Source organism: Astatotilapia calliptera, chromosome 7, assembly GCF_964374335.1.
Source record: "Astatotilapia calliptera chromosome 7, fAstCal68.1, whole genome shotgun sequence".
NCBI lineage: Eukaryota > Metazoa > Chordata > Actinopteri > Cichliformes > Cichlidae > Astatotilapia > Astatotilapia calliptera.
The window spans coordinates 55376010-55436957 of record NC_137428.1 but is presented as its reverse complement, the minus strand read 5'-3'; the positions used below and the strand labels follow the sequence as shown (position 1 = coordinate 55436957).

Sequence of the window (60948 nt, the reverse complement as noted above, 5' to 3'; positions counted from 1 at the left end):
TTAATTATCAAGAGACTACTGTTCACATAAGAGAGGTGAGTCATCAGGAGAACGAACTAGAATGAGCCATCTTATTCATGCTGCACTCTCTGACCCTTGTTGGCTTAAAGCATCTCAGTGCATCTTGAGTCAATTCCCCTCTGAGTGGTGAAGCAGAAACGGCACGAGCCACTAGTCATTGTTAATAAGAGTTTAGATTTTTGTTTAAACGTGATTTAAAAGAAAATTATATTCCCAACATAAGACAGGAGGGGACAGATAAACCGATGCTTTTTAAACTGGATCCAACATGAACTCTAATAGCCTCTGACACTCATTAAACAAAGGGGAGCTGGTCCTGGAGCTGTCAAGATGCAAGGACATCAAAGACATAGACAGGGCCTGTGCAGCATAAAAGTCAGATCTGTGGAAATTATATTATGAGGGAATTTGGATGTGCTCGGTGCTCTGTGTGCAACACCGTCTTACTTGATTCTTGAAAGGTACCGTTCGTTAGAGAGCCCTGAACGATACTGACACACTGTTCATTAGGCTGCTTTCCTCTCCTCGTGCTCAAGAGGCAAGACACAATACTTTGCAGAGGAAAAAAATGTTCCATCTATTAACATTTCTCTAGTGGCCACAATACCTGCCAGAGCACTCTTTATTGCTTTACACAGCAGCAGTCTTCTTAATAACCTTCAACATATTGTGGTGTAAATAAAGAGCCTCTGGATTACAAAGACTTTTATCAGAGGTCTAAATTGCATCATATGGAGATTGATTTATTCTTAAAAAATGATCTGCGCTGATTCCTTCATATTTTATGACATGTTGAATCAGTTTAGTTTTTTTCTAGCAGTGCACCAAAATGACAAACACAGACATATACAAATATATATAGTGTATTTTTTTAGGTTTTGTTTTTTCTTCCTATTGCTAATAAATACTATTATTATGTTCTTAAAATTAGGATTGAGGAAATTGGGAAATTTAACTTCTAACTTATTACAAATCCTTAGGTTTAAAAAGCTGGGTATCTGAACTTAAACGGTTAACTGACATTTTTATTTCATCTCCCTAAATAAACAACAGAGTTCCTGTTTCAGTGCTTCTTACCATAATGTAACTTAATAAAATTCTGATTTGTTTATGTTCAGCCTGTGTTTTGTTACCCAGGGTGTGCATATTGTGTTTGCACAGTGAAGCAGAAATGTTCACCTTCTACATGGAAGCAATAAGGAGCTTAAGCTAACAGTAAGGTAAACATGTTTACGCGTTCTTTGCTACAAACTTTATGGCCACATCACATCAGTGCGAGTCTTAAGAGGCTGTCAGGTGAACACTTCTAGCTCTATCTTACACAACATCTGAGGAGGAAGTTCCCTTCATTGCCCGCTTGGGTTGTGTAAAGCATCTGTCCGTGTCACGAGTGACACAGCCCAGGACCACCTGAGACAAACAGCATGTGCATTAGCCACATGTATCATCACATTAGATCAGCGAGCAGCTAAAAGAGCTTGCTAAGAGCCAGAGACATGTCACCCGTCCTATGTGTAAGGTGACTAAAGCTTAAGAGTAAACAGTGGTGTTATCTGTTTAAAGTAATGAGGTCTCTCACGTCCAGCGCCGCTTCACCTTGATTCTGTCTGTAGAGGCCTCTGAAGCTCTCTCTGCTTTCTGTCTTGATCTCATTTAAAAAGGTGCATTGTGTTAAAGAATGGAAAGCATGCAGATTATGGCTGTTATGTGCAAGAACTTAGAGGAGCTTATGGTGCGGGATTTCGAAGTGGGGGGGAGCATGTTTGGATCACTGGATGGAAGGCTGGTGGGCTACTTAAATCTTAAACCTCAATCTTTTCTTTGTCTCAGGGTGTCAGCAAGCAATAAGAATGACCTCTGTGTACCAATCTAACATGAGTTCACATTTAACATATTTAGTAATAGCTAAACAATTCAAACATTAAAAGAGAGAGAGAGAGAGCAAAGCTTCCTAATAGGCGTGAAACGTGATTGGTATTCTCCTGGTAAAATCTGATTTCGTGACTGATCGGGCCTTTAGGTGAATTAAAAAGACACCCCTTTCCCCCTAATGATGTGGGCGGTGCTGCTGCTCCTTTTCCATTTGCTGCTTTGGGTGAGCTTATTGCCCCCTCCCTATTTCTCAGTGCGGTTAAATAGCACGGCGCGCCACTCCACTGGGTAGACACCCCACTTTGCAAAGAGGAAAGCCAACTAAATAAAAAGGCCTGAAAGGGGAAAAACAAAAAACAAAAAAAACAAGAACAGCAGCACTTTAACATGTACTCAAACAAAATCGAAGGACCACGTAGAGGAAGATCTTTTGACTCTATGAACCTCGGCTTTGAAGAAAAACTGCTGAACAATGAGGTAAGAACTTCACAGAAAGAGAAGAAGGAGGAAGGTTTTATTATTCTATCTTAAAGAAACCCCTTTATCTTCGATCAAATCAATAGAAACAAACAAGATGAAGAACTTTTGCTTTGTTTTGTTTTTAAGTGACTTTTTTGGACAGTGGTGGGGAGATCTGTGCGGGTCATCTTATCGAATAAGCTTTCACTTTGTCGTCAGCGCAGATTAATTTAAGCCGTTTTGTTATACCGTAATTTACGTCAAAGAGTTAAGAGGGTTAAAGAAAGAGAGACATCTGAATTTGGTATGATAAAAGACACTTCAGCGCTCATGCTGAGCACCATTCGCAGACAGAGGAGATAAAAGATAAACCGATCAACCTGCAGTATGTGATGTCTCCAAGCACATGCAAGGGGAAAATAGAAAACGCTGACAGGTACTCCAGGACAATATCGCAGCTGCTTTAGACATGGAGATAAAACGAAAAACACACATGTTTAAACTGGAGTAAAAGAAATCAACGACGTTTAAGGCAGATTTTACAGCGGAACACGTTACTAAATCCTATTAAAGTAAAAGCTGGACAAATTATACCCCCATGCATGCAAATGTGATCACACCTGTTTTAAAAAAAATCTAACATTTTTTATGTTTCTCGTTTATACCCCTGGATTTAAAAAAAAAATCGTATTTATTTCACAACTATAAAAAGTAAAGTATTTGATGAGGGGAAGCGATGTTCTCCCACTTAACGGCCTAAAAAACGTGCGCGCTGTAGTGATTAAGCGCTTCCCTAACGTGTGGCGAGATTTCAGAGTGGAGGGGAGCTAATAATAGGCTTCCCCGCTCTCCAAATGAGATTGCTGTAAGGCGATTCTTTGAGACAGAGACAAGTTCATCTTCGTTAAACCGAGACGCAAAACGTTGACCTCGGGCAGCGTCCTGATCCAGACTCCATGCACTAATGCTTTCAGGGATACTACCGGCAAGGGCTCACCGAAAACTGGTGTGCCGCGCGGTCTACACCATGTACGAAGGGCGAAATGTGGTAGGAAATAATTTAACTGAATTTAATTGTCTCACGTGAGGGGCGTGATCCTTTTAATCCAGTCTAAACGTTGGACTTTGGCATTATGTACCTATTGTTTGATGACAAATTCGAAAGTTTTTGGGGGGGGAGCGCGGGTTAATTTTTTTAAAAATACCTTAATAAGCAGTATACAGGTAGAGTAAAGGAGAAGACTTTGGAGTCAATCAAAACAGATTAGTTATTCTGTGCTGTTGGCATCTTAACAGCCTCGCTGCTAAAATCTGAGGCAGGATTAAAATAATTTTCCCCTGGCGTGTGCAGCGCGCACAGGCACGCGTCAACGTGAGAGCGCTATCCGAGGTGCTGAACTGGACAAAGAAGTTGGTCAGCCTTAATCTGAGCCCTGCCTGTGCGCATGCACTGCACTTCCATTACTCATTTTTTACACCAGCGATGTCAAGAAAAAGCCAATGATTCCCTTTAGAGTAACAAATATACCTGCCAGTGTATGTTTTAAAGACTGACTGACTGTCTGCAACTCTTTATATTTATAGGATTATTATTGTTGTTATTTAGGATGGTTTTATAATCTTAAGTAATTAGAAGCTCTGCATCAAGTCTGTGGATAAGTGCAATATGTAGACTTAATTATTATTTTAAAGCCAGTTTAGATTGGCTAGCAAAAGTTCATTTGCTCCACTGTTTTTTTTTCTCCCTATTATACACAACTGAATCGCTCTGTCTTTGTTGATCATTTTCAGATAAACAAGTCAACCTTCACCAAAATTGAAGAAAACAACGAAAAGAAGAATTCATCAGAGAAAGGGAGAGCGACAATCATCTTTTCCTTGAAGAATGAAGTTGGGGGACTTGTAAAGGCACTCAAACTCTTCCAGGTACATCCCCCAAACCCTGCTCCTTTTTACAGAATGACTTGATTGCGACACATTGTTAGCTTTGAAATGAATAAAGAATTCTTTTGTTTTATTTTGCAGGAAAACCACGTGAACCTTGTACACATTGAGTCCAGGAAATCCAAAAGACGCAACTCTGAGTTTGAAATTTTTGTGGACTGTGACAGCAACCACGAGCAACTGAATGAAATCATCCAGCTGCTGCGGAAGCATGTGAATGTGGTGGATATGGAGCCTCCAGATAACTCCTGTCTACGCGAGGAAGGTGAGAAAGTAGTGAGTGAATACACTCCAGATGCTGAATTAAAGGTACAACATTAAATTTGAGCACCTTTTTTCTTCTGTTCTCAGATATGTATGAAGTACCCTGGTTCCCAAAGAAGATTTCAGACTTGGATAAGTGTGCTAACCGAGTCCTGATGTATGGATCTGAACTGGATGCTGACCATCCGGTACATTATCAACCCGCTGCCTCACTTCAGCAAACAAAACCAAACTCTCTTAAAATGAAGCATTCTTATATTTTTACATTTCTCTTTATCAGGGTTTCAAGGACAATGTCTATCGGAAAAGGCGAAAGTATTTTGCAGATCTTGCCATGGCCTACAAACAGTAAGTTTTGATCTATTTAAATGTCTATTGTATTTTTAAAAAAATCATGATTCTTATGGAGTTTTTTCTGTCTTTTTCCAGTGGAGATCCCATTCCTCGTATTGAGTTCACACAGGAGGAAGTGAAGACTTGGGGTGTTGTGTACAGGGAGCTCAACAAGCTGTACCCTACCCACGCCTGCCGGGAATACTTGAAGAACTTGCCACTGCTGTCCAAATATTGTGAATGTCGGGAGGACAACATCCCTCAGCTGGAAGATGTGTCACGCTTCCTCAGGGGTAAATTATCAATTTTGATTAAAATATTCCTTTGATTTAAATCATTTTGTTCACTTTTAGCGGTGCAATCACTCAATGCAATATATTTTCACTATCTTTCTAGAACGTACTGGATTTACCATCAGGCCTGTGGCAGGTTACCTGTCCCCCCGTGACTTTCTTGCTGGTTTGGCATTCCGCGTTTTCCACTGCACCCAGTATGTGCGGCACAGCTCCGACCCCTTGTACACCCCTGAACCGTGAGTACTAGCCAACACTATATCTAAATATGTAATCTAAATGTTAATTTTGGTTTTAATATTTGGTTTTCTTTTATTATTAAGGGACACATGCCATGAGCTGCTGGGCCACGTCCCGCTGCTGGCAGAGCCCAGCTTTGCTCAGTTTTCTCAGGAGATTGGTCTCGCTTCACTTGGAGCCTCCGATGATTCAGTTCAAAAACTGGCCACTGTAAGAGTCACTGCTGCAATCTTCTTTTCAAACAATATTTATGAAGATATTTCTTTTTTAAAATCCAACAAGGTCGTCCTAATTGCTTGTGTTCTTCTTCTGGGTTGCAGTGCTATTTCTTCACTGTGGAGTTTGGTCTATGCAAACAAGAGGGGCAGCTGCGAGCTTATGGAGCTGGACTTCTGTCATCTATCAGTGAGCTCAAGGTAAAGACATCCAAACAGGATGGTAGGATGGTACAGTGGGCACCTTTACCCAAAGAGCTTTAAAAACACAGACAGAATAGTCTTTTTACGTTACAAACTTGATCATATTCCACCTTAGGACACACAATAAATAATCTTTTTTTGTTGAGAAAATATAGATGCACATTTATTAAATGATCAACTTGTGTTTTCAACATCTCCACTGTGTCTCTCTCTGACAGCATGCGCTCTCTGGTAATGCAAGGATAATGCCTTTCGACCCCAAAATGACATCAAAGCAGGAATGCATCATCACAACGTTTCAGGATGTCTACTTTGTGTCAGACAGCTTTGAGGAGGCCAAAGTCAAAATGAGGTGAGCTTAATTGTAAAGACTGTGTTGTAAAGACTACAACACTCAGCATTTAACTTATACATTATAATATATAGGTAGACCCAGCAAGAATAGCTGTAAGCTTTTTAAGCTAAACTGCTGATAGCATATTATTTAATATTGTGTTTCAGGGAGTTTGCCAAGACCATCAAGCGTCCCTTCACGGTTCGATACAACCCCTACACCCAGAGTGTGGACGTGCTAAAAGACACTCCCAGCATCAACAGTGTGGTGGAGGAGCTGCGACACGAGCTTGACATCGTCGGTGACGCACTCAGCCGGCTGAACAAACACCTGGGTGTCTGACTGCGCACAGTTCACATGGAGTTACACTGACAGTCTGTCATCCCCGGCACTGCTGTAGAGACGTTGCTTGTGTGTTGTCCTTTGCCAGTAACATGAATGTGCGTCGTTTTTTTTTTTGCAAAAATGTTCTGTCGTCTCCACTGCATGGTTTATATAGCTTACACAATTTACAGGTGCACTAGGTATGTTTAGACGCTAACTTTAAGATATTTGACAAACCCAAAGAGCTGCTTAATCTGAGGTACTATTTGGCTTCTATATTCCAAACAGTTTATGTGCTTTGATGGTACTTCAGTTCACTTTTGAAACACTTCCAGCTGTTACAGACACCTCCAATTGTTATTTCTGCTTTTGTATATGATTGTGTGAGTTTTCTTTTCTTTTTTTTGTAAATCATTTCATTCTTCTTCTTCATGTTTAATACTCCTCTCTTCAGTGAAATGTTTAAAATGTACCTTCTTTGTATTTGTCTTTTGGTGTGTGTGTGTGTGTAATATTCCTTTTTTGTGTGCTGTTGAGGGAAATTATGAAAGTGACACCTTTAACTAGCTGTTCTTATAAGAATGCTCTTGTGATTGATTATGATCGATTTGACCCATGTCAGCGATTACTTTACAGTGATGATTTTTAATACTTCCTCTTGAATTGAATTCAGTTGTAGAACTCCAGAAATCAAGACATTATTTTTCTACTGTAAAGAAATATAGAAATTAGAACTAGGTTATGAATCAAACAAGAAAAAAAATGAAAAAAAAAGTCATTTGTGTGTTTATAGCATGCCAAAACAGTTGTTTAATTGTTGATTTATTACTTTTATTAGTTTTTGTGGATGTAACTTTGTTATTGAACCCTGAGGATGCTGCTGCTGTTGATGATAGACATGCAAGATGATGGCAGCGAAGACTCTGAAAGTGATTATAACAATTATTTTGAGGCTGGAGTTTGCAAAATCTCAATAAAGTGTTGCAGAAAAAAATATGCCTTTGATTTGAGAGCCAGGACGCTTATTACCTAATGAAAAAGTCCAACTGGGAACAGAACTTTCCAAGATAGGTAGCAGAAAAATCAATAATGACTCTTAAACGCATTTCGTGGACACGTAAATGGCGTCATACAATTTCATTTTTATTATGTTGTTATTATTATATTATATTTATATTATTTATTTATACTTTGAGGATCTGATGAATGAAGAAAATGAGAAAGAGAGTTAGTGAATCTGGAAGTACAAAGGATTATTAAGGAGAAAGAGGATGAAGACTGGAAAGGTGCTAGGTCCAGATGATAAACGTGGAGATAAAGCACATGCCAGGGTGCAAATAGTGGAACCGCACCAGAGAAATATGTGAGGGTGGCGCAGGACATCTATGAGGACAGCAAGACAGTGGTGGGGGTGGGATAACATCAGAGACTAGCCCTTGTTGTTTTCAGTGGTTGGTGGACAGACTGACAGAGGTCAGGCAGGAGTCTCTGTGGACAATGATGTTTGCAGACAGCAGTATGATTTGTAGTGAGAGTAGAGCAGGTGGAAGACAGCCTGGAGAGATAGAGGTATGCTCTGGGGAGAAGAGGAATTAAAGTCACTAGAAGGAAGACAGAATAAATATGTGTGAACAGTGAAGATGACAGGAGGAGAGGCAGCAAAGGACAGAGCAGACAGACAGAGCAGAAAACTTACTTTACTGCCCAGCTTAAGAAATTGGTCTGATTTAACACATCAAAACTATAGTTTCAAGAAATGACACACATAATGGTAGCTTATATTTAAAGGTGAATAAAATTAAAACTTAGGCAGCAGCATAATAGTGCTGCCCAGATTATTCTAAATTTGTCACCTGAAGAATTTGATCATTTAGCATTGAAGTTGTTTTTTTGTGAAGCTGTAGTCTCTTCTGCAGTGGCGTTACAATCGATACTGAAATATCGATTCCTCCGATACCAGACATTTATGATCTAGAATTGATTCTCATATTAAAATATCAACATTTTAGTGATTTGAGGTAAATTTGTAGTTTATGATTAACAAGAACACATTGGAGCGTAACTGTATTATTGACAAAACAAATTTCCCACGTGTGGGACTAATAAAGGTTATCTTATCTTATCTTATCTTATCTTATCTTATCTTATCTTATCTTATGTGTGTTTACTCTCTCAATCAGTGATAATGGGTGATAGTAAGGCAAGTCACGTGTGGAGCTATTTCAGCTCCACAAACAGCCGAAACGTGGTTTGGCAAAACCACAAACCTTGTCGAACACAAACAAGTTAATCATAACACAGAATATGATGATGAGTTTATGTTGAGGTGAATAAAAAAATCCACCCATTATTTTACCAGATATTATGTATCTGTATGTTAGATATTGTTAGATATTACATTTCTACAAAGTCATAACTTAGTTTGTAACTTTTGCCACTCATATATCCGTTTTAAGCGCCTTCGCGACAGTGTCGCAAAGCATACTTGAGTGTTTAGCCCAGATACTCCATGGAAACACACGCACGGTTGGAGTTTTGTTTACATTCTTGGGTAAGTTTGTTATATTGAACAGTACACTGTAAAAGTCGCGTATATCTGGTTGTGTAATTCCTTTATTTAAATGCAAGGAACAAAGTGACTCTTCAATTGGAAACGCAGAAGACGTAGCACTTTTGCTAACGTTAGCTTAACTAGCGTCCAAACTTACTGTCTTTACAGGTGAGGCGACAAAAAACAGATGTTAACATCTGGTTCACGGTCACCTGAGCACTGATAGTAGTTTTCGGTCTGTCATATACTTTTATTAAGCTGTGCTGTTATTGTCAGGGAGCCAACAGTTACGGGCAACTGAGCCAGGGACATGTAGAGGACCAGGCTTTGCCCCGGCTCTCTAACATTGCTGCCCTACAAAACAGGCCAGTCCGGGCTGTCAGCGGCGGTGGGGGACACTCCGTAGTTATTACCGGTACGTATCCTTTCGTCCTATATTAAACACAAACTTCAGCCCACCAGCGAATGATGTTTGTAGTCTGTTGTGGTATTGTGAGCAAGACCTTCATAAGTCATGTGGCGCCTCCTTCTGGCCAGTGAAATTAATTGTTTGTTTTTATGTTGCTAATCTGTTAATGCAAAAATTATGAATGATCTAACAGCAAACGGTAGAAGCAAACTTCCACTCAGTTCAGTCTCGTTTGTTTAAGTAAATGTCTAGAGTGAGTGTACAGGTGTAACTGTCCCAAAAATAACACATCTAAGTAAAATCTTTGATTGTTTCCATGCTGGACAGAGAGTGGCCAGGTGTTTGTGTGTGGACAGAATAACAGAGGCCAGCTGGGACTTGGCCACAGTGGAGACATCGCAACTCTTCAGCACTGCCCCATCCTGAATCAGAGAGTCACAGACATCGCCTGTGGTTGGGATTTTACCCTTCTTCTCACTGGTGAGCAGTCAGCACCGTTTCCTACCAGGAATTTATCCTCATTTCTAGTTGTACTTGGTTTAAGGGTGATATTGCTAGCCAAACCACAGGTGTTTCTTTGGGGCAGGGATAATAGATCTTTTATGGCAATGTTAGTTTTTATTCTAATATAACATTTTATTATATTTGAATAATACAATAGATGAATTGTATATAAAACAAAATAATATAGCTGTGTTATATTAGAAATTTCATTATATTAGATTAATTTTTCTGAAAGTGCAGATAGAGTGGCTTGCAAAAGTATTCGGCCCCCTTGAACTTCTCCACATATTGTCACATTACAGCCACAAACATGAATCAATTTTATTGGAATTCCACGTGAGACCAATACAAAGTGGTGTACACTTAAGTGGAACGAAAATCATACATGATTCCAAACATTTTTTACAAATAACTGAAAAGTGGGGTGTGCGTTATTATTCAGCCCCGTTTGGTCTGAGTGCTGTTAGTTGCCCATAGACATTGCCTGATGAGTGCTAATGACTAAATAGAGTGCACCTGTGTGTAATCTAATGTCAGTACAAATACAGCTGCTCTGTGACGGCCTCAGAGGTTGTCTAAGAGAATATTGGGAGCAACAACACCATGAAGTCCAAAGGACACACCCCACTTTGCAGTTTTTTTACAAATAAATAACTGCAAAGTGGGGTGTGTGTAATTATTCAGTCCATACTTTGTAGAACCACCTTTTGCTGCAATAACAGCTGCCAGTCTTTTAGGGTATGTCTCTACCAGCTTTGCACATCTACAGACTGAAATCTTTGCCCATTCTTCTTTGAAAAACAGCTCCAGCTCAGTCAGATTAGATGGACAGCAGTTTTCAGATCTTGCCACAGATTCTCGATTGGTTTTAGATCTGGACTTTGACTGGGCCATTCTAACACATGGATATGTTTTGTTTTAAACCATGCCATTGTTGCCCTGGCTTTGTTTAGGGTAGTTGTCCTGCTGGAAGGTGAACCTTCGCCTCAGTCTCAAGTCTTTTGCAGACTCCAAGAGGTTTTCTTCCAAGATTACCCTGTATTTGGCTTCATCCATCTTCCCATCAACTATGACCAGCTTCCCTGTCCCTGCTGAAGATAAGCACCCCCAGAGCATGATGCTGCCACCACCATATTTGACAGTGGGGATGGCGTTCAGAGTGATGTGCAGTGTTAGTTTTCCGCCACACATAGCGTTTTGCATTTTGGTCTCATCTGACCAGAGCACCTGTTCGCTGTGTCCCCCACATGGCTTGTGGCAAACTGCAAACGGGACTTCTTATGGTTTTCTGTTAACAATGGCTTTCTTCTTGCCACTCTTCCATAAAGGCCAACTTTGTGCAGTGCACGACTAATAGTTGTCCTATGGACAGATTCCCCCACCTGAGCTGTAGATCTCTGCAGCTCGTCCAGAGTCACCATGGGCCTCTTGGCTGCATTTCTGATCAGCGCTCTTCTTGTTCGGCCTGTGAGTTTAGGTGGACGACCTTGTCTTGGTAGGTTTACAGTTGTGCCATACTCCTTCCATTTCTGAATGATTGCTTGAACAGTGCTCCGTGGGATGTTCAAGGCTTGGGAAATCTTTTTGTAGCCTAAGCCTGCTTTAAATTTCTCAATAACTTTATCCCTGACCTGTCTGGTGTGTTCTTTGGACTTCATGGTGTTGTTGCTCCCAATATTCTCTTAAACAACCTCTGAGGCCGTCACAGACCAGCTGTATTTGTACTGACATTAGATTACACACAGGTGCACTCTGTTTAGTCATTAGCACGCATCAGGCAATGTCTATGGGTAACTGACTGCACTCAGACCAAAGGGGGCTGAATAATAACGCACACCCCACTTTTCAGTTATTTATTTGTAAAAAGAAATGTTTGGAATCATGTATGATTTCTGTTCCACTTCTCACGTGTACACCACTTTGTATTGGTCTTTCAGGTGGAATTCCAATAAAATTGATTCATGTTTGTGGCTGTAATGTGACAAAATGTGGGAAAGTTCAAGGGGGCCGAATACTTTTGCAAGCCACTGTATATTATCCTTAGACCATTATGATACATGTGTTTCTAGAAAAAGGGTGGAAAAAAAACTAACTCACATTCATTGCTATATTGTCAAAAAAAAAAACCCTACATATTTAACAGAATGGGAATAACGGAGGACACCTTAACTACTTTCCACTCATCCAAAAGCGTAATTTTTCAGTGTGTCTTAGTTAAAGGCATATTTCTTTTCTTGTTATGGCACACTCTCAGACGGTGGGCAACTATTAGCATGTGGTTCCAATGCATTTGGGCAACTGGGTGTTGGAGAGACTGTGACACACTCAGCAGTTCTACTGGTTGTTGAGGTGAGAACACGTTGGGGGTGCAGTTTTTATAAAGTAAAGTTTTTAATTTATTTTTTTAAAATATCCATTCAATACATCTTGAGTGATCTACATTAGTATAAATGATCTTTACTTACCTGTCATCTTAATCACTTTCATTAAGGCAGATGTCATTGTGCTGTTTGTTGACAGAATCTGAAGGAGCCACTAGTTAGTGTAGCAGCAGGACTCCGACACTCACTTGCTGTTACTGGTAAGGTAGCATTGTGAACGGCCCTCGTTTTTTTTTAACATCTGCCAAAGTGGTTACATGATTGGTTTTTTGCCTGTCTTTTTGTTTCTTTGTCTTTATGTTTCTTAGCTGTATTTATAATATATATATATATATATATATATATATATATACACACACAAACAGCCAAACCACGTTTCGGCTGTTTGTGGAGCTGAAATAGCCTTTTATCAAATTTAAACTTTGGCTTGATGTTCTCAAGAAAATACCATAAACCAGTCTGCAACCAGATATCTTTCATCTCATAGGACTTAGTGCATGCAGGGAATTTTCAGTCTTGGTGGAGGTATGCACTCTGACTGCTCCTGTTTTTCATGTGAAGCTATAAATCCTGTAATTCTGTTTGACTTTCAGGCTCAGGCTGTGTTTATCAGTGGGGAACTGGTCTTTTCAGTTATGCTAAGAGAGCATTCAGTCCACATGCTGTCCCATCTCACTTTAACTCTAAGGTGCCCTGTCTGGTACCAGGTAACGTAAGTTGTACTGAACATAAATAATTAATAATTTATTCTATTATTGGTGATTTGTAGATGTGACAGATATTTATGACCTTGTTGCAGGTCTGGATCAAAGAATATCACACCGGGTAACTGCAGGGTCAGCACACTGTGTGTGCCTTACAGGTAGGATGGTAGTGAGTTGCTTCAATATGTTCTGCAATAATAAGCTATGTATTTTGCACTGCTCATTCATAGGGACAATTTACACACATAAGCACACTTCTTTATCATACATCAAGTCTGCCCTCTCTGATGTCCTGTAATTAGTTCACCAGAGCATCTCAATTGCTGTTCTGCTTTTTTGCTGCTGCTTGTGCTGAATGAAGAGTAATGCTGTCGCTGTCATGTGTGCAGGAGATGGCGATTTGTTTCTGTGGGGAAGCAACAAGCATGGTCAGCTGACCACCACAGAGCCCTTCCTGTCTTCTCCCACTCTTCTGAAGCGATCTCTGCTGGATGGAGAAAAAGTGATAAATGTGTGGAGCGGCTGGACTCATAATGTTGCTCAGACAGGTACTCGGGTCTGTGATGTTCAGTAGTTTTTACAGGATTTAGAGGACAGTTGCCCAAACTGAAAAAGCAATCCCATTATCTGTTTCAGAGAGCGGGAGAGTGTTCACATGGGGAAGGGGAAATTATGGACAGCTGGGCCGTCAAATATCAGCCAGTGAGGACACAGAGCAGCAGCCAGCTGGCCGTGCGGCACAAGGTGGCACCCAGGAGGTTGGACTCCCTGCAGAGGTTGAAAACCTTTGTGGAGCAACACAGGTAGGAGTGTTTAGCACTTCGCCAGATGGCAGAACCTATAGCTGTGCTGCAATCAGTAACAATTAAATGTTTTCTTGACTTGTGTTTGGATTGCTGGTCTTGAGGATAGTGCTTTGTTGAAAATGCCAGTAGACGTCCAGCAGGAGGCAGCAGACAGTTACAGTTAAAGTAGCCGTTGATTGTTTAGTATAAGGCGAAGCATGTTTCCCCTGAACAGAAGGTTCTTAATGATTTGGATAATTATCTCTTATGTACAAAGCATACTCGCACTGTCATTATAGTTCAACAGGGGGAAAAAAACGACTTGTGTTTATCAGTGAAGGCAGTTTTCTCTACTCCCGTAAGGACAATTACATGTGAATGGGATTGTAGCAACTAACCTGTAGTCTAAATAGTGACAATATGGTCATTGCCAATGAAGCAAATGTCAGGGACAAACAAGGACAAGTGCTCCTTTCATCTTTCCACTGCGCACAGATCATTGCAACAACACACAAGGTGTCAAAGCTTTGTCACCTTGTGTGTTGAGCGTGAAGTAAGATGAATTGGCTGAGTGGGATATGAATCACTCAGGCCACACTACTTTGTTAAAGCACTGTACATATACACTGACTGGCCACTTTTTAGGTACATCTACCAACAGCCAATCACATGACACCAACTGATGTATGAAGACGTGGTCAGGACGATGTGCTAAGGTTCAAACTGAACATCTGAATGTGAAAGAAAGGTCATGTAAGTGACTTTGAATGTGACATGGCTGTTAGTGCCAGGAGGGAGCCATGTGAGCATTACTGATGGACAAATTTCAACCCGTCAGTGGTTCATGATCAGTGGGTCAGTTTCAGTTAATCACTTGTTTTCTTTGTCAAATAAAGTGCTACATGCAAGATTCTATATTTTGCTACAAAAATGGGAATTCTGTACACTTATTTATTGGTTAAAGTGCAAACATACATGTAAATACAGTGAATAAGGAAAAAACTGCGTTTGCACCTTTCTAACGAAGCTTAAAGTTGATATTTGTTATGGCTGCCTTTATTCTTTAACACTGCCTGAACTCTCTTAGGGAAGCTTTGTTGTAATTTCTGCAAGTAGTCTTCAGGAACAGTTCTCCAGGACCTTTGAAGGACCTTCAGACTAACTGTCATTCTGTTCTGTTCCCACACTGCTTCAATAATGTTGAGGTCTGGGCAGAGGGGAGGCCAATCCATGACCGATGGTGTCCCTGTACATGAGCTCAGTTAATCACATGCCCATCTCTTGCATGTTTTTCTATCCATCTATGCTTTTATTGTTTTCAGGATCGTTGTCATTGTGAAAACTAAAGCTGTTGCTAATTAGATGCGTTCCAGATAGTTCTGCATGACAAATCAAAATTTGACAGTACTTTCCATCAATTTTGACAAGAGCCACTGGCTAATGTGCACACCCAAGCCATGACACAACCTCCACTTTTCTTTTCTTTTTTTTACAGATGGCTGCAAACACTCACTGTTGTACCTCTATCCTGACCTCCTCCATGCAAATTGACAGTTATTTGAACTTTGAAAGACCTTCAAAAAACCTGGAGAACTATTGCTCAAGACTGCTTGCAAGACAGATTGCAAGAAAGTCTGGCTCTTTGGAAACAAAATATAAAGAAATGAGGGGTGGCTCAAGACAGTACTTTAATTGCATTTAACAGCCATGCAGTGGACTGTGTCTCATATGCAGGATTCAATTAGCATTTAAGCATGTCCACTCAATTCTTGTCATACTTGTGAAGGGGGAAGCAGGAGAAAAGGCCATTAAAATCTAAAAGGTTTCAGTCAGCAAAGGGCAAGACTGTATAAGCATCCTCAAATGGCTGCATTAACTCCTCCAGCAAGCCCAGCAGTGGCTTTTAAGAGTTATGAATCAGTTGGGTCTCTGCTATAGTTTCAATTTATATTATGCGCTAAAGGGAATCGTATGCTGGAGTACCAAACGTATGTAAAGATGTGAAAAAAAATCATTATTAAATTATCAAATTTTAAAATTAAATCTAAGTGGCTTTATCTTGTCATTTTATTTAATTTGTAAGGGAGAATGCGATTAATTCAATTGTCAGTATCATATGTCATTGAATATTAGAGTCTTAAAATTGCACATTTGCTTTTCAACATGTATTTAAAAGTTATTTTCTCCACAGATTTGCTGTGGATCAGAACATAACCTTGCTACTGTAGGTGAGTGTGTTCTCTCAAAAATGTCCTTGCAGTTTCTTCACTTTTCTCCTAACTTATTATTCACATAATGCACAAGTGCACTCAACATTTCCATAGGAAACAAAAGCCTTTTATGAAAAATTAAAAGCAAAGTTTGAACTTACTGGGTTCTTTAAATTCTCATGGCTGAAATGAGAGACATCCTCAATGGCCTGAGGTGACTCTGGCTGTGTTTGCGTGAAGTAATGTAGAAGACACATCGGTGAGGCTAAACTATTTCAAGCTGCCCTCACCCCTACTAAAAAGTTAGTAAGGGAGCTGTCTAATGCATTACAGTGTTAACAATTAATCCTTGTAAAGCTGCAGAGCATTTCTGAGGTCAGCTCATTGCTCAGTGGCTATTGCATGAGGATGTAATTACAGTGTGGATAGATGGATATCATTGACAGAAGCAATTACCCGAACAGGCCTGTAAAGGGGATGAATTAACCAGATGCCCATTTACAGGCAAGTTTTTCCAGTCATATGTTTGTAGAACGATCTCCCTTTGTCTGCTTAACCGCTGAACAGACTCCGCACACTCACATGCATCCCTCAAAGAGAACTGAACAAAGATAGACATGTCTGACTGCTTGTTTGCGATCGCTCATTAGATTAAATGTGCTTTTATTCTTGCCAGGCCTGCCAAAAGTCTCCTGCTTTTCTATAGTAACCAGCTAGGCATGTAAAAGGGTTTTTGGAAGTAAAATCTATCACATTAATTTTTGAACACTGACCCAGTTTTTTTTACATGAGCACGAATATAAATATCACAGATTATCACTGAAATACAGGCGCATGCTTCCATAAGAGAGGAAACTGTGAACATCGGTGGTGTTTCTGCAAGCATCCATGCCATTCATTGGTGTTAATCTCACTAATTGATAGCGATAATGAATGTGCGATTCTAATTTGAATATGTGGAAATTGTCCATCATCCATAGTTCGCAAGAAGCACTTTGAAAAAGTTGAGTTATGGGCCGTGAAGGCAGAACTAGCAAATAGAGGTCTCATCTGAACCTCCAGCATCTCAATCTTCTGCCACGCTCACCTCTCTTCCTCCTCCTGTCTGACGTGTGGTGGCAGGAGCAATGAAATAGCAAAACAGGATTGGAAGCGCAGACCTGAGTGCTGCTATTTCGGGTGCTGAAGTAGGTCAGGCGGAAAGGAACGGAGAGCATTGCATGCTGCTTATGATATCTGTTGCCTGCTCATCCTTTGCTCATTAGAACCTGAGCAAGTTCTCCTGGTGTGTGAAAATCATCAGCGGTGGTCAGAGGTAGGGAGATGGGTCAAAGACTCTGTGGCCACAGCTCATCCAATCTGAGGAAAGATTTTTGGTTCATGTGAACATTTTTCCACTTAATGGGATTGTAGAAGCACGAACACCTTAAATTAGAGCTGTATCTGTAGAATGATGCAAGTCACACTAAAAAAAAAGGCAACCTCCGCAGACTGTGTCACTGTGGCGTTGTTATTTGGGTGTGAAATTTTAAACTGACAAATTTCAAAAACAAATAACAGCATTTGTTTGCATGCACAAATGGCCTTTTGGTTTGAGATTCCTTATTTTTTTTTATTATCCTTTTGTCGTGCAGAATATTATGCAGACACTTTGTTGCCATGGAAACACTGATGTGCTATACTCCAGTCAGTGAGCCCATGAATTAAGCACAGCACCAAAATAAAGATTTTTTTCTTCCCAATGAACCAAATGTTTCAACACATTTAGTCCAATAATACTTTCTGAACACTAAATCAAAGAAAAGGTGTCAGTCCAGTCGTAAATACATGCACTGTCTTTAAGACGGGCACTACATGCATGTTTGTAACGCATAAGCGGTTTCTGGCAAACTGTCACATTGGCATGAGCTGCTTGGCATGGCATCGAGGTCTGTGAACTGGTGAAAACATATGCGTCTTTCTGGCAAGCGCTGCGGCTTTTCGGGGACGAGCTGAAAACGCAGACAAAGACAAAGACAACCTCGCGATGAAACAAATGAAAAGATGACACGAAAGGCACACGACTGCAGTACGGGGAGAGCTTGAAGATGTGTTACCCTTGAGAAAGCAAGCTCGCTTCTGTTGTCATGGCAATGGAGCCTGTTAGGTAACTGTGTTGCCATGGCACGTGTCTCCTCGGTGATGCAGACCTGACCACACCCACCGATAGGCTCTCCAGCTGTGAAGAGCAGCGAGGCTTTGTTATTGACCAAGTGTCAGGGTGGGGAACAGGAGCTGTGTGTGTTTTCTTTTGCACCCTGTTTTTTTGTAATCCAGGATGCTGATTTTAGCCTACATTGTACACACTGTACTACAGCTCCCTCATTCTTTCTCCTGTCAGTTACACTGACCCATGATCCTTCTCCCTTTCAGGGGGAAGTCTCTTCTCGTGGGGCTGGAATGAACATGGAATGTGCGGAGACGGCTCGCAGGCCAACGTCTTTCATCCACAGCTCGTTCCTGGTCTAAGACCTGTTCTCATTGGCTGCGGAGCCGGACACTCCATGGCAGTTTGCGCTGCAACGACCGGCACAGAAAAAAATTCTGCACCACTCGAGTAACGCTGGAGCAGGGACATTTATTCTGCATGACAATCAGAGGCTATAAAAAGCGAATGCTTTGGGGAGTTAACACATTTGTGTTTTAGTGGTTTATCGGTGCCCTGTGAAACCCACGTGCGATCATTTTAAGTGCCCTTGACTCAACACTAACTTTCACATGTTAAAAGGCTACCTGAGCTACTTGAAGCGGTCACACTTTAATCTGCAGTTTGTCATAAATATCCTTGCATGGTTCTGTGATTTATGTTTCATGTGGCCATAATTTGTCTATGATGGACACGATGGGGTCAATGGCTTTGCAGGGTATGGCCACGCCTGTAGCTGCAACTCCACCTGACGTGTTTGCCTTCCTCAATGAAGCTGTTACAGGTCATATGAGGGATGGGCTAGACTAGTGTTACAGCTCCATCTTCTCATGTCAGGGGTTTTATTGCTGTGATCTTGAATGTCAGGAGGCAGTCAATCTCAGCAATCCATGGTGAAAAATTCTCTGTCATGTGATGTACCACTCGCACATACACACAACAGCATTTTATTTTCCATTTTTCTACTGGTCTATCAATTATTTATGCCTTTGCCCATCTGTGTCATATTCTTTGATTTTCTGTTTGTCTGATTTGCACCACTTTCATACTTCATTAATCTTGGAAGAAACTCATCCACTGGACATGACCCAACCTACATATTTATAAGGAGTAGACCTCCGCAGTGCAGCACCTGGATACCAACTGCAGTTGTTAAGGCAGTGCCTTTGAGAAAGGCAGTGAAGGTACTCAGAAAAGCTGATGCCGACTTTTCCGTGACTTTCTTTTATATGAAAATTTTTACTTTAAATGTTCATATAAGTTAAATGTGGAAACATTAAAAAATGTTAAAGTGCTTTTACCAGGATTATGTTCGGGATGGGAAAATAAATGGACACTCGCTGAAAAGTGATAATTTCTGTGGTTCTTTTTTATTTATCACTATTGTACAAGTCTGAACTGTATTGGTCAAAAAAGACACAAAAATCCCTAAACAACAAACCAATCAGAACGACCACTGAACACCTTATTGAGATAACTAACCACAAAATGCACGGTGTTCAAAACACACACTCTGAAATCGCACCAAATGCCACAAATTAGTTGCCTCTAAGTTGTGTAATTGATTCTGTTTCATGATAATAGCTTTCTTTCTTGCTTTCTGTCTTACATGTATTATAACTTGACCAGCACACAGTCCCCCCAGCTCTATTGACATATTCAGATCTGCTGTACCAGACTGCACTCAGATCTCAGCAAGTGGTTGGCAGTGTGTTTGCAGTTGTTTGGTAAAAAGTTGGTCCCTTCTCACTAACTTTGTCTACACAAACAGTGGATCAGGACTCTGTATCTTTAACTAGGTTATGCTCGTTGCTTGCCTTTAGAAGCTGATCAGCACTGGGGTCGATGCTGCGTACACGTGCTTTCAAGTACTGAGCTGATGCTTGTTTTCAATGTGCTGGTGACTGATGGTTAATTTAAAAGAAAATGCATATTGTTTCATCGTCGTGTTGGTTAAGCTGTAATCCTGAATGGTAAGAAGAATTTACATAACAGAGGCACTTGTCCAGTATGATGAGGATAATGGTTTGGTATTAGTTAGTATTACATACCAATGTAGCAATTTGGATGTGTCCAAAAAAAATGATGAAGAGGTATAATCCAATTATACGTGATTGTCAATTAAACAATTATTTAAATGCCTGTGCTTTGATACGAGAATGCATGTTATATAGGAGCCGTCTTTGATAATCAAAGTACAACTGCATACCATCATTCAGTAAATAAAAATCTGTCATTTCGTTCCTACCTACCCTGCAAAACCAAGATTTGCATCACAAACTATTATTATTGTAACAGCACAACTTGCCATTTTAATGCCTCTTTAATACAAGGTAAGAGTGGTGTGTTTTTTAGTTTTTTTAAAGTTTTTTTTAAAGCATGACATTATTATTACTATATTGTTGTGGACATTATCTTTGATGCATGAAAACATATCGAAGGAATGTTAAAGGTTCACTGGTGCAAAACAGTGCAAAAGTCTACAAAGGTGTGACGATGACAGTGCAAAGTTAATGACTTGTTTTCAACGGTTTAGTCTGGCTGATGTGACGCGTGACAGGTTTTTGCTGAAGGGGGTTTGCGGTTTAAAATCGGAGCAACATTTCTTTTTGTTCACTTTTGGACAGAAGAAGCACACAAATATTTGATGATCACTCAAAAAACATTGGTACACACAACTTCAGCACACAAAAAGCATATTTACAGCACTGGCACACACCAAAAATAGGCACACAAATTACAGCACATTAACCAGTCACAGATACTGAGCTACATAAGGCTTGACAACAAAACGTCCTCTGTGCTACATCTATGCTGAGTTTTGTGATGTACAGGTTGTCACTGTCACACCCATTTAAAAATACTAATACACACAACAATGCTACAGCACTATCAGGTGGGTGATGGGCCGTTATGGGTCATACACATAGTGGTTGGTACACCATGGTTCATAACACAAACTGACTCTGTTGGTTGTCTGCTCCGGTGCTGTCGTTGGGTTTCTATAAACATATAAAAAAACAACAATAACAAAAATAAATTATTACACAAATTATGTATAATGGTGGAAATGATGGCGATGATGGCTACCTCTGCAGGTGCAGGGAGAGGTGAAATGACACTGGCTTGGAGAGTAAAGAAAATGTGCTCCGTTAGTTCTTCATGGTAAACATGGGTTTACCATGTTTTGGGTTTTTGTTCCCCATGCTTAGCGGAAGGCGTCAGACACCAATGTACTGTCTGTGTGCAGAGGTTAGACTCTGAGTCGGTTAATAAACATGCCCAATCATGCTGCGTTTGACAGGTTTATGTACAGTAGTTCAGTCATTGTCATGCGTTTTTTTATACTTTGCGTCATGCTCTCACAGTCACCTCTTTTTTTTCTTCTCTTTTTTTTTAAAGCTCTCTTTGACCTGGACAGGGTCAAACAGCAGTTGGTAACACTAGCCGGACGCTAGTAGGAAAGGAAAGATGTATGTAGATGCATGTGCTGTTGAATAAAAACGGAGTCTAAACACTCATTGTGTATAAAATTTATTTCATGCAAGGACTTATATTTACATATTTTTATTTGAATACTTTTCTTTTGCATAAATGTAAAATACATGCATTTACCTTTCCCCAAGTAAACCCACAGCCCATGCTATGTCTCACTGTACTTTTTTTTTCCTTCCCACCCCTCCACTTGAATTGCATGAGCATATAATTCACCTGCATCTCTTCACATCAAATCTTAACAAGTTGTTGTTGTTGTTTTTTTGTTTTTTAAATATATAACATCACTTAAATACCACAAGAGACATGACTCAAAAAATGTAAAACTCTGCTCATTCAGAATAAAAACAAAAACTAGTTGCTATAATTTGCCTATCTTCTTCTAGAAATGAACATTTCTGATTGGTCAACAAAACAAAAAATAAAGAGGAAAAGAAAAGAAGAAGAAATTTGTTAAAGTGCCCTGAAAAATTTGTGCATAATTATTGGGACAGTATCAATACATGTAACCGTAACAGTATTGATGTTTTAAATCAATAGACATACATACTGCACGAGTCATCGTGACATCTCCAACTGATCCTAACTCAATATATTTTTGCTCTGTGGAGTTGCCTTGTCCCCTTTACTTATATTTTGTGCTTTATTATACAAAAGACGTGGGGACTAATAAGTGATTTTTTAAGGTTTTCTTTTTTAGTGCTTCTTTTTTTTCTTTTTTTTTTGCTTGGTGCTATGTATCCCTACTAAAGGTTCAGTCCTAGTATGTGTTCAGTGGTGTAACAACAATATCCAAGAGGGCTATTTTTTTTAAAACTGTGATTAAGGGAACGAGGGTTTTGCAAAAGGTACAAGGTTCACCTACAAGGTTATAAATAAAGCTTTTGTTACACTGTTATGAGCATGGAATAAAGTGTAATGATGCTACACTGGGAGCACTTATGTTAATATCATGTCAATTTATTACTCGTTTTTACTTTGCCTCTCCAAGTATGAAGGCACCGTTGTTTCGTAATTCATGAGTCCTGCCTTAATTTAGCAGCACAGCGGTATAGACGTGGTGGCAGTCTACTGATACCCTTTAAAAACTTGTGACTACCAGTAAATATATTTGTATAAAAACTATTTATGCTCATAACAGCATTAGTTGGCTTTATGACAGATTGTTCAAGTTAAATCACGCTATTTTTTTTTTCTGTTGGAGGCCCCAGTCAAATAAATACAAGAAAATAAATATATGAATTTGGGGAAAGGCAAAGAATGGTGGCTACATAAAAACCTCTGCTATGACTGAGTCTCTTGTAAAGCTGTTTCAAAATGCATAAAAATGACAAAGCTTATGAAGCTTTTGAAAGAAAACCTTTTTTTTTTCTCCTTACAGGTAATTGCAATACAGTTAGCTTCTTGTTGAACATAATTTCTCATGCAGTTCATGCAAATGAACAGTTTTAGTTCTGTTGACATTAGATGTATTCATCACTGGCATCATAGGAATTGTCATCATCTCCATATTGCATCGGACATCATGAACTGTATGTTCATTTTTTCTTTTCTAATGGCCACTCGGGTAACATTATCTGGACTGCACTTTCAGAATGACGTCTCTACTTTGCAACGTACAAAGCACTTAAGAGAAGTTCCCTTAACAGCTTTTGGATATGTTTTAAAAGCCTTGTATAATTAATGTCCAGCATATTATTGGCAGGGGTTACATCTTATGAAAATTTATTTCACAAAAAAAGTTGTTGAAAAACAAAAAACCAAAACCAAAAAAGCAAATGAGATAAGTTATTGGCAGAAGAGAATGAGAGATCAAAAGCAACAGAGCAACAGGCAATGATGTAAACACAAGGAAAAGAGTGTGGTTAGCCTGTGATAAGAAGTAGAACGGTGCTTTGTCTGCAACTGAGGTGACCCATGCAGAGTGGCATGTGCCAATGTTTTCTAGTCTATGATATGATGACACACCCAAGGAGAACACTTGGGAAGCTTAAGTATAAGCACAGTTAAGATACAATTTTCCAGAAAAATAAACATAAAATAATAATAATTTTAAAAGAAAAAGAAACAAAAGCAGGTGTGAAGGCAAGTGTGAAAGCAAAATCTGACAGGAAATATAAGAAGTGTGGACTGGCCTTCCAATGGCATTGTATCTGCTACTCAACCATGCTACATAATGGATGGGATGGGAGAATGTGAGTGCTGCATTAGACAGGGTGGGCTGCAGGGCAGGGCGGACACTGAGGACACTCCAGAGGCATCCCCGCTCATGCCAGACATGCTGTTAAGGCTCCAAGGCTTTTCATAACCTTCAGTTGAAAAACAGAGAACGTTCTGAGTACACTGCAGCACTGAATCCACGACAAAGTGTTTTGGTGTTCCTCACTGGTTATACTACACCTGTTGCTTTCTTGTTTTTGACTCCAAAGAAACAGGTCAACACAGACGTGAGACACATTATTATTCTCCATGCATTGAGTGCATTAGGAGTACAACAGCATGCACCGGGTGGTACTGGAATGGTTTGGAGTATAACACTTAAAAAGTCAAGAAAGCTAGGCACCTCAGGCAGGGAATGTTTCGTCAGCTACAGGTAGAATATCACACTGTATGCCGTTTTCTGCACACAGCTGGAGACTTACAGGACGTTCTTAGAGGAATGTTTTGATTTATCATTAATAGAAAATTTAAAAGCAAAACAAAAACAAAGGGGCGATCCCCATTATTAAAGTATAGAAATCTGTAAATTTCAATTTTGTCTTGTCTTCTTAATAATAACATCTGATATTAGCTGTCATCCATCTGTGTTGTGCTCCTTCACCATACTGATAGCACCCATCAGCAAGACACTTCATGCACCGTTATGATCAAGAGCAATGTTCTCAAAAGTCAGGATTCCGCATGGTATTTATCATTAAAACACATATACATACATGGTACACGCGTAACACGTAAATACTTTCTTAGGCAGATAAGACAACACATTCTAGATCATATAAATCTCGAAAATAGTTTTCTTACTTGTAAATAAATAGGGGTATTACATTATGCACGTATCAAAAAATATAGTATGTAGATGTGGACAATTACTCTGGACATTTGTGGTGATTGTGCTTGATCTTAACATGTTTTAGTGAATCGGAATATATACAAATCCCAGCAGGATGACTGAGGAGAAGCAGCTGCTGTGAACGTGTATGATAGCTGTAATAAAGAGGTTTGTTGTTGTGTGCATGTGTGTGTGTAACTGTGCCTGTGTCTCTGTGAGTGTGTGTGTGTGTATGTGTGTGTGTGAGAGAGAGAGCCTGTGTAAAAACTGAGGTGTAACTCTCAGCAAAGAGGCAAAAAAGGGGGCTTGTCCTGCCTATATGGTCTACAGGGTGTCAGTGTCTCAGGGGGGCCTGTGATTGGCTGTTACTGTACGTACCCCTCCTCACTCTGCCCCCTGTGTGGTTGGGGCGTTCAGTAGTAGTGGTGACCAGGAAGCAGGGTCGCTCTCTCTCGCTGGGGCTGAAGATTTCCTCCGGAGATATGGCCTGGTCTATATGAGGGCAATCTTCATTGGCCAGAGCTGCGTTAGCTGCCTCACCGTTCAGTTTAGAATCTTAAAAGAAACCAAAAATTAAAACGAACAAACAAACAATCAGATTTTTCTGTGCAGGCTGTTTATTTAATTCAAGCACTACATATTTGAATATGTAGTTTGTTTTTATGTTCTGCTACCTTAATTCACACTGGGATAAACTCGTTCAATAATGCTGTCTGCATAACTGCTGTTTACCTTCCACTCCTTTGCGGAAGCTCTGTTTGAAGCTTTGTTATTGAAGCTTGGAGATTTATGAGCGCAAACTGAATCAAAGGTCAACATATCTTCGCTGTAACGACACCAAGGGTGGGGTGGGGGACGTCAAACTACTTACACTTTTCTTAATCTTACAAATACATGCATCCGGTTAGTTTTAAGAGAGAGGAGGAGTGAATCACTGCATTAAGGAGTGCAAAATCAATAGCAAGATTACTCACAGTCTGCTGAATCTCTCTATTCGCCTATCCAGTCAAATATGCTTTTCATTACATATTTTATTGATTTGTTATGAGCGGAGAACTCGTTTTGTTTAATCTCGTGCCTGAATCATAAGCTGATTGAAGTGTGGGAACAGACGAACAGTGAAACAGCACAATAGAAATAGGATGAATAGAAATGAGACAACTCATTTATCAGAAAGTATGTCACGCTTGTTTCTTACCTTGAAACTTTATCTCGAAAACATCGTCATTGGCAATGGGGCTCTGATGCTGGGAGCTGATGCTTGTTTTGCAGAAGTTAGGAGAGCCTGGTTGGGGTGCCCGAGGGATATGCCTGTTTTTTTTCTTTGGTAGTTTCTGTTTTGCCATCGCCAGCGAGTAATACATTCCAAAGTTGTTGACAATCACGGGGACGGGCATGGCGATGGTCAGCACACCTGCCAAGGCGCACAGAGCTCCAACCAGCATACCGGAGGTCGTCTGAGGGTACATGTCTCCATAGCCGAGGGTCGTCATGGTCACTACAGCCCACCAGAATCCAATCGGGATGTTCTTGAAGTGCGTGTGCTCGCTGGCTCTTGGGTCGTTGGGATTAGCTCCAATCCGTTCAGCGTAGTAGATCATAGTGGCGAAGATGAGGACACCGAGAGCGAGGAAGATGATGAGGAGCAGGAACTCATTGGTGCTGGCTCTCAGCGTGTGGCCCAGCACCCTCAGCCCAACAAAGTGACGGGTCAGCTTGAAGATACGCAGGATCCGCACAAAGCGGACCACTCTCAGGAAACCCAGCACATCCTTAGCTGCTTTGGAGGAGAGGCCGCTTAGGCCCACCTCCAGGTAGAAGGGAAGGATGGCCACAAAGTCGATGATGTTCAGCGCATTTCGAATGAAGTCAAATTTGTTTGGGCAGAAAGTTATTCGCATTAGAAATTCAAACGTGAACCACACCACACAGACACCTTCGATGTAGGTGAGATAGATGGCGGTCTCAGTCTCCTGGTAGGTGTTCATCACTGTCTCATTGTCCACCACGTCCCATTCTGTGCGGTTGATGATGGGATTGAAGGCTTCGTGGGTCTCCAAACAGAAGGTGGTGATGGACACCAGAATAAAGAACAGCGAAGCCAGAGCCACCCACTGAGCAGGAAATATTTAGGGGGCAGAAAAAGAAAGGAAAGAAGGAAGAGGAGAAGGACAGAAAGGAGAATGAGCACACTAATACATGCAGTGTAATCAAGCTTGACGGCCTAGCAGCCATTCTTAGTAAGACACAATGCAATTTAATCTTCTATCGCAGACAGTGGCATCTAGTTTGACAGTGGCAATAACACCCCAGCTGCACTCCTCTCTGATGTGTGTCTTGAATCTGAAGCGCCGCTGCAACAGGGACAATTAATGCAAGCTTGCTGTTCTTCCTTCTCATCCATCTGCTGTATATCAAGGTTGTGCCATTTTCAAGGGTATGGTACATATATAATTATTAAGCGCCTGTAGCAGCAGTAGCAGCAGACAGGACACTAGTGTCAACCCACTGGACTAAATTTAGCTGGGGTTCTTCCCTTTAGCTCCATCACCACAGCAGGTCTTCCCTTACACAAGGTCATACTGTCCACATCATCAAGCTCTTGGGAATGACGGTGAGCTGAGAGGCTCACTGAGCTGAGGACAGACTTTTATGTGAAGCCATAATTTCCCTTAATGGGAAAAAAAAAGTACTTCACCCCCTAGTATTGATTAGCTGATCAAATTTCTTTACATTTAGGTTCTGTTATTCTTCCATACTACATGGGTGTAACAGATACAGTGCTGTCCCCTGGGTATTGATCCCAGCCCTGTCCTCATGCACTACTGGTTTACAGCATGTGTTATTGTTCATGCTCTTTACTGTAGGGGGGAAAAACAACAACAGTAAACAGTAATCTAAGTTCAATCGGAGGAAAAAAGATGGACAGAGAAGTGCACAGGAAGAGCAAATATCTGCTTAATGATCCTATGAATTGCAAATGTTGGATCAATAGCAATCGACTCATGCATAAAACCTTCCTTAAATGAGGCCCTGCTGTACCTTTCAAACTAATGCACAGTCTTGTTAAGTAGCAGGGAGGAATAATGAATGACTAAGTTGGAAAAGGGCCGGTCTGGGCATGAAGTCCTCTGAGAGAGGGGAATGATCTGTACTTGTCAGTCGGTCTCATTCAAAGTGGGCCACTAAGACAGGCGATGCAGCACAATATAATAAGAAGAAGAAGATGGAAAACAGGCCTTCATCATCATGTCTCATCAGTGGCAATTCATTGCCCCGTGCTGAGGAAATCACTGCTCCTTATGAATGCCTGCCTTCCTTCCATCTTAGCATGATGGTCCAGAGGGAAGCTGTGTTGACTGCAGAAGCACCAACTCCTGTCAGCAGAGCTGTCCTCTTTGTTCAGAGAGACAACATCCCAGTTCACAATGTGGATCTACACGCTGTTATGTAACACAAATTTGGCGTAAAATGTTTAGCATTTACGCATTCAAAAGGAACGTGGAGCACTTAGCATTCGCAGGCAATCGAATAGTGAGGCGACTTTAATAAACACGCAGTGGTCGAGATAATAACGTTCAGCTTTTGCAGATATGATGTAAGAGGAGTTTTTTGCCAAGTTTCAAGGCGTTAATAAGTGGTGGTGTTTTTATCAAATTGCATAATGTTGTTGTTTTTGTCCACCCCCTCTCCACTATGTGCTGCACGAAAAAAGAAACAAGTACTCCTTAGACAGTAATAGAGCACAGTACCACCACGCTGCAAAACAATGACTTCAACCAACTGCACACGTTGGAGTCATAATCGACACCTGCTGGCTTGCTGTGTTTTAGGCGACTGTAATCTAAATGTCATTGTGATTTGAATTTTTGGGAGTTGCACTAACCATATTTTTTTTCTCTACTTTGACACAGAAAATTAAAAACAATTATGAAAACAATCCTTATTTGAGGCAAGTCACCACTGCTGCCACTACCATACAAACTCCAGTGCGATAAAGCCTCATAATTTGAGCTGCTTTGCCCCTGATTCCTCCTAACAAGCAGGCTCGCTCAACCCTCTGAACATCCCACCCTTCGAACTGTTAAACAAACGCTGTGTCTCATCAGACTGCCTCCTAAATTATGTGTCTGTGTGACAGTTAGGAACAGTGTGGCCTGGAGGAAGGGCAACAAGTGACGATTGTTTGCTCCTTATTGGCTAATTCTCACTGTTGCCAGAAAACCATGGGTCTACTGTGCTGTGCAGTGGCAAGGGTTTTTCCACTGATGTATCTACTGTGAATAGAGTCAGTAATTAACTCTGAGGCTCACTTCTAATTAATCTTTCTGCCTGTCTTTGTGGAGTCGATCCCTGCTCTGCTTTTGTCATGCTTGTTGTTAAATGTAGGACACAGCTGAGCTTCTGCTGGGGGAATCTTTCCTGTGTGAAGAAAATCAAATTTGGAAGTGTGTATGGGGTGGGGGGTGGCACTGATTCCATAATGCTTTCTGGAAGAGTGAGAACAAGTCAATGCAGTTTACTCTGTCTGGATTGGTGCCTGATAACTAATTACTACAGCTACAACAGCAGCTGTTAAAGCAGCATGCAGCACAGCAGTTGTTTTAGGGGCTCATGGTCCAAAAAAAATTACAAATATATTAAAAAAAAAAAAGTGTAAAGTTGTCCTTGTCACCAATGGCAAGTATTACACCCTGATGGAAAAGTGCCCATGACAAAGACTAAAAATGTCACCCCTAACAGCAACCTAATTTTGTCTGGAGGTCTGCCACAGAAAGAAAATGTGGTGATGCCAAAGATCTGGTTTCCTAATGTGCAGCTGACCTATTTAACCAAAAAAGCCAGCCTGCCCTGGGATCCCCGTGTTGTGGAAATATCTATCTAAAGACCTGTGAGATTCAAAATGAGTTTCTTCATCTTCTCCAGCAAGATAAGAGGAGGACAGAAGTGATGATTTTCATGCAAATGGGTCTTCTACATGAAGTTGGTTCATTTCCCCCCTCTCCTCCTCTTTCTCCCACATGCACTCTCATCGACCTGCTGTGGGGACCCTTAGAAGAGCAATTTCAAGGTCATCAAAAGCCCTTTCTACAAAAGCCCACCACCAAACGCCTTTGTTTCACCATCAAGGAGCAGAAGAGGACCAATTAACAAGTGTATTACTTTTAATGCATCATGACAACAACACCAGAACATTTTTAGCATTTTTGCATAACATACATAATATATACTTTAATTTAATTTAAGAAAAACAATGACACAAGGACATTTTTAAAAGTGACTCACCCTTGCATATTTAGAGGAGTAAGGGTCCTCAAACAGAGCCCAAACCCGTTTCTGCCACCGACTCCACAGGCTCCCATTCCTGGTATCAGGAGAGTCTCCCTGAGCCAGCCTTCTCGTCATTTCATCCACATCATCCTCAGCATGCTCCTGGTCTGGCTCCTGATCATCATTCCCCAGGTCTAACAGGCCCCCCCCGCTGAAACTATCAAGGGCCTCTTCTGCCTCCCGGTGCTGGCGATAGGTCATCCAGCAGCATGGCTCCACGTCTGTTTCATCAATCCCCCAGAAGGCCAGTTCCTCCTCATAGAGCGGCCCGCAGACATCGGCAGGGCAGTGCAGTTTACCTGTCCTGTAGTAATTAAGGATATGTGCAAAAACGCCAGGGTGGCGGTCGAAGAAAAATTCCTCGATCTTGGCATCATAGTCAAAGTGGTTGGGCGCATCAGGCTCGGCCAGCCAGGACAAGCGAGTGCCAGGTAGAGTGCGCAGGGTGCTGCGGTATGTCTGATGTCTGATCCCTCCCACGTTTATCACAATGCGATCCTTGTCGTCGCTCAGGCCCATCGCGTCCCCTAGGCATTTCTCCAATAAGTTCCCTTCATCGCAAAGGTAAGTCTAGGCGCACAGTGCAGACCATGCACAGGAGTGATCAGGGTGACGGAAACAATTACATAAGGAAAGCAGCTCACAAAGCAACCAGTCCTTTTCTCAGCAGCTGTGAAAGAAATCGGGGCAGTCTGACACGCATCCCCCTCTAAACCCTGAATTTTCTGCAAGCATCCATTCATTCATTCATTCAGCTGGAGGATCAAAAACGCTCAGGGCTGCCAAGCTCGCTGGAAGGTAGAGAAACCGAATCCAAAACCCAATGTAGCCAATGGCATCACATTAAGAATGGACGTCACATCATCGATAAATCCAAGATGTCGAAAGAGATATATAAAGAGAGGGAAAACGCCGACAGAATAAATCCAGCTCTTTAAACTCACTAGTATGCGACAGTTGATAGATCAGCCCTGAGGAAGGTTTATGACTTTCACAGCAAGGTGACTGCGGTGATGATGATGGTAGTGGTGCTGGGTGGAAAGCTCCTGATGGAGCTGCTCAGTCCTTCTGTTGCTGCCTACAGACTCACCTCCTTCACACTCCCGCTCCCTTCCTGAATTTAACGACACGCCGCCACTAAGCAGCAGGTCTTTGTCTCAGCGCTGAGATGCTTCCTCGCTCACAGACTTCACTGCCGTTCATGCATCGCTGAGAAGAACACATCCATCGCTCTTTTTGATGGGAGGACCACCCCGTTCCCTGCACTGCTGATAAAGAAAATCAAAGATGAGAGGGCGACAAACCTCCCCCAAGAAGAAGAAAAAAGAAGAAAAAACGCCCAAACGGCCAGTTATTCTCACCGAGCACAGCTCTTCTCTCAGCACAGATGGAGCATGCCCAGTGGAGAGCCCTGCGTTTATTAAAAACACGCTGTCAAATCCCCCAATTACTGTAAGGATGCTCAAATAATCATCCTTGCTCAGTTTTACTTGTCCTCCTCCTCCTCCTGCTCGCTGAACGTCGTCGCCCAGAGGGTAAATGCAGGGTTAGCGCCTCTAACAGTCCGGATGCTGCCAGGGAAGGTCTTCATCATCTTCACGCACAGCTGGCTGGAGAAGGTGTGACCCTGAAGCCATGAACGCGCACATCTGCTCGTAGCATAAAAACACTATTAGAAGACGGTAAAGCTTCGTGGTTTGCAGACAAGTTCAGACAAGAGCTGAGAGCTCAGATATGAACACAAAGACCGGAGAAGATTCAAGATTTGCGCAAGTCTGCGTGCTGCACAGCGCGCCTAAATAATTAGTCGATGAGGATCGTGTTTAATTCGCCAGCAGAGGGCGCGACTGCTCAAAGCAAGGAAATTTTATGGTCCGAATCATTTCAAACATTAAAAAACATAATAATTAAAGTTGGCAGAATTGCTCCATAATCTAACTAAAAAAGTAAGTAACAAAACAAAAACAATGAGATATTTCTAAAAATGCCAGTTTTATAGCTTTATAGTGTTTTTAAAGCTGTTTTGAATATGTGATTTAGTTGATTTAAGTTGCTTTAAAAAATTGTCCTTTCGTTCGTTCCTTCGTTCTTTCGTAAATCTGGAATACTCCCTAGTGTGTTCACATTTTATGAAATCATTGGTTTTTTACTTGCTCACTCGGGTAGATGGGCAACTTGTTATTCACTCGGCCACCTCCTGTCCAGTTCACTTGGTGGGCAGTCCTCCCGTCTCGGTTTTCACTCTTGATTATAAAGGAGGAGTTTGCTGTATGAGTCCTTCCAGCCCAGCTGGCCGAACAAACTGAGCCCCCCCCCCCCCCAGCAGTGACTGTGTGATCCTGGGAAGTAGACTCCTCTCACTCTCACAACTTGTTTGATTTGGGCGTAAGGACGAGCTGACAAGACCTGGAAACATGGCTGTTACGGGCTGTACGAAATGCATTAAATATATGTTATTCTTCTTTAATTTTATTTTCTGGGTGAGTCGACCATATTTTTGTTCTCCGACGTTAGTTCTAAATTTATTTGAGTAACGTAGACTTCCTCTGCTTCTTCTTCTTTTGTTTCTCTCGTTTTCTGTTTAACTGATTTAACAGCTGCAATTTTACACATCTGTGAAGACCATAGCTTAAAATAATTTCAAAAAGATAAGCACAGAGGAGTTTCCCTCCTGAACTGCTCTACAAATTAAGCTGCTCCCTCTTAGTGAGAAGGGCAGCATCCATCCATCCACACAGGCACAGCGCACAAACTCTTGGCAGGAGCTAAAAATGCTCTCCCAACCTTCATCAACTTCTTTTCAGCCTGACTGAGCAAACGGGGAAAAGTGAGTGGAAGAGCCGGGAGGTAAAAGCCCTCCAGGCTGGCTGGTGTCTCTTCCCCCCCTCCCAGTCTTTTTTACCGGGATTGTACTCTCTGCCTGTCACTCATCATCTGTACTTCAGGTCCACCGTTGATTTAACCAGTGTTCACCTTAACTGTGAACTCCAGACAAAAAAAAAAAAAAAGATTTCAGTTTAAAAAAAGACTGAAAGACATTTAGGTGACGGGAATAGGTGTTTCCCTCCGACTGTTTCCTTTTCCTAGAGTAATTCCCAAATTCCTTAATTCCTAAACATCGTGCTCAGACTGCACTGTGTGAAATTTCACATCATTTTAGTACATTCAGCCTGTAAACTGAGCTCTTCTCAAGGCAGTCCCTTTTTTCCTTGCTTCAGTAATATGGGACAAGCCACAGTAGTTAAACAGCCTAATCTGGGTACATCAGTACATCACTGCAAACTATAGATATCCATTTTAAGTGCAGAATTGACCATTTGCATGGGGTGTTTTTAGATTTCCATTTGGTTTGCCTGTTTAGAGTGTGTTTTTGTTTTTAGGACGAACAGAATGCCCATATCCTGGACATGCTGCACTTGATTGAGTGTTTCCTCTGCTGGCCTCACTGCTGTGCCTGTCATTGTAAAAGCGCTAAGCCCCTTCTTCCTCATTTTGCTATTTTCACGCTGAGGATTCCGTTTCCTGTTTGCTGAGAACAATGGATTTCAGCCATGGCCAAAAAACACAAAAAAGAAACGAAAAGAAAAGTGCAGATATAAACACGGGCATGTGAACAATAACAGGAGCTACGTGCACTTTAGCTGTTCTATGATGACACTTGTCAATATATTTTTGCTTCATCAGATACATAATTTAGAAGAGAGATCAGGGAGTTGAAGTTGAGTCGATTTTAAACAATGCTGCGTGGACATGTCTGTGTCGTGGGTCACTGAGGTGTCAGGATGTCCTTTCTTTTCTTAAATGACAGGGGGACAGGTCACACACACACGCACACACACAGATATTAGCAGAAAGGCTTTGGTGTGGATTTGATCTCCCGAAAGTCAGTTTTCATGTTGTCTTAGATGTCACGGTGCTGTCACATGTAAAACATGCTGATGGGTCTTTTCTAAAAAGTCTTTAAAATTTAAAAACTACAGGATGATTTTAATATTCATGCTTCCTTTTCACTTTCATTTCAGACACTTAGGTGGGTCTGATCCTCATAAAGGATTCATCAAAGTGACCAAAAAATATGAAACAAAACAATTAAAAACCTTTTTTTGTTTCTTTCTGGGACAGCTGGCCGGAGGTGTGATCTTAGGAGTGGCTCTGTGGCTACGCCACGACAGTCAGACCAGCAACCTCCTCATTCTTCAGTTTGATGATCAGCAGGCACCGGGCACCTTCTATATCAGTGAGTATACACCAATAATTTGAATAATAGTGAACTGGTCCTCAGGACTGTGTGTAGTGAGGCAAGGAGGGCTGCTAGAGGAGAGGTGTGGACAACCAGGAGAAAATGTGGAAAAAAAAAAGAAAAGTATGTGTAATTATGTTTTTAAAGGGGAAGAAATTAAAAAAAAAGTGAACTTTATTGTTAAGGAGTATTTAAAAAATTGGGCAGGTGTTGGGGATTAATTCTTTTTGGGTGGGACCAGAAAACATTTGCGAGCCACCAACTGTCCTGAAATACACCCCTCCCTAACACACACAGAGCTCATGGAAATCATAGTTTTGAGTTGGTCTTCAAAACTTTTACCACAAGTAGATTATTCTTAGACCAGTTTTGAGGTGGCTTTAACACCACAGGGAGATTGTGCCCAGATTTAATGTTGGGAAAGCTGTTAATATTTTATGTTTCAAAGCTAAATATTCACAGAGTGAAGTGGCCTCATTTTGGCATCTACGGATTCTTACATTATAGCTCATACCACCCTCTCATTCAGAGTCAGGTTTCTATTTTAAGGATACTTTACTTCATATAAGGAAACTGCTCTGCCCTTGTTTTTCATCCTTATCATGATGGAAAGTTTACATTTAACAAAGTGATCAAATTTAACTCACGTGCTTCATGGTGAGCTGTGAGTGACATCCAGATATTTTGGAAATAGTAGGCGTGACACGACCTCTAAGAAGACCAGGAAACAGGACTTGCGTACATCCGCAGCATGAATTAAAAGCGGCAGGGCCAGGAGCTACACCTCAGTCCACATGCTGTAAGGCACATGCAGGAGAACATCTCTGATTCAGTTTATGGAAAAAGTCCCAGCCTTGATGTTCTTTCAAGAGAGAGGCCAGATGCTTCAGACAGATGTTTAAACACATGCTGGCTTTGAGAAAGTGGTCTAAGAGCGCAGCTGAAGCGATCATGAGCCTTCTGTTGTTCACACTTTAAAGTATTTTATCCTCAGGAAAATTCAGGAGTTCTGCACTACTGAACCGCAGCTCCATCTCTGTAACTGCACATGTTTTGCATTTTTTAACCTTTGTGTTGTGTCATGCCCACGACATGAACTAAGGTTATGGGTTGCAAGCACGTCTCCTTCACTGCCCTCAGAAGTCCTAAGGTTGGCCATGAAACCTACAATACATGATACAATTTAAAAATGTCAGCAGTCCGTGATCTTGGTTTGTTGTGGTGGTGAACTCTAGTGAGCCCATTAATTTACATTTGGGCCCCTGCTGCGCTCCCATACTTACTCCTCAGTAAGTATACGGAGCAAAGGCGGGCCGTGCTTTTTATAGAGGCGAGACACACTCGTGATTTTAAAGGCAGGGCGGCAAGTGGGGCCCACCCAGGCAAGATCAAGAGACTGCTTCTTCTTTTTTCCTCCCCTGTCCCTTAGACATACGCCCTTACATAATTCAAAAAAACCTTGTACATCTGCACATTATCCCTCAAATTAGAGTTTGGAATGGATGTTTTTAGCATGCTGGCACACCAAAGTGGTATTTATGTAAGACTGAAAATACACACCATCCTGCCTCTTCACCAGAGCTTGAACCCATTACTTGTGGCAGCTGACAGTAGTCTGGTCTGGGTAGTGTTACAACTCCTCGTACTGTACATTTCTACAAAACATGCTTAATGAGGCTCTTAGAGGCAGATAAGAATTAATTCCCCCTCTCATGTCTGTATGTAAATATGAGATTACAGCCAGGACTGGAAAACAAGGGATAAAAGCTTATAAGGCAAGCCAAGAGCTGACTAAACCCAGAAGGTTTACACAATGTTGTGAACTCTAAAAGTGCCAGTTGTCTTTATACGTGCCCCCATGTTCGGCTTCATGATAAATCACCATATTTGACAGTACAATCACAATGAGAGAGGAGCCAACCAATTAGACCACTATTTTCAGTGGCAGGAAGTAGATACATTTCCTTGTATTTTTAACTGCACTATTCTCACCTCTGTAGCCCAGTGAGTCAAACCCCCAAACTGCCCCTGATATATCAGCATGTGTGTAAAGCTCTTTGGGTGGTCCACTTTTTTATTTTAAATTGGATCTGTTATGTTCATTTGCAACTCCCCCTTTTCTTGGAATTTTTCGAGTAGCTTGCGTGATTTCAATGTTCATAATAATCCTTATTTATCTTACACTTAGGTCCTGATGCAGGCTTTCGGTTCAACCTCTGATTCAAACAAGCCGCTTCGGTCAGAAAAATGGAAAAAGTCCTTGTGTGTCTCTTTTGTCTGCCCTTTTTGTTTTAAAGTCTTTGAAATAACAAGAGAAAAGCCAAATAGATCTTTTTTTTAAACAACTAACCCTCCTCACATAATTTCTCCACTGACATGCTGTATAACAGGCTTCGTCTCCGTTGTCTTGCTCCTGACTTTTCCCTTTTTAAATACTGGATGAGACGAGCAAGTGGGGCTTTTAGCTGGCGCCCACCCCACCACCACCACTTGGGGAGATTACACTCTGAGACAAGAAATAAATGAACTACCCCGGGGGTTTAAAATCGCCTGTCTCCCTTAAAGTCTCAATAGCCTTCAAGCTTCAAAAGGTGTTGTCATAGTAATGGAAGGCAGTGGAAATAATGCCTGCTTTGCCGCGTTGCCGGGTTACTGGCCCTGGTAGCCGTTTCACAGCGCGACAAAAGAGAACGAAAAAGGAGGGGTAGTGAGTCGACACACAGAGAGCGCAAATCTAAGGATGGGAGATAGTTCTGCGTGATAAATGAGGTACAGTGTGAGGTATTGGAGACCTGCAGATGCAACAGAGTCAGAGTCACTTACTGTCTGTCCCCTTTTTAGACTGCTCTGTCAGGCCACATTAGAGGATCGGTGTGCTTTGTTTTTTTATGCACACAAGAATAGAAAAGCCAGAAACAGACTGTTCCCGAACCATTTCCCACTAAAAGCACCGCTAGAAGACCCCCTTCACATCTTATGTAAAAGTAGCGGTACACTGCACGCTGCTAGTTTAGTCCAGCAGCTCTAACTTTAGCAGCTGCCCTCTGAAGTTTGTAAATGTAGGATAGAAAGGGCTGTGACTGATTTTCATATTCCTAGTTTGAATTTTTTCCCTTTATATGGAGTCTTTTATGCTTTGTGAATTACATAGTTGAAGATATCGTTTCACTCCCCTCTAACATGGTTCAGGAGTCTAGTCTTTGGACATCATCTCGTAATATGAGATCTTCTGTACTCTTGGGGATTTAAAAGGTGAGATTACTTTGGGTACTTTGGGAAGTACTGGTCTAATATTAGGTGGTGCGGTGGTTAGTTCTGCCACCTTACAGCAAGAAAGTCATGGGAGTGAATCTAGGCTGGAACTTTTCTGCATGTGTCTTCCCACAGTCCAAACACATGCCTGTCTCTGTGTTAACACTGCAACATACTGGCAACCTGCCCAGGGCCTAACCCCACCGCTCACCCTGTGAGAGCTGGGATAGGCTCCCTGAATAAAATAAGTGAAAGAAAATGAATGAATGGTTTAGTATCATGAGAATTTCTTGCTTATTGTGCCTATCATGTTGTGTTATCCAATATCATGTTCTGAAATCTAAACCTGAGCTACAGAAGAAATAAGAAAACTGTAAAATAGCAGAAAATCTCTAAAAGGATTCTTAAAGTTATAGCTCGTTGGATGGATATCATGAGATTATTATCAAACAAATTGCAGTTTGTCAGGAATGTTATATCTTCTAGATTTTTATTCATGCTGATAATTTGTTTTCATTAAGATTTTTTGTGTGTGTTTGAGCGGTGTCCACCCGCACCCTTCTCGTGATGCCTCTGGAGAAAACTGATTGCAGTTATTCTTTTTTTGTATGTGTGTTTCTTTTGCGTGGGCAAATTTCCTGGTGTAACACAAATATGCTGCCATTTAATAGGAGATCTCCACAAAAGTGGTAGAAAGCGAGTACGCACAGTGCTTACAGCACAGCTTTCATGCTGGGTGTAGTTGAATGCAACGCCTGCTAGGAGACAATTCCACATGACTGATGCTGCATATGAAATTTTTTCCTACAACGCAAATGCTGAATCTATAAAACACAGTCAATTTCCTTTAGAGACTCTAACAGTAAATAAAGCAATTACACTTGGCTTCATGTGAGGCAACCGACGTCAAATTACTGGTTTCATGTTATCACCAATAAGTAAAGCAACTCATGTATACACGAGAAGAGATTAGAGGGCACAGTAATTCTGAAGGAGACTTTATTGCATTTCAAGTAAATTTACTTTTTATATAATCCTACACCGATAATGCAAAACAGATTTTTAGCACCCACACAGTGTTTTTTCCTTTAAGCTGCAGAAAACACAAACTGGGCCTCTGCTGTAACTGGAGCTTTATTACCATCCATTGACTTTCTGCTAGTGTGGAGTGCCTCCATTATGGCTATGTGCCATTTACATTTAAAATATATATTTTTTAAACATAATGCCAGTTTAAATTGCAAATAAAAAAAATGTGTGTACATTTGTGGGTGGGTGTCAGTGAGTGTCTGTCCTTCTGTTTCCTGGGGAAGTATAATGGTCCAGGTCAGAGGTCAGTACAGAGGGGGGTTGAGGGTGTCTCAAGGGAATTTCCTCCCCTAAGGGAAGCACGCAGTCATCTCTGCCTCTCTTAGTCAGGATCTGGAATCTTACCTTCAGGATGTCAACAGTTTCATTCTACAGAGTCATCAGGAAGTCAAAACCCAAACAATGAGCAGTGGACTAGCGAGCAGTGGGAACTTGCAGGTCTAACACTGCTGCCCTCTAGTGGTGCTGATGATGCACTGTCGCTATGATAAATCAAATGTCTTTAAGCCGTTGATGGACAGTTTCCTGCTCACTGTGCGTTTACAGGTGTGTACATACTGATAGCTGTGGGAGCTGTTATGATGCTTGTGGGCTTCCTTGGATGTTATGGTGCCATTCAGGAATCTCAGTGCCTTCTGGGCACAGTGAGTATACCGTTTTATCCACAAGTGACACTTTTTTTTCCAAATAAAGTATTTTAATCTTTGGAGTCACTGAAGTTAAAATAAATATCTTTGATTTGTAGTTCTTCTTCTTTTTGGTGATCCTATTTGCCTGTGAAGTGGCTGCAGCAATCTGGGGTTTCATGAACAGGGACACTGTAAGCACACACACACACAGTCACGGTTCACAGCATGTTTGATGTCTGCGTTGATGTTCCTTCTCTGCACCTCTAGTGAATCGTCTCTGTTTGTTGCTGTGTCTGTTAAACACCCCATCCCCACTCCTGATTATTCACAGATCTCCAAAGAACTGATCAATTTCTACGACTCTGCGTACATCAAGGCTATGGATGTGTCTGGGTCTGCCAGTAAAGACAGCGCCATCAAGGTGTTGGATGTCTTCCACAAAACGGTACGAAATGATGGGGGAAAAAATTATCACATTCTTTTTTTTTTTGGCCCTGCTGCTTTGTTTTTGAAATGACAGGGTACAGAAATATTGTTGACTTCATGTTCCTGTGTTTTCTTTCTTGTTCAGCTCGACTGCTGCGGTAAAGGAGACGACACGGCTCTCTTTTTACAACTTGCCACCACCTTATGTCCTACAAAGTCTCCAGAGGATTTTCAGTTGAGATCTCAGGTATGCACAAATCTTTTGTTGTCTTCCCACTCCTTTTCAATATGTAACTAAAAACAGGTGAAACAATATTGAAATGTATTAGCTTTATTTTGTAAAGCATTTTTTTTCTTTTCTTTGCTTAATGAACTTTGTATATTGTTTCCATGATCGAAATAAATTAACACACAAACAAGTATTAGTAGTAATAATACTACTAACAACATTAATACTAATGTAAGCTTGTTTATTATATTTTTGTAATATTAAAAAAAAATCACTGTAAAGTATTACTAAGGAACTGGGTTGCTACATGTCCCAAATGTAATATGTTCAAGTACATTTAAAATACATTTAGTCCCGTGAAGGCCACAGCAAGTGAATCACATGTGTGCTCACATCATTCAGTAATTCCTTACTCATCATGGACTGTCACTCTGGAGAGACCACTCCCTTTAGGATTTGTCTTAATTTGCAGTGATATCTCCCTAAGGGACAGCTGGACTGAAACCAAGCAAGTGTTGCAGAGCTGATTAGCTCTCATTACTATGTAGGATTCACGTTTTTTTTCCTGTAGTTTTGTAGATTTGTAGGTATTTTGTTGGTTTTTCAGTGACTGCAGTGCGGTCACGTTAGACAGAAAATGTTAATGTTAAGAAATTTCAGGTATAACAAGTTTGCAATATTCTTAAGACACCTCTCAGGCTCAAGGAACAAATCAGTGTTATTGCTACACATAACAGACAACTTAGCAAAGAATCAATATTGAATTGCCTCTTTAGCCACTGTTGCTGTCAGTCTATCATAAAAACACAAAGTTGTTCCCATTTCTTTCGTTAAATTTACAAAAAACACAGTTTGACAGGCATAAAGTTGCACTTTTGCACCAACATGGTGACTTAAAAAAAATGTTTGTTAAAAACTTAGCATATTTCAGCACTGTGTGCTGTGTGTGTCCTTAAAGATTTGAGGAGAGTGAACAATTGGAGAACAAAAGAAGTGACAGGCCTAGAAAAAGCTGTTTATATATAGCAGATAAACAGTATCTGAGCCACGAACTTAAGAAACAGGAAAAAACATTCAGCAAAGACTAGATGCATCTGGCTCTTCAGTTGACCCATGCACTGTTCCCTGAATCGTCATCAGAGATGGTCTGAGTGGAAGGATAGCTGTCAAGAGGCCATTCTTAGCCAATTCTTCCTGTTTTGCCTAAGGAAGTGAAAGAGCGAGCAAAGGCTGAGGTATGCGAAAATACACACAAACTGGACTGGAAATCAGTGGCAACAGGTCAAATGAAGTGATGAATGAAAACATTTGAAACTTTGGGTTAAAATCAGCGTCAGTGAGTGTCTACAACCAATCGATAAAACACAGTGGAGGCATCATTTCAGTTAGTTGTGTTGGAAATCTTGAATTGCTGAAATTCCGAACACAGAAAAGTAGAATCAGACTTTAATATCGTATGAAAAACGTCTGATTGGCAAGGGCTTCATTTTTCAGCATGGCAATGATCCCATACACAGTGCCGGTGCAGTGAAAGCATACACAGATGCACGAATAGAAAAACACAGTAAAATAAGGCTAAAATGTCAGATTTTTATTCTTTGACAATTACTTGTCATCGTGATTTTAAAAAGAGTTTGGAGATTCTGACATGACACATGCAAGGATACACCTCATCATATTTAGTAAATGACCAAACTTGGTGATACCATTAACAATGACTTGTATCCTCTTATAACTGTTAATATGAACATTGCTATCAGAAATCATTTAATTCACCATTCAGAAAACTGATCAGAACACCTTGTTTTGACTGCAGGCTCTGCTCTCAGTTATTAGTGAGCCGTAACAGTATGTGTGCAGAGTGAAGAGCATTCTCATTCATTACTGTGGCGTGGTCAGCATTCCTTATTTTCCCTCTTTCTCCCTGTCAGAGCTGTCATTATAAACTGATCGAGCTCTTCTCTGAGAAGCTCTACGTCATCGGTCTGGCCGCCTTGGTCGTTGCTGTCATCATGGTGGGTATTAGATTGAAAATGCATTTGTCTAAATCTCTGCTTTCATCAGCTGTGATAACATTGCAGGTACTGGAATACTCCCTTTGAATTAAACTGCTTTCATCTTTCACATTTAGATCTTTGAGATGATCTTCACCATGGTGCTCTGCTGCGGGATCCGCAATAGCCCCGGAGTATACTAGCAGTGCAACAGGCAGCAAGAGCCGCACCATCCTGTATTGGAATCATTTTGTTGTGTGTTTCTGTGCATCGGCTCCACTTCTTCATGCTTAAGTCACAAGATGGATATTTCTGCATTTGTTTTATTTTCTAGAGAATTGAAAGCTGTTTTTAAGATCTGTCTTCACTAACTATTTAGACAGTATCGTAGTTTCTAGCAGTGAGATTTTCCTTATTTATCATGGAAAATGTCTTCATTATAAATCTTTTATACATGCAATTTGTTGTGAAATATTTATCTGTCAGTCATTAATTCTGTTTTTACAGATGTATAAATTGTACATATACTTCTCATATGTTCATGACAGGAGTTAGTGTATTCCCTGATTGATTGTTGCATCTTGCTTCAGTGTGATAGTAATTTAAGTGGCAGGCTTTCAATAGTTGAAGGAAATATTCTGTTTTGCTCAAATAGCAAAAAAAGAATCGACGAGCATGTTTTCAGTCCGCTGTGTGTTTCTTCCTACTTGAACTTGCTAAACACCTTTCTTTAAAAAAAAAAATAGGATAAAACATCAATATCTTCGCTCATAACCGGTTTTAATAACTGTAATAAATTATGCTAACTCTCTTGTACCATTGATTCGTCTTCATCTTTGTCTTTTTTTCTTTTCTTTTTTTGTTTTTGACTACTCCCTTTAGGTGTTGTCACAGAGGATTAACTTTCTTATTCACATATTTGACTTGGCAAAGATTTATGGCTTACCTGACGCGATCCTCCTCACTTACCCAGGCTCGGGCTGGCAGTGGGAGTGCACTGGCTTTTGGCCCTCAGGGGCTTGCTTTCTTGCATCGTTGCTTGTGATCTATAGGTTGAAGTGCTTTCTTATGTCTTAGGGATTTTGTCACATTGCTTCCCATTAGTTAAATTAAAAACAAAAATAACAACATTTAACAAAAGAGAAACACATCTGTCGTTTCTGTCTTTTGTTCTATTTCCCTCCCGTCACGCCCAACCGGTCATGGCAGATAGCTGCCACTCCGTGTGACTGGTTGTGCTAATCTCAGTGATAGCACGCACTTCCAAAATAGTTTGTATGAGCAAGTCTCATAAAAGATGTAGTATTTAAGTCACTTTAGCCTCTGGAAGCCACTTGGCAACCCAGCTCCTCCTTACTATATTGTGTCTGAATCCTTGTCGAGCTCTCCCTGACTAAGGATTTGCTAATGCTTGTGGAATAAGGAGCAAGGTCCCAGAGCAGAGCCACACTTCCAAATTTAAATCACAGCAGGTCAAAAACCATCTTCTTTTAACTAAAGTTAATCTTATTACTCTCATTTGGTAATATCTCAGTTCTTATTTCCTACCCAGCAGCCACTACATTCATCACTGCTGCATCACTGTTGGCTTCCTGTTGAATTTAGAGTACATTTTAAGATCCTGGTCTTGACATTCAGAGGCTTGCATGGACTGGCACCACCCTACATCTCCGATCTGCTACAGCCCTATGTCCCTAGCAAGTCCCTGAGGTCATCTGATCAGGGCTCACTTGCTATAAAACAGACTAAGATGAGAACTAAGGTTGACAGAGCTTTTGCCGCTGTGGCCCTGAGACTCTGGAACTCTCTCCCTCATAAATTAAGAACCGTGGACTCTGTAGTTGTTTTTAAAAGACAACTCAAAACTCACCTTTTTAAAACTGTTTTTGGTTAATTTTTGCCTGTTTTATATTGTCTGTTTTACCTTTTTATTATTTGTTATCTTATGTGCAGCACTTTCTGAGTTCGTCTCGAAAGATGCTATATAAATAAAAATTTATTATTATTTTTATTATTGATAATTATCCAGGAGGAAAAATATGCAACTCGGACATTTTTTAAAAAGTTTCCATCTTTGAGCCATGTCCAGGTTGTCCATGTGAATCCACATCTTCATAAAAACATCCAGTTTCTACACTGTGAGCTTTTCAGTATAGAACATGCCGTGCGTGAGCTCTCTGTTCAACATTAAGGACTCCGCTCTGTTGAACCATCTCGCTCTTTAAGTTTCTTCTTGATTGCCGCCTTGTTTCAAACCTGCTCACAGGCCTGCCGTTTTTGATGCGAGTCACCACCGGGTGGCACTGTTAGCTTCTTGCTCACTCAGCACCCCCCCACCACCATCCTCAGCAGCAGCAGCAGAGTCACTTCAGTTAAAAAGTGAACTGACTTGTCTTTCTGGCCCTTTGGCAGACACACCCGGTACACATGTTTGCTCTGGCTGCTTTCTCATCAGAGAACGAAGCATTTGTGCTCATCTCACGTGTTTTTAAACCTACATTTTGCTGGTTGACAATCTCTGGCATGTTGTTCTTTGATTTTTGTTATCATATCATCGTGTGTTGTTATGTGCAAGCCCACACATTTGGCCTGACTTTGGTCTGTTGCTTGAGGGCGTGTACTTTGGTTCCAAGTTGAAAGAAAAACCAATGCAATAATATTTAGATAACAGCGCGTTACAGTCAGAGTGGAGGATACAATATGTGGAAGCTGCATTTCCTGTTAAAAAAAATCAAAAATCAAACTTTGATCTCATTAATGATCTTGTGGCTGATTGAAAATTGCTTCCTGATGCTTGCACCCAAAATTTCATGGAAAGGCAGAGGAGTGGAAGCTGTGACAGAAGCACAGCAATGCCCATGGGTTTGCTCTGGGATGTTCAGTTACCACACATGGGTGTAATCAGCGGCCATTATTCACATTTTGGCTGGATGTTTGAATCAGCACTGAGGTTTGGCAAGCAAATTAGATTAACTTTCACCTGAAGAAAAATCATCCACGCCTACAACCTTCACACCTCCTTCTTGCGTCACTCAGGTTTAAATGCTTCAGCAGACCCTGGGCTCTCTTTAAATGGACAGTTTGAGTGTGTGTGTGTGTGTGTGTGTGTGTGTGTGTGTGTGTGTGTGTGTGTCTTAAAGGACGTTGAAAGTTTTTACTTTTTAGTGAGGTGACCAATTATTGTCAAGGTACGGCTGAGAGGCATGATATGAACTAGAACGCTGGACTCAGGAGACGGAACATAAACTTAAAAAAGGACTTTTAATGTTGAACTCTTGAACAAAAATACAAAGTGCAGTTAAACAGGAGCAAGTACTCTGAAAACTAGGAATATCTGGGGGGGAAACAGAACAAGGAAACACCCAACCATGCAGGTTGATGCAACGAAGAACAAGGGAAGACTCAGACAATGTATGCACACGCATGCCAGCTAATGAGGAGATAGGAAATAGGTGGGAGGACAGTTGAAGCTAATCATGAAAATTAGATGGACACAAATGAAAGGGGAGTAACTTCCCACAAGAACAACTTCACACAGGAAGCACAGAAAGACAAAAAAACCCCACAAAAGTGGATAAACTAAATACTACTTAACCAAGGTACACAAAGACAATTGGAAGATAAAGGTAAAATATAAACAAGACAACCCGTTATACAAAAGGAGCAAACACAACACAAATGATCCTTCAAACTAAAATGTATCATAATTCATCACAGAAACTCAAAAACCTGGGCATTTGTGACAGATCTCACAGATAAAGCTAACACTTTATAATACGGCCTGCAACCAAGGGTGTAATCCAACTTTAATTGAAAGGCAATTTTAGTGTGTTTTATTTGAAATAGATACACTAGAATAAGGGAGTAAACAAGTCAATTTTCCATAGGAAAAAATAAATAATTATACTGTAAGTAAATTTAAGTACAGCCTAATTTCCTGGTAATTTTGCAGAAAAACAATCAAACCTTTCCCCTTCATACATCAGAAGTACACTGCATGTTTTGGGACATAAGACATATTATGGAGTGTGTTAGCATGGAGTGTGTTAGCATGCCTTTTTATGTCTTTAATTTTTCACAGCATTCTTTTAATGTTGTTATGTTAATAATAAGCAATGGTCGGGGCGACCATGGCTCAGGGGGTTGGGAAGCGTATCTGTAACCGGAACGTCGCCGGTTCGATCCCCAGGCTCTCTGTCCTGGTTGTTGTGTCCTTGGGCAAGACACTTTACCTACTGGTGTTGGCCAGAGGGGCCGATGGTGCGATATGGCAGCCTCGCTTCTGTCAGTCTGCCCCAGGGCAGCTGTAGCTACAACTGTAGCTTGCCTCCACCAGTGTGTGAATGAATAGTGGCATTGTAAAGCGCTTTGGGTGCCTTGAAAAGCGCTATATAAATCCAATCCATTATCATCATTATTAATAATAATAATACATTTTATTTAAGAAAGCGCCTTTCAAAACACTCAAAGACACTGTACACAAACACGTTACAACATTTAGCAAATAAATAAAATATTTCAAAGTAGCAGGATGGAAAAATGTATGTAGAACAGGCTAATGTGAATAGGTGAGTTTTGAGTCTGGACTTAAAAAGAGGGAGGGAAGTGATGTTTCTTATCTCAGGAGGAAGGGAGTTCCAAAGACAAGGGGCAGAGCAACAGAAAGCCCTGCGCCCCATGGTGGCTAGCCGGGGGACAGGGATGGGAAGAGAAAGAGAGGAGGAGGATCTGAGACACCGAGAAGGAATGGTGACTTGAACCAGGTCAGAGAGGTATGAAGGCGAGAGATGATGGATAGCCTTGAAGGTGTACAAAAGTATATTGAAATTGATGCGGTATTTAAGCAGTGAAGCTGCTGCAGGGCAGGGGTGATGTGATGCATAGAGGGGGTTCTGGTGATAATACGAGTGGCAGAGTTCTGGACACGTTGAAGCTTATGGATAGATTTTTGACTAAGACCAAAAAGAAGAGGGTTGCAGTAATCGATCCGGGAAGTGACCACACTATAATTATTTCTTTGTTTCCTGTAAAAATCAGACTTGTTACTTTTGTTTGTTTCTGGATAATAGATTATAATAGATTATTTTCTCTCTCTCTTTAGTTTGATCCTCAGCAGGTCAGCTGCAGATGAAACTGAAATCAGGTGCTTAACCGAGCCAGTTGAGAATATTGCTGCAATGGGGCGATCGTGGCTCAAGAGTTGGAAGTTCGCCTTGTAATCGGAAGGTTGCCGGTTTGAGCCAGTCTCGTTTGTTATGTCCTTGAGCAAGACACTTCACCCGTTGCCTACTGGTGGTGGTCAGAGGGCCCGGTGGCACCAGTGTTTGGCAGCCTCGCCTCTGTCAGTGCGCCCCAGGCTGGCTGTGGCTATAATGTAGCTTGCCATCAGCAGTGTGTGAATGTGTGGATGACTGGATGTGTAAAGCGCTTTGGGGTCCTTAGGGACTAGTTTTTTAGGTTCGTGTGGTAAATCCTCTCAGGTTGTGATCCTGAAGTCTTCCCATGCGGACATCCTGGATCCGAAAGAGAATTATCGATCACAGTCAATCGTGTCATCAGTCAGTTTTCCTTTATCTAATATGTACATGTCAGTTTTCAGGTGGCATGGTGGGGTGATTGTTGCACTGTCAACTCACAGCAAGAAGGTTCTGGGTTAAAATTTACATCCTCCAGTTTTCTCCCACAGTCCAAAGACTTGGGGTTGGGTTAACACGTGATTCTAAATTGAGCAAAGATGTTAATGGTTATCTGTCTATCAATGTTAGTCGTGCTATAGATGAGTGACCTGTCCAGTGTGTGCCCTGGGACAGCTGTGATATTTTTTCCACTGAAGCTTTGGGTGTTTAAAAGACTATGTCTCACCTACAGGTATCACCTATCTCACCTGTGAATAGTGATGTAAACCGACTCAAATTAAAATTGAGACATCAGTCTAATGTCAGTTTATTCATTTCACATTAAATATGCACAGACCCTGGCAGAATTGAACTGCAGTAGCAGAGCTGTCCAAACACTTGAGGTCAAAACTTTATAATGAAGAAATAATAGATTATAATAGATTATTTTCATGGTCAATCAATAAACTGACTTTTCTTGAGTTTACAATCTTTACAAATAAAATTCACAAATGAAATAAAATTTGACCTGTAGTTTGCTCCGACCTGAAAAATACCAACAAAAGAGACGACCACAGCAGAAATGATGCAGCCATGACAACCGATATGTGCATCTTCATGTCTGAATGTCTGGTTTCTATTTTTTTTTCTATGCTTTCCTAATGTCTGGGTGTCTTCATTCTTCTAGTCATAGGTTTCAGAGATTACCACAAACAAACAGATGGTTTCTAATACATGAGGCAGCACGCAGAGCAAGGGTGTCTTGCTCTTACCATCAGCTTCTCTGACGCACACATGCACACACGCACACACGCAGACATGCACTGCCCTGAGTCAGTACCCTCTATGTAGACTTCTGTCACTCAGCACCTCTGGTTTGTGCTGAGAATTCAGTGTAACAGTTGCTCCAATGCTTTAATTACTGACTGACTCATCAATGAATTGTTGCGACATCCTAAAATAAATTCTAAAAAAATTCCACTAACATCGAGCCGTAAAGCAACATAAACAGAGATATTTAAAAGCAATTCACATTACAAAACCTGCTCTGTGTTCTCAGGGAGCCTCGGAAGCAGAGGCAAAAGTTCAGTTTTAAAAAAAAGTCTTTCGTTTTCATTTGCCGCTCTTCCTCGGAATCACTGACAACTGTCGATTTTTTTCACGCCCCACAATGTCTTACTCCCATTTGACTCACCTCTTTGTTTTCTGTACCTCTGCATTTGGTGGAATTAGAATTTTCTGGGCGGTGACAGTAGATATAACTTATACTTTCTAATTGCCCCCAGATCAGGTCAGAACAGGTAAACGTTTGCAGAGAGAGAACCTCCACACTCAACTCCACTTCAGTGGTAATGGTAAGTCAGAACTTATGAACAGACTTTTATACTCAGTGCATTATGTTTCCTGCTGTTTGGACCATGAAGTAATATTCTTTTGAATTTCATTAGCTGTGGAACTGAAAGATTTGCAGCATCACTCGGAGCTTCATTTATCTCCTACATGTGAAGCGGCCAACCGTTTCTGCTTATAAATGTGCTTTGACAATAGAGGGGAAGTCAGAGAGAACGGGTTTGCAGAGTGTGTGAGGAAATATGTAAAAGGTGATTTTTCAGTTACTAATCTGAGGAAGGAGGTCATGTTTCCATAGATCACCTGCTGCATGTGTTTCAGTGTAAATGCACTGAGATTGATTTGCTTTTGGATAAATGAAATCTTTAACGTTATTAGCAAGATGAAATTGCATAATCACGGGAAAATCAGTGAAAAATAAGCTTTAGATAGATGAAGTGTAATATTCCTCTTTTTCTTATATGTCCAAATGCATTCACACAATAGGAGGAAGCAGACAAAGCAATAAGAGTTGTAATGTCTTTGTACAGTCAGATAGAAACCATTACTGTGTTTATCCTGTGTTTTTCTTTTCCCCTAATCTTATCACATTTAGGTAGGTAGATGGTGCCAACATGGAGATAACGCGTCTTACTATCACGCTCTATATCACTTTTGTTTTGGATACAGTGACTCATAGTTGCTAAGAGCTGGAATAAAGCAAACTAGATAAAACTGGGGTGTGGCTCAGCTTAATAACAGAGTGTGACTGTGCCACACCTTGTAACAGTCCTGCATTCATACATGACGTCATTTGCGAGACTCAGCTTAATATCGTGCCAATTTGTGAAATCACAGAGAACAAAGCTCTACGTAAATCTACCCAGTGTATTTAAAAAAGTACAACGAAGTAATACTATGATTATTACAAGCATACAAATAGGATTATTTAGAATATATAAGGTTATGTTGACAAATCTGCATAATAATTGACAAAAACACAAGAAAAAGAAAAAGGTGAAAGACGTGTTTGCTGCACAGACATTTTTCTGTCCCACCATCTGACATACACACTGTCACATTATCTTCTGACATCATGTTTAAGAATAACTTTATTTTAATGGTTTAAATGTTAAATAGCAGTATTCCTCAAGGGTCATTATACTGAAGCATTCCAGATCAGCAATACTCAATTTACAACCCACATGACATCTGGTGCTGGCTGACCCACCAATCATTTTCTAATTCAGTAAATAGAACTGACTGAAGAGGTTTAATGTGTGAACGCTTTCAAATGTAACAAAAAAATCGGTTGGTGTTTATAGCGTGTCTGCAGTTTCGTGTGCTTAGCTGATGACGGGAAAGTGATGCATGGTTTTAAAAATCTAAACTTACAAGCCAATCAGTAGAGAGAGCACAGACTGAGAAAGTTGGTGCATAAATATGGCAGAAGGGGCTGGCCGGGATTCAGATTGCACTGGTTAGCTCCACCTACCAGGCAGCTAAAGGAACACAAAGGGAACACACACACACACTCAACAGGCCTGGACAAAGCTGGGTCATTACAAGTGTCAGCTTTCAAATGCAAAATAATAAATTATTTGTTTGTCAAATGAACATCAGTGAGTGTCAGTTCTTGTATACGGCTAATGTAACTAACATGTTAGTTCATTTATAAATAATTCATTTTGAAGGAAAATTTGTTTAAAAAAAAAAAGTTGAAAAATGTCACTGTTATTTATTCATATTTATCTGATCCATGTATTTTATTGTGTGTTAAGTACCCCTGACCTAAACCTAGTCTTACACTGAGGCTTATATTTATACTGGCACTAGTTTTCAAAAGTCAGCAGATATTTTTCTAAAATCCAGTGACTCTCATCACGAGTCTCGTTAACAGATCACCGTGTTTTTCTGCCTTTGCTATATGCTCAAGGTGGAACATTGTGAGTCACCACAAAGTCACAGATTGGATTTTTGTGGATGGTTATCACAACTACAGTGTGAGCCTCACAAACCTGTAGCAAAATGATGCATGCCTCACACTGAAAGCCAAACAAAATATAGGTATAAGGTAGTTGAAATAACAAATTTTTAAAAAGTTATTGGGATAAAAAAAAGAATACATGACAGGAGACTATCACGGCAGGGGAAAAAAGAACTTTTATGCTCACAGTATTTATTTAGTGAGGTGTTGAGAACAGTGGATCTACATGCCAAATGCCTCAAGCTATTAGTAACATTTCCAACACAAACAATTTTTGTCCCACATTTAGGTTGTTGCAATTTATTTGCCCTCACTGACATAAAACAATGCTCTTAATATATCACATCTCCCTCTATGTAAAGCTTTCACATAATATTTTTTTATTAGATTAAATTTGATTTGATTACTTTTTTTTTTTTAACATTTTCAACAATTTTCAGTCAGTCCCAGTACCTGACCATGATTTATAATTTGCTGAGCCGCTTAACACTGACCTATGAAACATTTAAAAAAATGCACCTAACTCAAGGGATGAGCACATAACAGACAACTTAGCAAAGAACCTAATTTAAATTGTATTGTCAGACACTTTGTTACAAGCATCCTTACAAACCCCCTAATTTGTCCCAGTTTCTTTAGCTGGATGAAGGAAAATGCCAAAGATAACACAGTTATCAGGCATAAAATTCTATTTTTACACTAGCAAGATGACCCATTAGCCAAAAACTTCATGGCTTGGAAGAAACTTGACCAGTGGAGGACAAAAGAAAAAATGGAAGTCCTAAAACATAATGCAGATACAATATGTTCTTAAGAAACAGGAAAATATCCAGCAAAGATCTGACAAAGGTAGAGATGCAAGAGAACTGACCCCTCAGCTGAGCCATCTACTGTTCACCAGTCTCATCAAAAATGGTGTCAGTGGAAGGATGGCTGTAAAGAAGTCATTTTAAAGGAAGGGAAACGAGGACAAAAGTCAGAGGTATGTCAAATTATTGTATAAAAGAACTGGACAGAAAACAAGTGGTAACGGGAGCTTTTTTTTTGGGGGGGGGGGGGGGGGGTGTCAAATAATCACCTATTTGTATGAAACCAGTCAGGAGACAGGCACAGCAGTGAGTGTCTACGGTCATCTGTAAACAGTGGAGGCTCTGTTATGGTTTGGGGCTGTAATTTAGCCAAAGGTCTTGGGTGGTCTTGTCAAAATTGATAGAATTATGAACACAGATAGACTTGGATCCACCATGCTTTACCATCTGCTGAGTGTCTTATTTGCAAACATACTGCCAGTACAGTAAAAATAAACCTGGATAGAAAAACACACAGTAGAACACTGTCAGTCATGGAGTCCAGAGCCTGGACCTCAACACTACTGAAGCTGTGTGGCATCATTTTCACAGAGAGCAGATGAAAAGGCAGCAAACATCCAAAGAAGAGCTTTAAATGTCCTTCAAGAAGCCTTGAGAACTATTTCTAAAGACTACTTTAGAAATTATAAGAAAGCTTGCCTAAGAGAGTTCAGACTGTGTTAAAAAGAATAAAGGTGGTCACACCAAATCTGGACTTTCAAGCTCGCCAGAACTCCACAGACTGTTTTTGCCTTTATATACTGTATTTGCATATTTCAATACATCACTGCAGCTATTTCACATTTTTCTACCAAAATTTGAAAAATGAAAGTTGGCTTAATAATTCTGCTCGATTACTGTTACATGCATCGCTCGCTATATTTTGTGTGTGAACTCTTGACGCTAAAAAGTGTCAATTTGAAAGTCATCTCACCACTTAAAATAGAAATACTCGAATACAATATTCAGCTTTATAGTATTTGAATAAATCTTCTTAATTTATTTATTCTATTTAAAAAATCGTTACTACAAAAAAAATGAGTCAATTTAAAAACAAAACCAAGAAGAAAATCAACAACTTAACGAAACAAAAACGGAAGCTGACGTTCCCACAACCGTTTTAAAGAGTTGTTTCCATATTTGTCCCGGTTTCTGGTATTTTCCAGTGAAGTAGGGAAAAAATGCAATCAACTTCGCATGACTGTTTTGAAAAACCTTCAAATGACTGACTGAGTCAGCGAGAATTTGGATTCTTCTCCATCTTATCGGACTCTTATCTAAAGGGGGAGCAGCTCACCTGTGAATCTGGTAGTAAGTGTGACTCGTCTCTGAGGCTCCACCTCCGGCTGCAGAGCTCGGCTCTTTCGGTGCGTCTGACCACAGACAGTTTGAGCTGCCACGACGCAGAGCGCAGGCACCCTGTCCGCGGCAGTGTGTGACCTATTTTTGCTCTCTTTTAACTTTTCACCATGAGTACAGTCGGCTCAGAGCACGTGTTTTTGACTGCTTTACAGCCCAACACTTCAGTCTCAACTTACGCCCTCCCGTCCGAGATCAAAGTCGGGAATGGGGGCTCTGTGTCTGACGACTCTGCGAAAGCGCGACGCGTCCAGCAGCAGATCCAGATGAGACTGGCGGAAAAGTCCACACTTCCGCGTCAGAATGGATCCACCTCACACTACGCCATGTCAGGTAAACATCAACGAGTTTTTAAGTCGCTTTCACATGGAGGTACACCTACACTCTCTCACTGCTCTGCATTTCCAATTGAGAGCTGCTGTGTGAGGTGGTCTGTGTTCAGTGCGGACAAGTGGCGGAATTAAGTGTGACAATCCAAGTTTCCAGCCTGGCGCTGCGGGCACAGGTGCTCAGCAGTGCTGAGTGATACAGATGAGTTGTTAATCAGACCACTCAGTCCTGTGACCATGTTTCCTTTGGTCTTATTTGACGACATTATGATCTGTCACACTGACTCAGGTAGTAAACATGCCAGGTAATAAAAGCATGATCTTTATATGTCCAGACATATCAAACTCCAGCCAAGAAAGGCTTGGTTTGAGTTTTGAAACAAGACATATTCATAGAGCTCACGCTGAGCTATAAAAGGATTCATCTACAGACTCCAACACCCATAGGAAATTTAAAATGCTGACATTTAAGAGGCTGCATTCATTTTCTTTTACACTTTTTACTGTGAAAATTACCCAGATGATTAATCCCATCAATACAGCTTGAAAGAGAAACTACTTCCCTGTTGCTTCACCACTTGTTTATTTGTCTAATAAATAGAAACCTAATGATAAAATTAATTTGTTTTTCTTTCGATTCGTTTTTTCCCTAAACTCTTTTCAGACCTCCAAGTCTGACTCCGAGCCAATAGTTTCAAATGCAAGAGTGACACTCAACTGATATGGCCTGGGGGGTGGGGGGTGTTCTGCATGCTTGTCTGAATTCCTGTGGACTCATTTTTCTCGTCAGCTCTTCGAGGAATTTGCGTTTTGTTCTGAGATGAGCTCCAGCAGCAGCCATTTTACTCAATGTCATGTCTCTGCAGAGGAGAAACGGTTAATGTGTAACAAGCCCGAACAAGTGCTCCTTTCATAAACTTCACTGATAGCAGACTAAGGTGAAAACCTCTCCCCCCTCTCCCCACCCGTGGGATTAGGTTTCAGGTAGTGCTTGGCTTAAAGGTAGGTGGGTTCAAGAGATACCAGAGGGGCTCGTTCACAGTTGATACATTATCATAACTGGTCCGTCGGAGGCATGTTGACACGCAGTCAAAGTCAAGGTGGGACTGTTATGTAAGCAGTGACAACACTCCCACAAGGGGAATGAAAGGCAATACTGAAGCGCTGGGAATTAGTATGATCAGTAGTTACATCAAAGTTTATGATAAGACTTCAGTGAAAGAGCTGAGCTACTCATGCTCACAGTCTTGTCATGGCCTGTGTCTGCTCTTAAACCTCATGACCGCACACGTGACTGATGCATGAAGCTACATGCCAGTGGCATTTGAGGCCAAAGCATATCTCGCCCAAAGTGACCATAAAGTATATCATCCCGTGCATACCTTTGCACTCCATAATTTTCTGTGTGCGACCAAACTGCGAGGAGACGGCAGAGGAGCTTGACGGCTTGGGTCTTTGTTTACCTGAGCCTTTACTCACCTGCTTCAGCGGAGAGAACATGACGTTCATGCTGTGTTCAGCTGCAGAAACATACGTGTCGGATAAATATGTCATTGCCTGCGTTTCTGTGTGCCATTCTTTGCCCTGGGTTTAGCTTGGAAGAAAACTTATTGTCATTAACTGTGACTTCATATTAATCATCTTCTGAAAGCATCTACAAGAGGCACATTCCTTACCACACAACAGGGAATGCTGCTGTTTCAGTGGTTTGCGGTTTTAGAAAAGTTCATTATGAATGCGTAAGTGTTTGCACATGGTTTCTGGTTCATGGATTCTGCAAGGAATGTTTTTTCTACTTCGTCCCAATTCTAAAAACTGCTGCAGCTATGCATTTATGACAGTGAGTGAACAGTGTTCAAGCTGTATGTGGACAAGTCTCAGCAGAAAGCGAGGGTGAAAAAGGAAATATTTACAAGGAGTCCTGGCTTGGTGATCAAAGTACATTTTTTTTGAGTGGCAGCAGAGGAAGGGAAAAAAAGTTTCCTCGCTGAAGGACTTTTCAGGGGGTGTGTTGTAACGGCTGTTGCTCTCAGGTGTGTTGGGCGTAGTCAAGGTAGAACAGGGGTCAGGCCCAAGAATGTGTCAGTCTGGTTTTTATACCTGTGGTATGCAATAAAGTAGCATAAAGGGCGGTCCAGCCCACCTTTCTTTACATATATGGTAGGTGTAAAACCGCTCAGGTTCAGCAGAAACATGCATGTTAAGTACACTAAGATACAATGCATGGCAACAAAAACACACAAACCTGATTTTTTTTGAAAAAATAATGTCTACAAGCCAGAAGCTCAGGTTTTGTACAGTTTTTTTGCTCTTGGATCAGTATGATGTCATAAAGAACGGATATACCTTATATAGACATGTTTCAGATACACTGAAACATCTCTGATGAGACATCTCTGACTGTGAGCAGTCAGATGATGCATTTCACATCATTTGTCTTTGATGTGGGAAGTAATGAAAATACATCTTTACTGTACTTAAGTAGACTTTTCAGGTACGTGACTTGAGTCTGTGTTTCTCTGACAGCATTTTTCTTTTACTGCCTTAATTTAAACACAAACATCTCTACCTTATACTCCTAACATTTTGCTAAATGAGATTGTTTTTTTTCCCCCAGTTTAAGACGTTTTAGGGGAGTTATAGTTTCATGTCACCACACGCCTTCAAACATCAAACCAAACCAAAATGAACCTAAATGGAGCTAACAATAGCACATAAAAGGCAGTCCTATTGGTGTGTCCATCACCTGTGCTTCTGACACTCAAAGAGATCAAAGAGGCAAAAAACAAACTTATAATTTATATCTTATGTATTGTGATAATTTTCTTTTAATTCTCTTTTTCTCTGCATAACAGATGTTCAAGCTGAGTCCTTTCATTAGAATTTAAGTTGTAATAAAATTTGTAGTACCGTGTGTTAATATTATTTTCTTATGATATTAACATTAAAATGAGATTCATTTAGCAGGCAAAAAGAGTTGGTAGAAATGCCTTCTAAAGAGCTCTCCTTTGCCTTTATAGCACAACATTTCTGTCTGTACTTTTATTTGTATATGTACTTCTGCTTACATGAACGATCTCTGCAAGTTTACCACCTCATTGTATGAAGTGCAGCCAGGCGGAAATAAATAGTGTTATGGGAGAGGCGTTAAAACTACTCTGAATCAGAATGAGCGGGTTTAATACAAATCATTAGCTTGAACCTCATTTTAGATCATTCAAAAGGTGAGTTGAAGACATCACAGTTTGAAAACTGGCAGCTAGTTACTGTTTTATGACATGTTAGTAGTCCAGCCTGTAAACAAGTCCATAGACTGTTACATAATATTAATAAATGTCCCTCTGCCACTACCTCAGTTTTGAAATTTTATTTTATAAATGACACATTCTGGTCACCATTTTGATCCCAATCAAGTGTAATAAACACATAAATATCCCTTAAATTACATTTTCCCTACAGCCACCAGAAGGTCAACATTTATGACCAAATCCTTGCAAAACTAATGATTCTCCAATAAGTCATGGCTCTATTTTGTGTTTCAGTAAATTACAGGCTGCAGAATTAATTTCTTGGGAAGGGATTCTAAATCACATAAACATAATTACACCCATAGATGCTACTTTATAATTAACATAGTTTTGTCACTGACATATTCCCCTCTCAGCTTAGATATGTGGGTCGACAAACTGTAAGCCTGCTTACACTGTAAATAGCTTGCTCCATGGCTGCTAGTGGAGTCACCACTTGCCATTTGAGTCTGGACGGAGAGCAAAAAAACATTCGCATACTCTGTGTTTGCTGACAGAAACCTGCAAATGTCTTTGTATGTAGGACAGGTAACCGGAGACATCGGCCCTGCTGACTGGTCAGGTCCTGCTGCAACACACCGTGTGAAATCAAACCTTTGGGCTTCGGCGCAACACGACACCGGCTATTTAAACAGAAATGTCTTTCATGTAAAACATTGTTGTAAATTAAAGAGGCACACCTTATTGTGGGATTTTCGTCTGCGATTGATCCCACCCTAAAAGTGCCTTTTTTATGACATGCAATATCTTCTTTGAACTTCTTTTTTAATCACACTTGGCCTCTTAGAAGTTGCAAGAATACAGTCAGCAGTTGATTCAACTTTCAGAATGAAAGTACTGTATAAATGAACTTCCCTTTTTGAAAAATGGGAGAGTGTTTCTTAAGAAAAAAACGGAACTTTTTCAACTATTTTTGTAGTCCAATCACTTCCTGCTGTCATTGTTCCATTTTTGTCCAGACCTGTTTAGAAGGGATTTTCTTTGACACTAGTAGCAGTAGGGTTAGGCTAAAGACGAGCTGTTAAGTCATAAATCTCTCAAATTACTGATTCCTTACCTGACTTGGTGGAACAGCGGTTTAACAGAGACGTTAGTCACCAAGAAATCGCTTACGTTTCTGTATAAAACAGAATGATTATTATTTATTATTATAAAGGTTCTATAAAACATTTTTGTGACTGTAGCTCAGGAGGTAGAGGATAGAAAAAGCTTTTAGAAACAAGTGGTTGTGTGAATGAGACGTGTTGTATAAAGACTGCTCCAAAACACCATAATTATATACAGCAGTTGTAATGTGTATAAATATATTTTAATGTGTTGTAATTATGTGTTATTCACTGACAAATGGTGGATTACATTTTTTTTTTTAATTTTTTTTTTGCTTCTTTTCAGATTACGGTGGTTCATCGTCAGTGAAATATAACACCCATAACCCAAGTTTCAGCTCTAAATCATCCTTCATGTACTCTGGTTCCAGAACAATCGTGAGTGGAGTGTTTCTCACTTTTTCAGCCCAATATTCACACACACAAATGATTAAACTGAGTCTTTAATCTAACACCAGACGTTATATTAGCTGGAAGCTCCCATCTTAAAAAAGCTGATGGCTTTGCTGACATGTCACGTAGGACACAGCGTGTGTGGTATTTCACAGTAGGCTGTGATTAGATCAGCTCTGAGTTTTCTTGTCCACTCACTAGATTCCTCAATCTTAGTGATTAAATTCGAAAGACGCTGGCTGATTAATGCACGTCAGTGTCCTCGCCTTTGTTTCCGTAACAGTCCCCTGAATAGATTTAGAAATATTTTTGATTCATCCAAACTTACAGTTCAGTGAAATATATTGAGTAACTCTCTTTACACATCTGTTTGTAACAGTAACTCCTCTCTCCACCCTCAGGGTCCGCAACTGTCTCAAAGGTCAGGCTTCAGCAGCCGTTCTGCTGCCCCAGACATGGCTGGCCTTCAGAGGATGAGTATGAGGAGTGGAGGTCCAGGTTATGCTGTTGGTGGGGGTGGTGGGGGTTTTTATCAAGAAGAAATGCGCATGGGGACCATGAAACGAATGGACCCAGAAATCTCTACGCATTCAATGCAGCCAATGCCAATGCAAATGAGGGGCTGGGGTGTCGACAACAGCGATGCTGGCAGTTTAGTCTCCGAACGTGACGCCACCTATGGTCGCTCGTATGCTCAGAGCGCGGTCAATGGCTACACCAGCCAGATGATGCAAGGAGGAGGCAACTCGGGCTTTCAGTCAACCATGCGCCGATCTCTAAGCGGCACTCTTTCCCGTGGCGGAGGGGTGCCAGCAGGTGGGACAGAGATTGTCCAACAGCAGTCCTTCAAAGGCCCGGCCCACCGCACCATCAGCAGGATTACAAACCGTAACCGGATGAGCGTGGGCTCCATGTCTGGAACCATGCAGCAGACGTCAGGTGGGAGCGTCTACGGGGGAGGTGGAGACACTGTGGACGGAGGGTTCATGATGTCCACGATGTCTGGCTCCCAGGGGAACCTAAGGATGCAGCGTCAAGGCACCATGTCCCGTGCCATGTCGGTGAAGAGCATGCAGAGTGTGGGCAGGGGCATGGACATCTACGACGGGCAGATGGAGTTGGGAGCCAGCATGGGCAACCTGAGCGGGTGAGAAGCTTTTCACATTCATAGGATCAGTGTTTTCATTGGTAGCACTGATTTTCCTGTACTGTACTGAAGTTTGTGATAACTGTATGATGTGGTGCAGGTCAGTGTCTGGAAAAATGCCCATATTTACATTTGATAGGTCAGGTTTTATCAGTCATCAACATCATCAACCTCAACAACCAATGATGTTGGGTAAGAGGAATTCTAGAATCCTAGAAAAACAGAACAGTGATTGGTCTTTCTAAGAATTCAGTATAGTTTAGTGTGTGTACTGTATACAGGTCTTCAGCTTCAGCCCATCATTTTTTTCTGTCAAAGAGAAAACGGAAAGCAAAGAAAGCAACGCTAGCATGAAGAAAACTGGCATGAGTGTGATGTCACACAACCTTTAGAAAAAAAAACATTTAAGTGCTGATGAAAGGAATTGATGAGCTCAGAGGCGTATTGATCAATTTGGAAGCAGTCCTTTAACAGAGGTGGTTCTCCACTCCTCTCTCTAGTCATCCTCATGACTCAGTTTGTTGTATTTGTCACTGACGTTCTTAGTGAAGGTGATGAACCAATGTGCCGTAAATTTCATGTGTCACTAAGTTCACAAGGGGAGTGTGCAATGTGAAAAGTGAGTTTCCTAAGAGCTGTGGATTGGGAGGTGGCTCCATAGTGGCAGGACTGGTTTCGGGTGTGGCAGCTCAGTGTCAAGCTTCACATTTCACACATCCCACAGCGTGTGGTTAGGGCGAGCTGATTTGCAGCACACTGTGCGATTTGGAAGAAGTTCAACAACACAATTTTGCACACAAGTAACAAACCGCCTGCGAATAGCTGTCTCTTTGTGTGCTACCAAACATAACAGCAGGGAAGTTATGTAATAAAGTGTTTTTTTAAGTTCCTGTGTTGAATTTGTTTATTTGCTTCTTTGTCAGGTTGGACATGCAAACAGCAGTGCAGTACCTGACAGAGGAAGATCCCAGCCTGCAGGCCCTGGGTGCCGCATACATCCAGCATCAGTGTTACAATGACAAAGACTCTAAAAACCTGGTACTTTGCACTGATTAAACTCATGGTTACAATTCCTTCAGTTCTTTCCTCTGTGCTATTAAGAAACTCATTCATGAAAGTTGTTTTCCTTCAAGTGCCAGCATCCACTGATAGATGTTTCTCCTCTTCTGGTGACTTTATATAAGCTGGGGCTTCGGTTCTGGTGTGTCCTAGTTCTTCTTCTACTTTTTCTTCTTCTTCTCCATTTCTTAACTTGAGATAGTGCGGCAATCTCTTGTCGGCAGATTTAACTTCTCCAAAAATAATTTTTAAAGGGAATTTTCTGACTTTTTCAAGAATTAAATGACCCTTTCACATTGTTTCACATTGAAGCAACTCTCAGTTTTTATAATTTCATTTAGGTCCCTGTCCCAGTCCTACAGTCCTAGAGATTGTATAAATACCCAAATGCCCAACTGTTTTTTCCTTCCCTCTTTAGGTGCGTCAACTGGGTGGCATTGGTGATTTGGTGCAGCTGTTCAACAGCCAAGACCCAGAAGTACGGCGCTACGCCACTGGTGCC

The 60948-nt window shown here is 40.9% G+C and overlaps 5 protein-coding genes across 10 annotated transcripts in view; 4 read left to right on the top strand and 1 right to left on the bottom strand.

The window, feature by feature from the left end:
* The first annotated feature begins 2063 nt into the window (after nt 1-2063).
* On the top strand, nt 2064-7289 carry tph1a (tryptophan hydroxylase 1 (tryptophan 5-monooxygenase) a). 2 transcript variants are annotated; one of them, XM_026175663.2, is made up of 11 exons: nt 2064-2370; nt 4144-4278; nt 4378-4561; nt 4648-4748; nt 4841-4908; nt 4990-5186; nt 5290-5425; nt 5510-5636; nt 5747-5842; nt 6064-6197; nt 6347-7289. In XM_026175663.2, exons 1-11 carry the CDS (start codon nt 2281-2283, stop codon nt 6519-6521), a joined length of 1443 nt encoding a protein of 480 aa, XP_026031448.1. In that variant the 5' UTR covers nt 2064-2280; the 3' UTR covers nt 6522-7289. The 2 variants fall into 2 exon arrangements, with proteins under 2 accessions (XP_026031448.1, XP_026031449.1); XM_026175664.2 differs by lacking the exon at nt 2064-2370 and adding an exon at nt 3250-3400.
* Nucleotides 7290-8916: 1627 nt separating this feature from the next.
* Nucleotides 8917-19583, top strand: sergef (secretion regulating guanine nucleotide exchange factor). 3 transcript variants are annotated; one of them, XM_026175671.2, is made up of 11 exons: nt 8917-9054; nt 9331-9469; nt 9791-9943; nt 12222-12316; nt 12488-12548; nt 12942-13055; nt 13148-13210; nt 13442-13600; nt 13689-13855; nt 16029-16065; nt 18460-19583. In XM_026175671.2, exons 1-11 carry the CDS (start codon nt 9013-9015, stop codon nt 18645-18647), a joined length of 1218 nt encoding a protein of 405 aa, XP_026031456.2. In that variant the 5' UTR covers nt 8917-9012; the 3' UTR covers nt 18648-19583. The 3 variants fall into 3 exon arrangements, with proteins under 3 accessions (XP_026031456.2, XP_080160017.1, XP_080160018.1); XM_080303891.1 differs by lacking the exons at nt 16029-16065; nt 18460-19583 and adding an exon at nt 15333-15875; XM_080303892.1 differs by lacking the exons at nt 12222-12316; nt 12488-12548.
* Nucleotides 19584-32048, bottom strand: kcnc1b (potassium voltage-gated channel, Shaw-related subfamily, member 1b). 2 transcript variants are annotated; one of them, XM_026175644.2, is made up of 5 exons: nt 31469-32011; nt 30063-31372; nt 25975-26890; nt 25155-25331; nt 21751-24036 (listed from the first exon to the last, which is right to left on the bottom strand). In XM_026175644.2, the coding sequence occupies exons 2-5, from the start codon at nt 30624-30626 to the stop codon at nt 23897-23899; spliced, it is 1797 nt and encodes a 598-aa protein (XP_026031429.1). In that variant the 5' UTR covers nt 30627-31372; nt 31469-32011; the 3' UTR covers nt 21751-23896. The 2 variants fall into 2 exon arrangements, with proteins under 2 accessions (XP_026031430.1, XP_026031429.1); XM_026175645.2 differs by lacking the exon at nt 21751-24036 and adding an exon at nt 19584-21234 and having other exon boundaries at nt 30063-32048.
* A 377-nt stretch (nt 32049-32425) lies between these two features.
* On the top strand, nt 32426-42789 carry LOC113026668 (CD81 antigen-like). The gene is made up of 8 exons (XM_026175701.2): nt 32426-32587; nt 34230-34344; nt 39235-39332; nt 39434-39508; nt 39649-39762; nt 39889-39990; nt 41904-41987; nt 42104-42789. The coding sequence occupies exons 1-8, from the start codon at nt 32522-32524 to the stop codon at nt 42167-42169; spliced, it is 720 nt and encodes a 239-aa protein (XP_026031486.2). The 5' UTR covers nt 32426-32521; the 3' UTR covers nt 42170-42789.
* Nucleotides 42790-48785: 5996 nt separating this feature from the next.
* The window catches only part of pkp3a (plakophilin 3a), a 17735-nt gene continuing 5572 nt past the window's right edge, over nt 48786-60948 (top strand). Inside the window, exons 1-6 of one of the 2 annotated variants that reach the window (XM_026175605.2) lie at nt 48786-48936; nt 53260-53437; nt 58134-58225; nt 58642-59387; nt 60311-60425; nt 60865-60948. The exon at nt 60865-60948 is cut by the window's right edge and continues 121 nt beyond it. In XM_026175605.2, coding sequence (XP_026031390.2) covers nt 48934-48936; nt 53260-53437; nt 58134-58225; nt 58642-59387; nt 60311-60425; nt 60865-60948 — 1218 coding nt within the window. In that variant the 5' untranslated portion in view covers nt 48786-48933. Of the gene's footprint in view, nt 48937-53124; nt 53438-58133; nt 58226-58641; nt 59388-60310; nt 60426-60864 lie in introns of those variants that run through there. The other variant, XM_026175604.2, reaches the window with a different exon arrangement.

Coding starts and splice junctions, on each gene's coding strand:
- tph1a (XM_026175663.2), top strand. CDS start 2,281: ATGTACTCAAACAAAATCGAAGGACCACGTAGAGGAAGATCTTTTGAC. Junction 2,371..4,143: donor AAAAACTGCTGAACAATGAG/GTAAGAACTTCA, acceptor GATCATTTTCAG/ATAAACAAGTCAACCTTCAC. Junction 5,843..6,063: donor CATCTATCAGTGAGCTCAAG/GTAAAGACATCC, acceptor TCTCTCTGACAG/CATGCGCTCTCTGGTAATGC.
- sergef (XM_026175671.2), top strand. CDS start 9,013: ATGGAAACACACGCACGGTTGGAGTTTTGTTTACATTCTTGG. Junction 12,549..12,941: donor ACACTCACTTGCTGTTACTG/GTAAGGTAGCAT, acceptor TTTGACTTTCAG/GCTCAGGCTGTGTTTATCAG. Junction 13,856..16,028: donor ACCTTTGTGGAGCAACACAG/GTAGGAGTGTTT, acceptor TTTTCTCCACAG/ATTTGCTGTGGATCAGAACA.
- kcnc1b (XM_026175644.2), bottom strand. CDS start 30,626: ATGGGCCTGAGCGACGACAAGGATCGCATTGTGATAAACGTGGGAGGG. Junction 25,332..25,974: donor TTTCGAGATAAAGTTTCAAG/GTAAGAAACAAG, acceptor GTTTCTTTTAAG/ATTCTAAACTGAACGGTGAG. Junction 24,037..25,154: donor AGGGGGCAGAGTGAGGAGGG/GTACGTACAGTA, acceptor TTTCAACTGAAG/GTTATGAAAAGCCTTGGAGC.
- LOC113026668 (XM_026175701.2), top strand. CDS start 32,522: ATGGCTGTTACGGGCTGTACGAAATGCATTAAATATATGTTATTCTTC. Junction 39,509..39,648: donor GTTTCATGAACAGGGACACT/GTAAGCACACAC, acceptor GATTATTCACAG/ATCTCCAAAGAACTGATCAA. Junction 41,988..42,103: donor TGGTCGTTGCTGTCATCATG/GTGGGTATTAGA, acceptor TTTCACATTTAG/ATCTTTGAGATGATCTTCAC.